At 47.9% G+C, this 64000-nt stretch overlaps 2 protein-coding genes across 3 annotated transcripts; both read left to right on the top strand.

Moving 5' to 3' along the window:
- Positions 1-35623: 35623 nt before the first annotated feature.
- On the top strand, positions 35624-43651 carry LOC115915960 (translocon-associated protein subunit beta-like). 2 transcript variants are annotated; one of them, XM_030969659.1, is made up of 6 exons: positions 35624-35678; positions 37422-37576; positions 38478-38576; positions 38958-39066; positions 39223-39300; positions 39987-43651. In XM_030969659.1, the coding sequence occupies exons 2-6, from the start codon at positions 37422-37424 to the stop codon at positions 40095-40097; spliced, it is 552 nt and encodes a 183-aa protein (XP_030825519.1). In that variant the 5' UTR covers positions 35624-35678; the 3' UTR covers positions 40098-43651. The 2 variants fall into 2 exon arrangements, with proteins under 2 accessions (XP_030825519.1, XP_030825518.1); XM_030969658.1 differs by having other exon boundaries at positions 35646-35734.
- Positions 41619-49362, top strand: LOC115915959 (cilia- and flagella-associated protein 45-like). The gene is made up of 11 exons (XM_030969657.1): positions 41619-41684; positions 45968-46095; positions 46413-46554; positions 46905-47075; positions 47221-47399; positions 47535-47664; positions 47899-48045; positions 48223-48336; positions 48541-48734; positions 48889-49113; positions 49284-49362. The coding sequence occupies exons 1-11, from the start codon at positions 41619-41621 to the stop codon at positions 49360-49362; spliced, it is 1575 nt and encodes a 524-aa protein (XP_030825517.1).
- Positions 49363-64000: the final 14638 nt, after the last annotated feature.

The following is a 64000-nucleotide window of genomic DNA, read 5'->3' as shown; positions in this document are numbered from 1 at the left end:
CGTAAAGGTGGTTGTCGTGGGTTTACAGGAAGCAGGTTTTCTGGGAATAGAGTGGCCAGAGGCCAATAGGTGTTCAGATTTTAAATTGACACCAGGCTTGGCCACTGAGGGTGGATCGCGCCTCTGAGAACACAGGGGTTAGAAGCAGAGCACTCCCTTGGGAGCTCTCTCTTTGATTTCCGGCCAGCAGAGGCAAGGCCTCCCCTGCCCGGCTTCGAGCTGGGCGGGGGGGAGAAAAACCTGCGGCCCGGCAGAGGTAGGCCTGACCCCTCAGGATGGAAGGGTGGTGGGGACACCAGGAGGCGTTGGGCAGCCCCCCAGGAGAGAGCAGAGGGAGAGAGGCCCTGAGAAGATTTGGGCAGCCCCCAGCCAGAAGATGAGAGAGAAAGCCGGTACGGGCCTGTGGCCTTGAAGTGATATCGGCCTGTGAAGAAGGAGGGGAAGGGGGGAGTGCAGCAGGGAAGGAGCCTGGCCGCGTGCAGGAGTTTGTTAACCCCCTTCCTGGACAATGAAGACCTCACAGAGCATTTGGACCTTTCCTGGGGGGAGATGGAGTGGATGATAAAGAAGAAATGAGCAAATGAATGACAGTTGGAGCAGTGAGTGAGGCTGGGAGAGTAAAGAAGAGGCCGGAAAGAGATGATGGAGTAGCTGGTTGCTGGACTCTTTTTGGTACAGCCATGGACAGAACCATGCTTCCTTGTGACACAGAGGCTGCATCCAGGGGGAGGCGATGGCTCAGAACTGAGAGGGTTCAGTTTTGGAGACCCCCGGCCCCAGGGGGGTAGACAAGTATGGGGGGACAAGAGGTCCCAAGAGTGAGAGGAAACTGTGCTTTTTGGAACTGGTCAAAGCACCCTTAAAAGGATAACCCTTGAAGCAGCTCTGTTCCTTGTCCAGTGGTGAGAGCACGGGGCATGCAAGGAAGAGGTCACCATGGCCCCAAGAAGGACTCCTCTCCTCTTGATGGACTGGAATTGAGTATTTACAGGGTGATGGATGGAGAGTTGAAATTTGGAAGATGTATTGGAAATGTGGGGGGGGAGGAGGAAATGCTTTTGTGGAGTTTTCATTTTCCAGGTGTGTGAGTGTGTGTGTGTGTGTGTGGTTTTTTTTTCCTTTTGTAGTTTAGTTAATAAACTTTTTTTTTCTAAGGTAGAGGCCTGCTTTGCTTATTTCCTGGTCACATCTCACAGCAAACACCAGGGAAGTATATTTTCATGGGGCACTGGCATTGTGCCAGTGTCAAACCATGACAGTGGTGATGAGGGCGGAGACGGAAGAGTGATGAATCGAAAATGGGAGGAGATGACATTGACACCTGGCTTATAAGGGGTGAATCGTCCCTTGGCAAGCTCGTACGTGAGGTGGCTGGGGTCCAAGAGCCCTGCACTCCGTACCCCGCGGTTATCTTTTGCTTATGCGCTATTATCTGAACCAAATTATCCCTTATTTTAATCAAATTATATTGTCAAAATATATTCTCTAAATTTTTCAATTAAAATTGTTGCTATCTTAAATATTGTTTGGTTTTTTTATGAAGGGATAATTGGGCAAACATAACAATTTTGGTGCCGAAACCCGGGACTCTCTTAACTCCGGGGAGGTGGATAGTTTCTGGGAAGGAGCTCCCCACCAGATTTTAAGTGGTCCCAAGGCTAGACCACTCTCCCTTGGGAAAAGAGAGTCTTCATTACAATAACGCATAAGCAAATTAGTTATTAAGAGCGCGCAAGAGAGGCTCCCATCAGAGTGCCGGCTTATAGGAGACAGAGTACCCATATAAAACTGCTTTGTGCACGAAGACCCTCGTGAGAAAAGGAGGCTGTGAGTATCACAAGGTTTTGGGTCGGGGGCGGCTGTATGCATGTGTGAGTGTGTGTGGAGCATCTGAGACGGGGGCTGGGCAGTCCCGGACCCCCGAAGCGAGTGGGACCTCCCGGTACCGCGTTTTCGCACCCTCCGAGAGGAGGCCGGTCGGGAAAGGAGGAAAATGAAAGAAAAATGAACGAGTGGGGACCCCGGGAGGGTTTGACCCAGAGGGAAGGAGGGGATCCCTGGTCCAAGCACCTGTGGAAAGTTCTTGGGCAAGACGGATTGACTTCAGTAGGGAGATTGAGAAGGAGAGTGATTGAATAGGTTCAATTTCCTTGGAGGGGTTGGTAGCAGGCATTTTGGTATGTGATTAGATGGTGAGAGGACGGGGCTAATAGATTGAGAAAAAGGGAGAGATAGGAGTGGAACAGACTGTAGAGGGAGAAATAGGAGTGGAACAAGTAGACTGAAAAGGCAGTGTGACAAAGTAGTAAGAAAGTTGAACCACAGGGTGAGTGTGGGAAACTGAGATTTTCCTGGTACCGGGGATCTCTTGGTTTGTTGCCGCCAGAGATGGGTCAGGGAAAGAGTAAATCCCTTGACCCAGGGGCTGCAGATTGTGTGAAATCTCAGCCGTTTGGAGTATCTGGGAACCATGAGGGGGGTTCTCAGGAGGGGAGCAGCATTCCTCAGGACAGCCCGCTGGGGATGATGATACGGTTTTGGGATGAATGGGAATCCCAAAGAGAAAAAAGTAAACAGAAAATGATTAAGTATTTCATGTTTGAATGGACAAAGGAAATGATCCGGAAAGATAATTTATATTGGCCCAAGTGTGGATCATTTGAGGATTGGATTTGCCAGGCTCTAAGCATATATGTGAGTTCAAAAGACCCTGTTAATCAGGAGGAGAGTGAGCATGCTGCCTTATGGAGTCCTGAGGGGAGAAGTAGGTCTGTTGTTCAGAGGCAGGACAGGGGACTTCAGGAGTTACTGAGAGAAGCACAAAGGGTGTTGTCATGGTTTGACACTGGCACAATGCCAGTGCCCCATGAAAATATACTTCCCTGGTGTTCGCTGTGAGATGTGACCAGGAAATAAGCAAAGCAGGCCTCTACCTTAGAAAAAAAGTTTATTAACTAAACTACAAAAGGAAAAAAAAAACCACACACACACACACGCACACACACACCTGGAAAATGAAAACTCCACAAAAAAGCATTTCCTCCTCCCCCCCCACATTTCCAATATATCTTCCAATTTTCAAATCTCCACCCATCACCCTGTAAATACTCAATTTCAGTCCATCAAGAGGAGAGGAGTCCTTCTTGGGGCCATGGTGACCTCTTCCTTGCATGCCCAGCGCTCCCACCACTGGACAAGGAACAGAGCTGCTTCAAGGGTTATCCTTTTAAGGGTGCTTTGACCAGTTCCGAAAAAAAAAGCACAGTTTCCTCATCACTCTCGGGACCTCTTGTCCCCCCCATACTTGTCTAACCCCTGGGGCCGGGGGTCTCCAAAACTGAACCCTCTCAGTTCTGAGCCATCACCTCCCCCTGCATGCAGCCTCTGTGTCGCGAGGAAGCATGGTTCTGTCCATGGCTGTGCCAAAAGAGTCCAGCAACCAGCTACTCCATCATCTCTGTCCGGCCTCTTCTTTACTCTCCCAGCCTCACTCACTGCTCCAACTGTCATTCTCTTGCCCATTTTCTCTTTATCATCCACTCCATCTCCCCTCCGGGAAACGTCCAAATGCTCTGTGAGGTCTTCATCATCCAGAAAGGGGTTAACAAACTCCTGCACGCGGCCAGGCTCCTTCCTGCTGCACTCCCCCCTTCCCCCTCCTTCTTCACAGGCCGATATCACTTCAAGGCCACAGGCCCGTACCAGCTTTCTCTCTCGGCTTCTGGCTGGGGGGCTGCCCAAATCTTCTCGGGGCCTCTCTCCCTCTGTCTCTCCTGGGGGGGGGCTGCCCAACGCCTCCTGGTGTCCCCACCACCCTTCCATCCTGAGGGGTCAGGCCTACCTCTGCCAGGCTGCAGGTTTTCTCCTCCCCCACCCAGCTCGAAGCCGGGCAGGGGAGGCCTTGTCTCTTTGCTGACAGGAAATCAAAAAAGAGAGAGCCCAAGGGAGTGCTCTGCTTCTAACCCCTGTGTTCTCAGAGGCGCATCCACCCTCAGTGGCCAAGCCTGGTGTCAATTTAAAATCTGGACACCTATTGGCCTCTGGCCACTCCATTCCCAGAAAACCTGCTTCCTGTAAACCCACGACAGGTGTGTGTTGGGAGAGATGAGGAAAAGCAGAAAGTAGATGCCAGAATTTTGCTGGCGGCAGTTAAAGAAGTGCAGGCAGCTTTGAACACAGAAAAACCTGCAGGGAAAAACAAACAGCAGAGGTCAGGATCTATTTTCAGGAACACAGGACCTGTGTGTTTTTCCTGCCACGAGAAAGGGCACTTAAAAAATTCTTGCCCTACCTTGAAGGGTGCAGGACCCACCTGTTTTTACTGTCATAAAAAGGGGCACCTACAAAAAGTTGCAGGAAGAAACAGCAAAATGAGAAAACTTTTCAGGGAGGTCAGGGGCTCTGTTTAATGAAGGGGACCAAAACACCACCAGAAGAGCCCTTGATAAAGTTAAAAATAGGCCCCCATAGAGAAGAAGTTATATTTTTAGTAAATACAGGAGTTTCTCGGTCGACAGTGACAAAATTACCCCAGGGATGTGAGATAAGTTGTGAACAAGTTCCAGTAATCGGAGTTAAGGGAGAAGCTTTCCCTGTTCCTGTAATTAAAGGGGTGCAAATTGAAACAGATGACAAATTTGAAGTAAATGATTTATTGTTAATACCAAAGGCCGAGAAAAATTTACTGGGTAGAGATCTAATAATAAATAGCCTTGGATTTACAGATAAAACCTTGTGAAGGGAAACTTAAAATTTATTTTTAACTGAAGGGGATAATCTGGAAATTAATGATACGGTTTGACATTTGGATAAAGTGGGGAAGAGCTTGGGGTAAAGGAGTCCGATCCCCTTAGTCCATTTTAGTCAGCACAAGTTTGTGAATTTTATGCATTACTCCGTGCGTTATTAATATTAAAAGGATGAAGAGGAACTATTTATACGGACTCTGAATATGCTTTTAAATGTAGTACATATTTTTGGAAAAATTTGGAAGGAAAGGGAACTTATAAACACTTAAAGAAAAGGGATACTGAAATCATGATCTTACAAGAAATAGAAATTCAGCAGGGGACACTTTTCCTTCTGCTAGCAGAACTGGCAGCTATAAGAAAATTAGAAGCAACATTTAAGGAGGAAAAGTGGGTTTTTCCTGACGGTAGGATTGTGATGCCAAAACCAGTGGCATGTCAGATTTTAGATAACTTGCATAGATGGACACACTGGGGAACAAGAGCCCTTTGTGATCACTTTCAAAAAATTTATGGGTGTATAGGGATATTTGGAATTGGGAAAACAAATCACCCAGGGGTGTCTCACCTGTCAAAAGATAAATAAAAAGATGTTGAGAAGCCCTCCCTCTGGAGGACGCAAAACAGCCTACAGGCCATTTGAAAAGATCCAGGTTGACTTTACAGAATTGCCTAAAGTGAGTCGGTGGAAATATTTGTTGGTTATAATAAAAAGTAAAATTAAGAAGGACTTGAAAATAGGTAGGCCTTTTTCTTACAGAAGATTGAAGTAAGAATGTAATTTATGACATAGCAACAGAAGTAATGTGAAAATAGGGTGAGATTTAAGTTGATTTTATTAACCCTGATTTATTAAGAATAAATTAGGCATCCTGGAGTGGCTGCCGACCACAATTCCCTTGTACTTGGAGGCAGAAGAACACTGGTGGAAAAGAATAAAAGAATTCTTTTTAATTGGTGGGAACAGCCTGAAAGGATCGAAGATCTTCTCCAGGATTGCCCACCAGCAACATTATGAGAATTGATTACAGAACTGCAATTCCAGAAACTGAGACTGATAACACCTGTTGTTGAAAGAGTCCAGAGACAAGTAAAAAAAAAAAACGGTGGGAGTGCGGTAAATATGGTTTAAAGTGTCATCCATGGATATGTATTGTTTGTACACTTTGCTTTAACTCATGGTGGAGAGTAACAAAGAGAGAAGAAAAGGAGAGACAATTGATTTGTTTGTTCTGCTATGGTTATGTATTTAGTCAGCTAACTATAGAATGCATTGCTAGTGATTTTTTTAAGATACCTTTGAAACTGAGAGACGGGACCCTTCCAGCAGCAATTGGATTAACAGAGAACTTAGATCAATTGGTTCTTGCTATATTGGCTACAGCACAAATAAGAGAACAAACAATTCACGATCTTATAGACCAGTGTCTCATAATTGATAGTTGTTGTGGAGAAGAAGTTTATATACCACATCATAGGCGCATTCCAGGGGCAGATTGGTGCTGTGAGTGTGCCTATCGGAGGCAGCGACATAATAAACTCCCCGCCCTTGAAGCAGAAAATAATTAGCAAAATCTTATCGTGGTTGGCACATCTCAGAAATTTTAAAAAATATAGGTTTACCGTGTTCTCGTCTAACCTTTTCCCTGCTCTTTTCATTTTAATTATTTTTTCTAACCAGCCAAAAACTAGCAATGGCATTTTAAAAGGAACAAGCAAACTCTGTGGGGCTATGGGTGCCAAGGAAACTAAAAGCACCAGTGACTAGATCCCGGGATATTACTTTTGCTACCGAGAAGACTGGTATCTCGGCCCTTGGTTGCAACCCAAGGGGCCTTGAGAAAGGTAGAAAGGTAGATTTCCTGAGGATTATTTTCACTGTAATCATTCTGGTACCCTGGACAGTTGGCCAAGGCCAGAAAGCCACACTGGACAGAATTAAAAAAAAAAAATAAATAAAAGGATCGGCAATGAAAAAGCAAACGGCAAAAACCAAGTCCCAGCAATTTCAACATTTGTGACTACTGCAATCACCCTGTGTGGATAAAAGACAAGATGGAATTTGTGTTTGTGACACACCCGTATGTTAGTTCTGCCTGCTACAATCACAGCAGTTTTATAGATGTTTGTGTTAAAGACAGAAAGATGTATTGGATAGGGAAAAATCTGGGATATAATGCACAAGCTCCTTATCCCCATGGTAATCAGATTTGCCCTCAATATGAAAGGTTCTTTTGTTTTAAAAGAGATGATAATGAAGATGATCCAAGTATAGGCATAGGAAACCAGGCACTAAGGGAAAAATTGAAAAATAAAATGAAAGAAGAAAACGAAACAAACTGGAATAAAGGAAAGAACAGGAGAAAAGAGTCAAAAGAATTGGCTGAATTATATAAAAGATTGGGACCTGCCAGCCTCGAATAAGAACCTGTTTGTGGGTTTGATGCAAGAGATTGCTACAGAACTGGGATTATCCAAATGTTGGATTTATGGAGGTCTAAAAATGGCTGAAGGATGGCCATGGAAAAGTAAGAGTTTAGCTCCAGAGCAATTTTTAAAGTGGAATCACATCCAAATTCCTGGAACATTGAAGAGACCTGAAGGATGGATTTTAAGCCATCAAGTAATTGGAACCATTTGTATAACTTGAGAAAGAAAGAAATTTAATAAAATAGTGGGGCATACTCCTTGTAAATCCACATTGGTAGTAAATATGGATAATCATTCAAAAGTTTGGCGACCTGAAACCCCTGCTGGGTACTGGGGACCAATAAAAGAAATAAGCTGTGAATGGGATGAACAGATTGATCTATGCTGGTACAGAAGTCCTGGAGCTAACCCCTACCAATCCACCAACAGCCTGAGGTCTTATTGGGAACAACCAGAGAAAACTGATAAGAAATGGAAAGCCCCAGATGGGATATACTGGATTTGTGGGCAACGAGCTTACAGTGAGTTACCTCAAAAATGGGAAAGAACCTGTACATTGGGAGTAATACAACCCTCCTTCTTTGTTCTACCGAAGTCTAGGAGCAATGTGTTAAGAACTCCACTGTATTCCCTGCAGCGGAGTAAGAGATTTGAATTTCAATTTTCCAACAGCAAGAGGGAACCAAAAATGGGGAGAAGACGAATAGCCTGCAGAAAGAATTATAGCATATTATGACCCAACAACATAAGCTCAAGATGGGTCATGGGGGTATAGGACCCCAATTTACCTGTTGAATCGATTGATAAGGCTCCAAGCAGTAGTGGAGGTGGTGACTAATCACACCTCCGGTGCCTTAAAAATGTTAGCCAAGCAATATACACAAATATGGGTATTTCTGTACCAAAACAGAATTGCCCTAGACTATCTGTTAGCAGAAGAAAGAAGAGTTTGTGGGAGATTTAATGAATCTGAGTGCTGTGTAGAAATTGATGATTATGGAGAAGCTACCACAGAACTTGCGAAGGAAATTAAAAGGGTGGCTCATGTGCCAGTACAAAAGTGGAATTCAATCTTGAAAGCAGATTGGTGGGATAACCTCTTTGGAGGTGTTTGGTGGAAAAAGTTAGGGTTCATGTTGTTATGTTCAATTTTGGGACTCTTGTTTCTGCCTTGTATGATTCCGTGTTTTATTAGGCTAATTCACTCAGTGATTCAGGGAATGCAGATTACAACAATGCCTCTAGATCCAGAATCAGCAAAAAAAAAAAACCAAGATCTATAATGGCACTAAAAGCAAAATCAACTAGTGTTAAAGAACAAGGGCCAGAGAAATGGAGATAGCCCAGGAGATGCTAACCAAATTTGAAAAAGAGTGTGAAAAATTAAAGGCAGCAAGAAAAATGTTGAAAAAAATTGAAGTTGAAATGAGACAACTAGAAAATCAAAATTCTGAAGAATATAAAGGATATCAGGGCACAGCATTTTAATAAAGCACGAACCAATGATCAAGGGGAGAGAAAGGGGTTTGGTGTTTATTTTTGGATTTTTAAATATAATTAAATTTTTATTATAAAAAAAAATTAGTAATAAAAATAAATAAATAAAATAATTAATATTAAAAAAAGATAGAAAAGTTAAAAAGTTAAAATGTAGGGGAGGGGGGGGGGGGTTAGGCTTTTGTGTATGTGTTTGGGATAGGGGGAAGAAGAAAAAAAAAAAAGTTAAAAAAAAAAAAAAAAAAAAAAAAAGAAAAAAGGTTGGTGGGGGGAAGGGAGTTAAGAATAAGAGAATATTTGGTTGTGTGGTAAAATAGGGTGGAAAGTTTGGTTTTGGGTGTATTTTAATTGGGAGGTGGAGTTTTGGGAAAAAGAAGAAGAAAGAAAGAGAAAAAAAAAAAAGAGGGGGAGGGGCAGGAGGAAGGAAAAAAGGAAAGAGGGAGAAAAAAAACGAAAAAGGGGGGGGGGGGGGAGGGGGGAGGGGGGGAGAAAGGGGGGGAAAGAGAAAGGGAAGGAAGGGGGAGGAGGGGAGGAGGGGGTGTAGAGGGGGGGGTGAGGTGGGGGGGGGGAGGGAGGGGTGGGGAGGAGGGGGGGGGGGGGAGGAGGGGAAGAAAAACACGTGCCATCTTTTGTTTTGTTAGAATTATTAAAAAAAAAAATTATTTTTTTTTTTAATAAAATTAAATTAAAAAAAATTTTTTTTTAAATTTTAAAAAAAAAAATGCGTATTATAAAAAATTTTTTTTTTTTTAAAGAAGAAAAAGGGGCAAACAAAACACTACTAATACTTCTAACACCAATCACCTATTATTTAACCCCATGTGGTTTTGCTACAATGCATCTCTCATAGTTCTAATTCTCCAAAATATCTGGTCTTTTTGCAAGGCCATCGTTTGAAACTTGTTTCTAGTTCAATCTCTCTCTCAACAATGTCATCTCTATTCCATGGCCTTCCTACGTCAGTACACCTTATATCAGTTCTTGCATTCAGATGTACAAGACTGTGAGGGCTTTCTGTCAGGTTTTGAGAATCCTTTACAAATCCAATTCTCACAGGAAAATAAGATGACATGTCCAATCCCCTTGAAGAAACCTCTAGAATGCATACGCAGGGAGGGAAGGATAACCAGGACTAGGGGGGCCCTGCCTCTACCTAGGTAGAGGTCTTGGAAAACCGCATCTTTTGGACACTGTGGATTCATTGGCCTGGCACATCAGAACCACAAAAATACAAGGCCTTGGTCAACACTGGTGCGCAGGGCTAATCTCATCAAGACATTTGGGGGGGCAGAACCTGTTTCTGTGGGGGGACAGAGGGATCACAGCAGTTGACCCTGTTGGAAGCTGGGGTGAGTCTGACTGGAAAAGAGTGGAAGAAACACCCTATTGTGACTGGCCCAGAGGCCCTGTGCATTCTAGGCATAGACTTCCTCCGAAACAGATATTTGAAAGACCCAGAGGAACTCAGGAAGGCATCTGGGATAGCTGCTGTCGAGACAGAGGGCATTAATCAATTAACACCTTGCCTGGACTATCAGAGAACCCATCTACAGCAGGACTTCTGAAGGGGAAGAGCAACAAGTGCCAATTGCCACCTCAACAGTGCACCACTGGCAGTACTGAACAAATGGAGATGCTATGACCCCCATCCATAAGATGATCTGGGAGCTGGACAGCCAAGGATTGGTCAGCAAGGCTCCATCTGGCCTGTGAGCAAATCTGAAGGAGAATGGAGATTGACTTTGGACTATCGTGCCTTGAATGAAGTGACTCCACAATTGAACACTGCTGTGCTGGACATGCTGGAGCTCCAGTAGGAGCTGGAGTCCAAGGCAGTGAAGTGGTATGCCACTATTGATATCAAAAAGGCATTTTTCTCCATTCCTCTGGCAGCAGAGTGCAGGCCTCAGTTTGCTGTAATCTGGACAGCACTGCCTGTCTTCCCTAGGAACGTATGCCTACAGCCCTCCCGAGTGGATCTGTCTTGGCTGCTGCCATGGCCATGCAGCGACCATCTGGTCCCTGGGCAGGCTGCTGTATGTCATGGTGTGCGGGAACCTCCCCTTTGAGAATGACTATGACATCATGCTGGGGCAGCTCTTCTTCTGGCAGCAGGTCTCTCCAGGTTGGTCTCCGGCCCCAAGAAGGCAGGCTGTGGCAGATGGCAGCGCGCAGCCTGGCGTGGCCCTCACGCAGCTCCGCAAAACGTTGATCCGCCCCCAAGGCCGGCGGCAGGAGGCGGCCCGTGCCGATGGGGTCAGCATGGCCCGCGCAGCCGAAGGAGGCGGCCGTGTCCCGCTGTGCCGGTCTCTTCCTGCGGGGCAGAGTAGGTCGGGAGGCCGGCGCAGCCCCGAGCACACACAGCGTGGTCTGGGCCCCACAGGCGCTGGGGGCAGCTGGGCAGGCGCCTTCTGCCAGTGACTGGCACTGTCTGCCTTCTCTCCCAGAGTGCCAGCATCTGATCCACTGGTATTTCGCCAAGCACCCCGTGGACAGGCCAGAGCTGGAGGAGATCTTGTGCCACCCTTGGGGGTAGGGCAGGTGTTTTTGACGCCTTGCTGGAGCCCCTGCAGCACCACTTAACAAATCCCACACAGGACTGAGGACCCGAGAAATAGAACAACAACAAACCCATTGCGGCAAGTCAAGTCTGGTCCTTGTCAGCAACTTCAGCTAAAGAAACCTCTTGGGAAAAGGGGAAATCAGAGTGCTCCCTTCAGCCTTTGTCAAGCTTTCCATGCCCTTCCTCCAGGACGGTACTTTTGTGTCTTCAAGCACAGGCTGTAGTGGGGGTAGGAGGGGCTTGACCGACCCAATAAATGCAACAATGAAACAACAGCTGCCCTTTCAAAGTGACAGGGGCTTCTTGGTGTGTCTGCTGAAGCGACACACAGGTCCATGTGTGCATTGCAAGGGTCGGCGGGTGTCCAGGACAGAGATGTCTCCTCTCCAAAGCTCTGAGAAGAACCAGAAGCAGCAGAATGTCATTTCAGGCTGAGCCCTGATGAAATCTTCCTCTTTCTTTCCCTCCCATCAGCAGCAGGCAAATGCACACCAGGCCTTATGGCTCATGCCAGAGCCTTCTTCCTCCCCAGGAAGCCTCCTCCCAGTAAGGGAGGAGCCCTTCCACAGCCCAGGACTCTCCAGCTCAGCCTCCCTAGAGCCAGGCCACCATCTGAGCCCCACGTGCCCTGGGGCAAGTGGGGACTGGGGGCCCTCTTGGCCACAGCCACCACAAATAAATGGAGGCTCAAACCTCTGACAAGAGGAAAAGGGTGTCAGCAAAGCCTCAGCTCGGAGCATTAAGAGAGCAGACTCCAGGCTGCTCAGGAAACTGCTAAGCAAGGTCCGCAGGGAAAATGTTTCTTGAAGGTATCGGGGTCCATCAGTGCTGGTCGCTTTGGAAACATCACCTCCTAAGGGCACAGGAGCAGGCGATGTCCAAATATCGGAAGCCAAGCAGGCGAGGCACAAGGCTGGCTTGCCTCGACAGGCATCTTCTCTGGGAAAGAGGATGGAAAAGGAAGCTGTGTGCCCTCAGAATCCAGGTCAGGAGAAGAATACACAGGTGCTTCTACAAACAAGCTGCCACCACCATTAAGTGCTTACAGAATTTTTTCATATTCTTAGTTTTAAAAAAATAAAAATATTATTGTGCTGTGGAATGTAACAGGTTGCCTGGATTGCAGTTTGATGTTTGTAATCAGGTTTCTTGGAGAATTGGAGAAGGTTTGTATTACTTAGCTTAGCTTTAACTCTTTATAGATATATATTATAACAAATAACAAGCCTCTGATCAAGTCAGGCTACTTTCCTTCCAAACAGTGCCACCGCAACAGCGCCTCCTGCAAACTGACATCAAGAACCTGGGCTGGTGAGTTTTGTTTTGCAGGGAAAAGGCCGGCATTGGTGTTCAGGGGCCTGTGGCCCTGAGTGGCCGGCTGCCTGCTGAGACTGGAGTCTCTGTTGCTTTTGTTCAATGCATTTGTGTGTGAAAGGTAAAGGGCACAGTAAGTGCCAGCTTTGTATAATTTACAGTTCTGATCTGGTACTGCCTGAAAGCAAACAGACTCTTTATATGTGTGAACAGTGACAGCCATATCCTAGTCTTATCATGAGCCATATCATGAGCAATTGGGTGTTCCATTTTACCTAGAACTGGAACAGCTGGTATGAACAGAAGCTTAAAATCCAGGAAAAGAAGCAAAGGAATAAAGAATGTATGTGTCTTACTAGGACTTAGTCTAATATGAGCCTAGAAGGAAAGGAACCAAACGATATCTGCAAGGAAAGGAACCAGAGGAGCCCGGCATAATTGTCTCTACAGGGCTGAGAGGGCAAAAAAAGTTTAGGATGGATATTAAGTAACTACAAAAAGTAGGCAAAACTACTCACACTGTAAGATCAACTTCAATTTCAGACTTATCAGCAAGACTGTGCTGGCCTCCAAAATGTTCCTCTGATTCATTGTTAACCAAAATGGTCCTGTGTGTGCCACAGCTACACGTGGCAGAGGAATTAGGGAGCAAATGGTGGGACTGAGAGAGATTCTTACTGGTGAAGGACACCTGGAAAGGAATGTGCACAAGTAAGGTGACTTGCTTGTTGAAAATAGAAAAGGGTCCAGAAGAATTCACATCATTTATAAATGATGTAAAAACTTGCCTCCTGCTCAAACACAATGGACATGATGAGAAAAAAAAAAAACCTCTGAGACACATAAATCACATAAATCCTCTAATTTCTGGCATAATGCTTGCATCATGTGAAGGAGAACGTTGAGTAAAAATATGCACAAACTATGCAGGGAATAGTGGGCTTTGCCCTTGCAATAAAACATCGAGCTTCACTTCTAAATCCCTTAGCCTTTGTTTTCCAGTTTGTAATGCTGGATGATCACCCATATGCAATGATGTTATTTAACCATAAAGGTATTATTTGACAAATGCTTTAGATTTTTTTTAGAATTTTTACTTTTTTTATGAAGTATTGTGTGGCTTTAATGCTGATTTTCCTAGAATTTAAATCCCTTCCTCAAGCCATCTGGGGGACATCAGTGATCTGAAACTACTATATGGCACACTTGTATGCATTCCAGCAAGTTTTTTTCCTTGCTCTTTTGAAAACATTGACAATTTTGACTTTGAGAGAAATGTTTAGCTATTATTCATTAATTTTGAGACTTGTGATAAAAAGCTGTTTCATCTCAATGTGAGAGCACCATCTAGAGGCAAATAACATAAATTGTAGCATAAATCCATACCAATCCCTAAGGTAATTATGTTTTCCTTCAGAATTCTAGGGGCTTTCAGAATAATGTTCAATATACTTTTAATAAATATTCCCAAATTGACACTCTCAAGCAATAACAATGCTGTTTGATGTTTGCAGTTAGCTAATTACCTACACCTATTCAGCCAGAGAAAGGGTCATTTCAACTTGGTAGGTTCATCCACACCAGCTAGAAATGATTGGCTCAAGCCATACTGGCACCAATAAGAACATCTGAAGGGATCTTATTTTTTAGCTGCCAGGGGATGGTGAAGCTCATGCCACAAGGCCTTCACCATGCTTCTTTTATTAAGTAGCTGGATTATTTAATTAAGCTTTATTGCTTTTTCAGCTTCACCTAGCTGTGCAGAGATGCCTTAGATATACATTTTATGGCATTACAGTCTGTTTTATAAATTCAGTGTTCCCACTGACACTGATGCAGCAATTCTCAGTGGTTTTGAAGATTCCTCTAAATCAGGGGGATGAATTATTGAGTCTTGTTTCCATCCTCTGGGATGTCAGTATCTCCTTTTCTGCCATCACAAAATAATGTAGTAATCTTAAGATAAGAAAGGTCTTAATATGATATTAAAATACTTCTTACACTTTGTACTTCTAGTGCTTCCTAAGTGTTTGCTAAAAAGGATAAGATCTAAGTGGTCATGGATTTCTTTTTCTTCTAGGTTTTGTGCCTGGAAATCCTGTGACCTGCACATAGCACCCACAGAGGACTGAAGATGTAGCTCAGTATGTGGCTAAATTGGATTTAACTTCCTGTGCTAGTGTTGTGGTGTGTGGTGGTGGCGTTCTAAGTTGTATTACAGTCTGTTTTATAAGTTGTAGTTTTGTTACTCAAAATGGTTCCAGTATTTCATAAGATGGTTCTGTCCCAGACCTCCTCCACCTGCTCCCTCGTGCAGTTATCTGTCCGTCACAGGTTTCCATAGTAACTCCCACCTTTTTGTATCAATTTTCATGTCCATCTATAATCCCCGCCTTGTTTTTCTCATTATCTCGATTTCCCCTCCCCTGTTACTTTGGCAACTCACCTGCCTGTCATTTTCCTGCCCACTCCCCAGCCCCAGAAACTTCTACCCAGGGCAGGAGGTGATTGGTGCAGGCGGGGTTGTCCCTCCTATGTTGTTCCCTCATTTGTTATTGTCTCATGTTCATCATTCTGTTCTGTAATATGATTTGTTTGCTGTGGCGCGCTCCTTCCTTCGGGGAAATCTATAACTGCTCGCCCCTGGGGGCGGATCTGTGGCAGTTTGCTGCAGTCTCCCTCCTGACCTGTACCTTCCTCTCCTAAATAAACCCTCCCTGCTGCGACGAACTGCTGCCTCTCTGCCTTGTCCTTGCTGCTTTCGCTAGCTAGCTGCCGCTTCCCTGCCTTCCAACGGGGACGCAGTCCTTCACCCCTGCCATGAAGGAGCTCCCCTAGCCAGCCGTTTGCCTCAGTCGCTCCCCACTCGGAGCGAAGGCTGAAGTGGCCACGCAGCTGGCCCAACCAGGCTGTGGCGCGCGTTTAGTGGACGTGCCGGGCTCAGCAACACACACAGCAGCATGCTAGGAATAAATGTCACCTGACAAAGTGTCACAACATGCACTTGTCCCCACTCCTTGTAATTCTAGCAGAGAACAAAATTACCTTTGAATGTTGCAGGAGATTTAAGCCTTTTCTGGGATGGCAGTTGAAATTTACTTGAAGGATAATGCCAGGTTTGAAGGATAATTTCAGGTCTAAGGATACCAGAAAATCACTGAAAGCAAGGATCTCCAGTACAAGACAGATTGGAAGGGACTATTTCAAGAGCGTGTAGTGACAGAACAAGGGGGGTTGGCTTCAAACTGAAAGAGAGTAGGTTTTGATTAGATATTACAAAGAAATCTCTTACTTGGAGGGTGGTGAGGCACTGGCACAGGCTACTCACAGAAGTTGGTGCTGCCTCATCCCTGGAAATGTTCAAGGCCAGGCTGGATGGGGCTCTGAGCAGCCTGGTCTAGTGAAAGGTGTCCCTGGCCATGGCAGACAGGATGGAACTGGATGATCTTTAAGGTCCATTCCAATCCAGGACACTCTCTGATTTTCTAAGGATCAGATTATATCCCTGAGGATATATGTGGCTCTCCACAGGGAAACCAACGAAAAAGTTTGTCATGGTTTGTTGTAGCGTGACCGCTCTTCTGTTCTTAGTTATGATCTGTGTAAGTTTATTATTCAAGTTGTATTTTGATGTTAATGTTAGATTTAGTTGGTAGGTTCGGTTTCCCCCTGTTCTGTTATTATAATGGTTCTGCCTAGGGCTCCCTTCCTGCCTTTCCCCCTCACAGTTATCTGTCAATCCTCGGTTGTCAGAGCAACTCCCGCCATCAATGTATCTATTTTTATGTCTATCATTTATCCCCACATTTGTTTCTATGGTTTCTCCTAAACCCCTCCTTTGTTCCCTTGGTAACAGCTCTGTCTGTCACTTTCTGCCCACACCCCTTCCCTTCAATCTTCCATTCTGAACAGAAAGTGATTGGACCAGAAGTTGTTTCCCCTCCTCAACTAGCCCCCTGTTCGTTGTTGCCTTATATCAATCATTTCTTTCTGTATGTTCATTTGCCTGGGGGCGGGTCGCTTCTCCCTTCTGGAAGCTTTTATCATCCTGTGCAAGTTCCCACCCTCGGGGCAGTTCCCTGCCGCCTTGCTCCTTCCGTGAAAAAACCCGGTTCCTGCTGCGGAGAACTGCCTGCCTCCTTGCCTTTCTTCATGCCCGTGCTTCGCTGCTGCGTTTGTCTTGCCTGTCTACCAAGGTGCTGCATTCCCCTCTACGCCGCGAGGGAGAGCGCCTTAGGCAGCCATATGCCCCGCCTGCCTCCTGCCGGGAGCCAGGGCTGAGCGGCCACGTGGCTGTCACACCTAGGCTGCTGAGGTGCCTTTCTGTGGGCTAGCCGGGCTCAGACTTTCACACACCGCTTCAATGGTTTAACCCACCTGGCAGCTCAGTCCCACACAGCTCCTTGCTCACTCCCACACAGGTAGGCCTGAGGTGGGGGGGAAGTGGGGGGGTTGAAAATCAGAAGGGCTAAAGTTACAAAAGTCATGGGCTGAGATAAGGACAGTTTAATGAGGAAAGTAACAGCCATGCATACAAGCAGAGCAAAACAGTGAATTAATTCCCTGCTTCCCATGAACAGGCAGGAGTTCAGCCTTCTCCAGGAGTTCAAGACTCTGTCATGAGTAAAGGTGAATTGGGAAGGACAAACACAATCACTGCAAATGTCCTCCTTTTCCTTACTCTTCCCCTCACTTTATACACTGACCATGATCCACATGGTCTGGAATGTCCCTTTGGTCTGTGGGGTCACCTGTCCTGACTGTGTCCCCTCCCACCCTTCCAGGCACCCCCAGCTCCCTCACCAGTGGGGTTAAAAAAAAGCAGAGAAGGCCTTGGCTCTGTGCAGCCCTGCTCAGCAACAACAAAAACATCCCTGTGTGATCAACCCTGTCTTCAGCACAAATCCAAACACAGCCCCACTCCAGGCACTGCAAAGAAAATTAACTCTACTCTAGCTGAAAACAGCACGAAGATATGCAATTAAAATTTTATTTTTATTGGGAAACAAAAAACTGTCAGGGTATTTGTTTTCTGCATGCCTTGAGTTTTAGGGGATGGTTTTTATACTGGACCTAAGGAGGAACTACGAAGAAAGTGGGAAAATAACATAGATCAGTGGCTCTCAAGTCTTCTACATTGGATCAAATTATACAGCTGAAGTCCTAAGAAAGTGGAGAAAAAACATTTTCAAAAGTTTGTTAATTGCATGCTTTAAAATTGTTAAAAGTTATATTTTCACAAAAATCATGTGACAGTTGTGAATTAGGAACAGTTTGGCAGAGTTTGTTTCCAGACTGAATAGATCTTTGGAGATTGCTGATTTCTGAGGTTAAGACTTCACTACTGCATCAGAATACTGATGCAAGTGCTATTGTGTAAGGTACTGTGTGAGTCACTACACTGCGTCTTGCTTCTTACATCTGATTTCTCTCAAATACACAATTTTTAATATAGGCCCAGTTTCTGCTGGTTTTTTTTCTGTCCAGGAATCCGTCAGTCTTTGCTCTGCTGCTGATTAGAAATATTCATATGCCTGATTAGTGCAGCTCGGTATTTGTGGTAGTGACTCAGCTGGGAGGAGGAATCAACAGGAAGGTGGTAACATCCTAAAGCATTCTTTCTAAATCCGTAGGAGTTCACCTGTCAACCCTTCAATTGAACAAGAAATTAGCCACATTACAGTCCAGATCGAGCCTTTGTGCAACCACAGCTCATTGAGTCCATCAGGATTCCTGCAGGGTGAACTTGATAATGGGGGCCCTGGTGCGGCCGCGCACAAGCTGAGCCCGGCTGGCTCCACAGAAAGCGCCGCCACAGCCTGGTTGGGCCGGCCGAGTGGCCACTTCAGCCTCCGTCCCTAGCAGGGAATGACTGAGGCAATCGGCCGGCTTCCCGAGACCTCTCCCACGTCGATGGTGGGAGAAGGCGTCTCGGCAGAGCAAAGCTGAGCGAGCGGCAGCTAGCGAAACGGTGGTGAGGAGAAGGAAAACGCAAAGCAAGTAGTTGTCCACAGTGGGGGTTGGGTTTATTGAGGGGAAGGGAGGTACAGAGATGGAGGGGAACTGCGAGCAGCTTCCCAAGATACGCCCCTCGGGTAGGGCAGTTATAGAACCCCCGAGGGGAGGAGCAAACCACAGAGAACCAATGACATTACTAAACAAAATGAAGAGCACAAGACATTGACAAATCATAGTACAACATAGGAGCGGCTTCCCTCCCTGCTCCAATCACCCTCTGCCCCTGGTGGAAGCTTCTAGGGTTGGGGAGTGGGCAGAGAGTGATGGACAGGGGAGTTGCCGGGGAAACGGGGGAGGGGAAAACCGAGATAATGAGGTAAACGGGGAGTGGTTACATAGATTGATAGGAAAACAGAAACAAAAGGGTGGGAGTTGTCATGGGGACTGTGACTGGCAGTTAACTGTGTGGGGAAGAAGGGGGAGGGAGCCCTGAAACAGCACCTTTTTTCTGCGCCTGAGAGGCCATTTTGAGCTCAAACAGAACAACTTATAAAACTTATAAAACAACCTTCACATAAACTAAAACTTGTCCAAAACAATCAAAACCCACACCACAACACCCTGGAAAATGTTAAAAATAGACTCTGAAAATGTTAGGCTTTGTGTTTTGCCAGATCATTGCACCTGTGTAAGCAGTATGTTAAATGATATAATTGTTAGATGTGATGATTGTTTAGTAATTAAATATAATTATTGTATAATCATAAGAAGAATCATGAGAAACTATGTTAGAAATTTAAGGGGGAACCACGAGGGGCCATGCTTAACTGAAATCTATGTATACAATAGAACAATAAAAGTTTAATAATTAACATGAAAGTTATATAACGATAGAATATAAAAACATGTTCCTCTCGAATGTATGGTCAGAGTCAGATTTGGGTTCTTCATACATACTCCTGACACCTAGAGCTCTTCAATAAAAGCACCGACATATAATCTATTTTGTGGTTATATGTTTCTGAACACTAACATATAGGCAACCCAGATGGGACCCTGTAATTGCTGCTGAAGCGGGTTCGTGACCCCATCACGCTCCAGCAGGCACCGAGGGATTCTCGGGGAGCCTGTCGGTTGTGACCGCCTCTGCCTCTCACAATGTCCCCGGGAGAAAGGTAAGGTGCTTTTACTTTGGTTTGCGTGCCTGCCAATAAGATGCAGCAAAAGCTACGCTTGGTTTGGCTAAGGAATTCCTGGCGGTATTGCCTAGGCGCCGCTCCGTAAGACAATCGTGAAAGCATTGCAGGTTCGGCAATTTGTGGTATATTTTTGGATGGAGAAGCTCAAAGGGATTTTGGGCAGCAATGCCTCTATTCCGCAAACTTCTCCTTTGGTGGTGCTTATTAGCACATTTGAAACAGGGTAATTTTGGGGAAGAATTATGTAAAGCTAAGTTGATTGATTATTGTAATACATGGTGGCCAGAATATGTCTTGGAGAATGGTGAAAAATGGCCAAAATATGGGACTCTGCAATATTACACTATTTCGCAGTTAATGTCATTTTGTAAACAAGAAGGAAAATCGAATGAGGTTCCGTATGTTGATTTGTTTTTCTATTTACGGGGAAAGCCAGAATGGCAGGACGAATGTGGATTAATGGTGGTTCGAGCATCTGCAAGTGATAAATGTGGGGTTAGTGAGAAACATTATCTAGAACACTTGGCATTGAAAGAAAGTCTGAGTAGGGAAAATTATACAGATATTGATTTACAGGTAGCTCCAATAAGACCAAGAGAACCTAGCCCTATCCCACCCCCTTCACCTGTCCCTATCCCACCGTCTGCCCCTACCTCACCTAATCTTGAACCTGTCTCGTCTAGTACACCCTTCCCTCTTTATCCTCCTCTCCCACTGTCCCCTGATCCCTCTTCCTTGGAAGATGAGTGAAACCTAACTGTGATAGGAAGGAGGGGGAGGGATGCAAGTGAAAAAGATAGCAATAGTAATGACTCAGTGACCCCGGTAGCCCACAGAACTCGAAGTCGGTCAAAGCTTGCCCCGGTCGTGGATAGAAAAGACATAGGCAGACAAAAACGGACTGTGATTGCCCCCTTGCGACAAGGTGTAGGAGTGGAAGGGCTAGTATTTGTAAAGGTGCCTTTTTCTCCTGCAGATCTGATTATTTGGAAACAATCAGCCGGAACTTATAGAGAAAATCCTGATAAGGTAGCACGACTAGTAAAAATCGTTATAAAAACTCAGAATCCTGACTGGGATGACATACAAGTAATATTAGATACTTTAATGGATTCTACTGAGAAGGAGATGGTACTTAAGGCAGCCAAAGAAAGGGCAAGGGAGGTGTTAGAAATGGGCTCGTAACAGGAACTTTGGATGAGAATTTCCCAACTAAGGATCAAAAATGGGACCCTAATTCACCTTGGGGTATGAGGAGACTACAGAAATATCAAGTGTGGATCCAAATAGGAGTTCAGAATGCTGTGCCCAAAACTATAAATTGGTGTAAACTATATGAGGTTCGGCAGGAAAAGAAAGAATCTCCCACTACGTTTTTGGAGAGGCTTAAGGAGGCAGCAAGGAAATATACAGATCTCCAAATAGACACAGAACAAGCAAAGGTTCAGCTCGCTCTCATATTTTTGGGTCAGTCACAAGATGATATTCGGAAAAAATTGCAAAAATTAGAAGGAGAGGAATTAAGGAATTTGGATAAGCTACTTGAGGTAGCCTAGAAGGTATATAATTATAGCGAAAGAGAAGCTAGTAAAAGGCAGCAGCAAAATCTTTTGGCAGTAATACAAGGAAAAGGGAACCCAAATTTTAGGGGGCGTGGCAGAAGTAGTCGGGGTAGGAGACCAGTTATGCAAGGGTTAAGCCTAAATCAATGTGCGTATTGCAAACAGCAGGGACCTTGGAAACAGGAATGCCCAAACTTGAAACGGTTTCACCAGGGCAATCAGTTCCAGCAGGAAAACATTGCCAAGGAGATGGTTTTAGGTGAGTATAGCAGCTGGCTAGACATGGAACCTGTAAAACAGGTTCAAGAGCCTGTCCTAAATATACAGTTAGGGCATAAGGAGATCAAATTTCTAATAGATATGGGAGCTACTTGCTTTGTACTAAATTATTTGCAAGGACAAATTGGGGACAAGGAAACAGCAATAGTCGGGGCTACAGGGAAGGAGGAAAAACAGCCATTATTGCAACCCCTAGATTTGTGTTTTGGGAACAAGGTTTTAACACATGAGTTCTTATATGTACCTGAGTGTCCAATTCCACTTTTAGGAAGAGATTTGCTAGCGAAACTTGATGCGGTAATAACCTTTGAAAATTGAGAGCTTATAATGAAAATACCTGAATCAAAGACGGGACAGATTTTAATGATCAAATAAAAACCTGTTCCCTCTATCCCTAAGGAGGTAGAAGATGCAGTGATTTCCTCTGTATGGGAGACGGATATACCAGGGAAATCTAAATTGGCACAATCAGTGCATGTAGAGTTAAAAGAAGGGGCGAGGGCTGTACAAGTCAAACAGTATCCCATAAAACCAGAAGCACGGCAAGGAATAGTAAAGATTATTGAGAAATTCTTGAAATACCGAATTTTAGAAGAATGTGAATCAGAATTTAATACACCAATATTTCCAGTAAAGAAATCAAATGGTGAATATAGATTAGTGCAGGATTTGAGAGCAATAAATAAAATAACAAAGGACATTTATCCAGTGGTGACAAATCCCTACACATTGCTGACATCCGTAAAGGAGATATATAAATGGTTTACTGTAATTGATTTAAAAGATGCCTTTTTCTGCATTCCCCTTGACAAAGAAAGTAGGAAACGGTTTGCCTTTGAGTGGGAAAACCCAGGGAACGGAAGAAAGACCCAGCTCACCTGGACACGACTTCCACAAGGCTACAAGAACTCGCCGACCCTATTCAGAAACCAGCTGGCAAAGGAGCTGGAGATTTGGACTGAGAATGGGCAAGTACCAAGGGACCAATACCTGTTGTTGCAGTATGTTGATGATATACTGATAGCTACAGAAGAAAAAGCAACCTGTATAAAGGTAACCATTGAATTTTTAAATTCACTGGGAATGGGAGGTTATAAAGTATCTAGAGGAAAGGTAGAAATTGCCCAACAGACTGTGATCCACCTGGGATGTGAAATTTCACAAGGGCAACGAAAACTAGGTACTAAGCATATCCAAGCTATTTGTGCTATTCCAGAGCCCCAGAATTTACATGAGCTGCAAGTCTTTCTCAGGATGGCAGGATGGTGTTGCCTGTGGATCATGGACTATGGACTGATTGCAAAACCCCTGTATGAAGCTCAGAAGACGCAGCCATTCACCTGGGGCAAGCCACAGAAAGAAGCCTTCCAAAATTAAAGGAAGCACTGACAACTGCTCCAGCATTAGTGTTACCTGATCTGTCTAAAGATTTTCAGCTGTTTGTACATGAAAGGCTGCGCCTAGCACTAGGAGTCCTGACCCAACGTCTGGGAAGCTGGAAGAGGCCGGTGGGCTACTTTTCCAAACAACTTGACAACATAAGTGCTGGGTGGCCTCCATGTCTGCGGGCAGTTGCAGTCACTGTGGTGCTGATACAAGAAGCTAGGAAGCTTACTATGGGAAGGCACATAGATGTCTATGTACCACACTTGGTAACCACTGTCTTAGAACAGAAGGAGGGCCATTGGCTATCTCCAAGCAGGATGATAAAATTCCAGGTAGTCCTGACTGAGAAGGATGATGTCACATTAAAAACAGCTAACCTTTTGAATCCAGCTTTGTTCCTAGGTACCACAACTGAAGAAGGCCCATTAGAGCACGACTGTGTAGAGGTAATAGAGTACACCTATTCAGCAAGAGAAGACCTGAAAGATGTTCCACTAGAGCAGCCAGAGTGGGAGCTATTTACAGATGGGAGCAGCTTCGTGGAAAACGGAACCAGATATGCTGGATATGCAGTAACAACAGTCAATATAGTAGTGGAGGCAAAGGCATTACCACCAAATATATCTGCCCAGAAGGCAGAACTGGTTGCTTTAACCAGACACTAGAATTAAGTGAAGGGAAAAAGGTAAATATATGGACTGACTCAAAATATGCTTTTGGAGTGGTGCATGTACACGGAGCACTCTGGAAAGAAAGAGGATTATTGTCTTCTCGAGGTACGCACATTAAACATCAGGATGCGGTCCTGCAATTGATAAAAGCAGTACAAAAACCTGAACAAGTGGCAATTATACACTGTAAAGCACACGAATCAGGAAACTCCAAAATCTGTGAGGGAAATCGAAAGGCAGACTGGGAAGCCCGACAGGTTGCTCGAGAGGTGCAAACAACAATGGCATTGATACCTTTAAAGCTTAATGTATCCCAATTCAATTTGCCTCCAAACCCAAAATATTCAGTAGAAGATGAGAGACTGGCATGTTTGCCTAATGCACAAAAGAATTCAGAGGGATGATACGTGACTGCACAAGGACAAATAGTGGTACCCCTCTTGATAATGAGAGAAGTTCTACAAATTAAACATAACCGAATGTCATTGGGGTGCAGAGGCATTGGTAAAATTGCTAAAGCAGAGTTTAATTTCGGTACAGATGTTAACAATGGCAAAATCAGTAATGTCAAAATGTGATATCTGCTTGAAAAACAACCCAGTGGCTAGGCGACAGGTCCAGCTAGGAAGAATTCGAATAGGAATAGAGCCAGGAGACTATTGGCAGGTAGAGTTTGTAGAATTGCCAAGAACTCGAGGATACAAATACCTGTTAGTGGGGGTTGACACATTTTCTGGATGGCCAGAAGCCCTTCCCTGTCGCACAAACCAAGCAAAGGAAACAGTTAAGTGGTTATTACAGGAGATTATTCCCAGGTTCGGGGTACCCCTAGGTGCATCATCAGATAGGGGGCCCCATTTCATAGCTACAGTAGTAAAAGAGGTAAGTAGATTGCTGGGGATAACTTGGGACCTCCACACACCGTGGAGACCCCAGTCAAGTGGCCAGGTAGAGGGGATGAATCAGACACTAAAAAGGCAAATCAGTAAAATATGCCAAGAAGCCAAATTGCAGTGGCCCCAGGCTTTGCCAATAGCACTGTTGAGGATTCGGATAAAGCCTAGGAGTGGGATGTCAGTCAGTCCTTATGAGATATTGTATGGGAAACCATATGAATCTCCTGAGCCTAACCCTAATGTACATGTCACAGGAAAGCAGGAAGTGTATAATTATGTTCTGTCTCTCGGAAAACTTTAGCTCGGCTCCGAGCATCCTCATGTGGAATAGACCACTGACTCTGGAGAATCCAGTTCATAACATACATCCAGGAGACAAGTTGTACATTAAAAAACTGGAACGAAGAACCACTGAAAGAAAAAGTGGAGTGGACCCCATCAGGTACTACTGACCACCTTTACAGCAGTCAAAGTAGCTGGCGTGGACCCCTGGATTCACTATACCCGAGTGAAGAAAATCCATCCTGGATTACAGACTGTGTAAACTGTGGAACTAAAAAGGTTGCAGATAAGATGTGTTTAATTGCTTTGAGAATGCTATCAGTAATTGTGCTAAGGTTATGGTCATTAATGTCTTTGGGATATGGAATGCAAAAGGATCAACTAACCACTCTTCATTCTAGAATGAAGAGAGAGGTACAAGCAGAAACACAGGTAATAAAATCTTTAAAGAGTTAGGGTGGAACGTGAGTTCATGGATTAAATCTGTCATTGAGAGTGTGATAATCTTACTAATTGTATTCTTAGCAATTCGGTTAGTTTACAGCATCTTAAAGGGAGAGATACAGAAGAAAACGTCCTGGAACCGGAAGATAATAAAGGCACTGGCACGAGATCCGCGCCCACCATCTTCTGGTTCTCCAGTTCGTGACAACATTCACGACAACCTTTACATCAACCCTGGATTTGAAGAACGTCAAGTATAAATTGAGAGATAAAGGACTATATCAAGTGAAAACATTTACACCTATAGTGAAGTGAAAATGCTTTCAAAGGGGGGAAACGATAATGGGGGCCCTGGAAAATGTTAAAAATAGGCTCTGAAAATGTTAGGCTTTGTGTTTTGCCAGATCATTGCACCTGCATAAGCAGTATGATAAATGATATAATTGTTAGATTTGATGATTGTTTAGTAATTAAATATAATATTGTATAACCATAAGAAGAATCATGAGAAACTATGTTAGAAATTTAAGGGGGGAACCATGAGGGGCCATGCTTAACTGAAATCTATGTATACAATAGAACAATAAAAGTTTAATAATTAACATGAAAGTTATATAACGATAGAATATAAAAACATGTTCCTCTTGAATGTATGGTCGGAGTCAGATTTGGGTTCATACATACTCCTGACACCCAGAGCTCTTCAATAAAAGCACCGACATATAATCTATTTTGTGGTTATATGTTTCTGAATGCTAACAAACTTGGCCCAGTTTCTCTTTGTTATCACAGTGACTGTGGAAAGGTTCTGTCACACCTGGGCTGCACCAAAGGCAGCGAGGGCAGCAGGCTGAGTGAGGTGACCCCACCTGCAGGGCTGCATCCAGCTCTGGGGTCCCAGTACTGCAGGGACAGGCACCTGCTGGAACCAGTCCAGAGAGAGGCCTCCAAGGCTGTCAGAGAGATGGAGCATCTCTCCTGTGAGGAAAGGCTGAGACAACTGGGCTTGTTCAGTCTTTCAGTCTGGAGAAGAGAAGGCTTTGGGGGGATCTCCTTGCAACATGCCAGTACCTGAAGGGAGCCTGCAAGAAAGATGGGAAAAGAATATTAACAGGACACAGGAAATGGCTTCAAACTGAAAAAGGGCAGGTTTTTATTGGGTATTAGGAAGAAATTCCTTCCTGTGAGGGTGGTGAGGCACTGGCACAGGTTGCCCAGAGAAGCTGGTATTGCCTCATCCTTGGAAGTGCTCAGGGACAGGTTGGATGTGACACAGAGCAACCTGTGATAGTAGAAAGTGTCACTGTCCTTGGCTGGGTTCTTGGATTAGGGACCTTTAAAAGTCCCTTCCAACCCAATCCATACTATGATTCTATAATTCTATATTCTGTATTATTTGAGCAAATTGTTCAGATTATTTTTTCTTAGGAATAGGGTTTTGGGCTATCTGTTTTCTTCTCACAAATGGGAGAGATTTGTTTCTCAATGACATGAATAAAGAACCCAATATTACTAGTTTCAGTAGCAGAAGCAAACCCATTAATTGTGCACCTACTGGTCTCCCATGCCCAGGAGAGGCCAGCAGTAATAGAAAAATATCTTGCTAATATAGTCAAGAATTGAAGAATATCCATGTAAAGCTGATAAGCAATTTCCCCTCAAGATTCTTACCATTCTTCCTCATTTCCCCAGCAAGTAAACCCCTGTCTTTGTTGGTAGTACATGGAATTCTTGTAACTTTTATTGTGGATGTCATCAAAAGAAACAACCATCAAAAAGAAGGTCCGTAGGCCAAACATCAGTTAAACCCTAAGTTCCAGAATTTGTAAGAGTTAGAGGAAGTTTCTTAGAAACCCATGATCTCCCTAGAATGTCACCAGCTCCTCAGGGACACAATTTACAGACCGTTTATTAAATTTAAACTAGTGTGGTTTTGAACAATGTGAGTCCATTGATGACATCAATACACTCACATCAGACATCAGGATTTAATAAAAAACTTCCTTTGCCCAGGTCGAACTTCCTGCTGTGCGCCTCTGCCTCTACATTACTTAAAGAACTGTCTTTACTAGGGAATGCCTGCTTGCCTCTCAAAAATAGAAAGCTGGGAGCTGGGGAATTTGATCTGTAGGCCAGATTCTTCTTCTGAGATCACTGGCACAGAGAACATTTCCCGGCAAGAACGTTTGGCTTGTGGGAGCAGTGGAACCTCACACAAGAGTCTGTTTAAAACTGTACCAATAAAAAACCCCAACACCTTGGCAGTCTGGTTTCAAGAACCATCCAGGAAAATTTGATCCATTGAATTTACACGCAAGGAAGCCACTGAACTCTTGGAAGTGTTGTCACAGTTGTTTTGGGTCAGCAAACTTAATTATTCAATATTTCAGGCATTGTGTGCATACACTGAGAAAAGAGAGAAGCATTACAATGGGCTTCTTCTCCTTGTTGCATGTGTGATTTGGTGTGATAAATTCAAACTACACCTCCTCCCACATAGTCTTTTGTACTTTTGCTTTGTTTTTTCTAGTTCTGATATCTGGATAAACAGATATCTGGAAAAATCAATTAGAGGTATAGATGTAATGATAAGATGAGGCAAGAAAAGTGCATGGTAGGCAAAAATAACCTTTGTGATACCTCCACCTCAGCAGATCCACCCTTGATTGCAAATATTCATGACTAATGGCATCATTTAAATTATGATGGAACACTTGTTGTTGAGATGCTGCAAATACATCAGACTTTCAAAAGCTTTTGTATTCAAATGTTTTACCAGTGCTTGCTGAAACTCCTTGAGCTGCAATAGTTTTCTATGAAACTTGCCGAAGCCAACTTACAGCCAAAGTAATATATGCTAAAAATCCTAAATGAGGTAAAACACATTGATGGGAAAAATGTTTAAATACACAGTGTTCTTTACATAAATACTTTCACATATTTTTTTCCATGTCTGATTCCTTTTCTGATGAAAACTGAAAGTGAGGGGAAAGGGCAAAAGAGAAGCGGACAAAAATTCTATAATTGTGCAGAATTAATGAAAAACTACAATCGGTACTCAGACTCCTCAATCTTGAAGTCATACAAAATTGTACAAATTACAAGAAAAGAAGGAAGAGTTTATAGAAGGATTGTATAGGCTTGGACTGCTTCTTATGGATTCTGTTTTTTAGATATAAATATTTGTGTATATATAGTAATTGTTATCTTTTCTTAAATGTTGAGAACCAGCCATTTGTTTAGGTAGTGGGCAGTGAGAAAAGGGCAGAGGAGACAATAGGAGGAAAGTTATCAGGGTAATGGTGAAAAGCCTTTCCTAAGAGAGGTTTACCCAGAAAAATTAATATAAGGACTGGATTTTATAGGGTTCATCATTTTAATAATGACTAGGAACCATGGAAAATGAAGTAATTGCTTGGACAGAATTGGTTAATTCTTACCCTCACTAGTCTATCCCATGAGACAGGGAGATCACAGTGAAAAAAAAAGAATAACAGAAAATGAGGGCAGAAATACAGGGTTAGGTCCTCAATTACTCATCATTCTAGTTTGTCATTCATGCCCAGTGCAAGCTATGCAAATTTTGATTTTTTACCTAGTGCAAACTGCAGAGATTAAAATGACAATATGCACTGCATGCAAGTGGTGATCTAGGCCTGTTATAAAAAGCAGAGAAAATTAAGATGAAGAGCCTGAATGTCATATGGAAGGAGACACAACCTATGAATAGATTTCAGTGGAGGTTAAGCAAAGAAAAAACAGTTAAACATGAAAACTTTAAAATTGAGATAGTCTGTATAGCATTCATATAAGGTGCTATACTTCTTGGTGAACTAGATTGTCAGAATTACTGTGAGATTTTCGTGTTAGTACTGATATTTCAGTAGATGCTAGGAAAAAAAAAGTTTTGAGAAAATTTCTGATCAACACAGGAACATTTTTTTAAAATATAATGAAAATAATATGCATGGATTTAAAATGAAGAAAATTATTAGTTCAAGAATTTTATTTTGACAAATATTAATAGTCAAGGCAATAATTTAGTGAAAAGGCTGTATTAAATAAAGCAGGGAAAATACAGAAAATGTGTTATCCCTCTAGCAAATAATGTAAATATGTGTAAACGTACATTAAGAGATTATCACGAAGAAACTTCAGGTCAACATATATATCTTTGGAGTTAATTTTTGATAAGTATTCACCTAGAAGTTTTCATTTAAAGGGGTTTATTTATGGAACAAGGTCCTTAATATATAAAAGAAAGCATTTTATTTGCTGCAATTGATTGCTCAAATAATGAAAAGCTTTGCATTAAATACAACATGCTTTTCATTCTTAGTATCACCTATTAGAGGGTCTGCATCTCCTTGCATCTCCTACATTGCACAGTATTTTCTTTCAAAACCCAAACAATGATTTATGCCAGTTCTGTATGTTTATGAGTTTTTCAGCAGCCTGTGGACTAAGATTTTTTCAGGATAGTCACTGGATTGCAGGAAAGGTCTGAAATGTCATCCTTCTTTTGTGAATTGCACTCGTCATTCCCATGAGAATTCATCAGGCTCCAGACTGCTTGCTTGGGTGCTATCTGCAGTGGCTGCAAAAATAGGGGAATATGAACTTGAGCTATCTTTTCAGGAGGAAGGATAGAAAAATACATGGCTACCTGCATAAAACCTGCAGTCCTTCTCTGTTTTATTCTGTATCATCCTGAGTCTGCATGGTTCTTTTATGCAGAGCTGGCACAATCATTCTTACACTAGTTTTGTTAGGTCAAACCTGACACTTGCAGGTGTCTGCTGTTCCTAATATTAACTATTCAAACCTATTTTAGTAGATGTCCTAAATGCTTTTTAAATGTTGATTTTATAGAATGTGCATGTATGTGATTGTGTGTGCAGATTTTTACTTAAGAATTTTTACAGACTTTTTCACTTCCTGAATCCCAAAGTCTTGAGTGAAGTGCTTGAGACTGGGCAAGGAATGGGAGTGGATTTTAGACTCATCCCTGTTTCAATATTAGATGCATTTCCTTCTGGGATTACTTGTGCTCCAAGATGTGCTGTCCTTGTGTGGCTTGTCAGGGATGCTATGTTGGTTTCAGGGATGACACAAAAGAACCTGAGCCCTCATTACAGCTCCGAGTGCCCTGCACAGGAAGGGAACTCAGGCCTGCCCAAAGCACTCAGTGCCAGCAAGGGCCTGGAAATAGTCTGGCCTATATATAGACGTGAGTATCCATGTGCATAATCCAGTTTGGTATTATGCCTAAAATCCAATGATCCAACAGCAGTTTTGAGTACTGTACCAGCTTCCTGTCTACTGGAAAAGGTAATAAAGTACTGTATTTTTCATTATAGCATTGCATTCAGCAGAGCATTTGATAGCATGGTGTTTCAGTGTCATGAGGGCTAATATTTATTGATTACTGACTGTAAAATAACTTACCAGAACCTTAAAATCCAAATCAAAACCTAGACTTACACTGACAATTCTATAAATACTTTGATATTTAGTGTACAATTCACTAATAGAAATTTTAAAATGTGCCAATATGTACTTGTTGAAACTAACTATAGCTTTTCTTATTGTTCAGGATGCACAACAGCATTTTTGTTACTGACCAGTGAAATATGTAGAGACTCAGAGGTAGCTCTCCTTCATGACTTCCCTTGACAGCCATTTTAGCATTCCTTCAGGCTGCTCTGGGCTGCTTCACCAAGCTTCAGATTCTTCTCATGAGAGAGAGAGATGAGGTAAGCAGGAGCCCCCATCTAGTCTTCAAAAGAGCCATGTAATGCTCTGTGACATTCTAGGCAGCCATCCTTCAGGGTGGCATGCAGAGAGCGAGCACTCCTGCATTCCTGATCTCACCAGAAAAGCCTGCCATGTCCATGAGAGGTCAATAGGGAAATTCTGGGATAAACTGGACATGACTGAGTTACACTGAGGGCAAAAGGAAGTGTCCATTTATTGCATGTGTTCCATTGAATTATTTAACTCTAGAAATAATTTGGGTCACAGCTATCATGACAGTGCTCAGTCCATCTCCCCAGGTAAGTAAACTTGAAGTCAGGTGACTGGGACTAGAATCTACCAGCTTCTGTTCCCTCTATGATCTTTCTCTCAGTTTGCAATTAATCCATCTTTGTCTAAATGTCCAAAGCCTAGGAAAAAAGTATTATATATCAAAGTATATACTTTAATCAGAAAGAAAACATGGCGATTTGGGAATACTGTGATTCTCAAGTGAAAGATTTTATGTAGCTGGAGAAAAGACATACTGGTAAGCAATTATGTCCAAATGCACAGTTGCCAGTAGCTGCTAAAACCAAAATGTATGAAGACGGGACACAAACTAGAACTGTGATAGGTGATCTTTTGAGAAATCATTGTGCTGTTTTTTATCCAGTTGGAAAGTATCATGGGCTTGAAGCTTCATCTGGCTGCATGAACCCAAAACCCACCTGAAGACACCCAACATTGCTTACATAAATTACTGAACATGCTGCTGTGGTATTTCAAAAGCCACAAATCTTGTCAATCAAATGAAGTTCTAATGAGTTTACTGACTGTCATTTCTAGTCATTTTCCAAAACACAAACTGTTTATTTCGGCTCTCAATTTAGTCCCCAAACCTCTAAAAAGCCAAAAGCATTAAAGGCCCTAACTGTTCTCACAGATGGCTCTGGGAGCTCACACAAATGTGTCTTTACATGGAAAGACCCCACAACCCAACGATGGGACTCAGATATTGAATTTGTTCACGGGTCTCCCCAAATTGCTGAATTAGTTGCAGTCATTACGGCCTTCTCCAAATTCAAAGAACCTATTAATTTGATCACTGATTTGGCATATGTCTATGGCGTAGTGCAGAGGCCCGAAAATTGAATTTTAAAAGACATTTCTAATCCCCAACTATATGATTTGCTTTCCTGTTTAATTTATCTTTTGTCCCACAGACAACACCCATACTATATCATGCACACAAGATCTCATACCACCCTTCCTGGATTTATAGCAGAGGGGAATGCTAGAGCAGATGCCCTAGAGATGGTTGTCCAAAACACCCTACCTAATGTTTTTGAACAGGCTAGGATCAGCCACCAATTCTACCATCAAAACGTTCCTGCACTGGTCAGGATGTTTAAAATTACTTGAGACCAGGCAAGACCCACTGTAGCCACCTGCCCAAATTGTCAGGAGCATGCCCTTTCTTCTATCAGAGCTGGAGTCAATCCAAGAGGACTACAGAGTCTCCAGGTCTGGCAGTCAGACATCACACACTATGCCCCTTTTGGGGGACTAAAATACATCCATGTCTCAATCAACACCTTTTCCAGTATAGTTTCGCCTCTGCCCATGCTGGTGAAAAAATCAAAAGATGCTATAAAACATTACTTTTTAACCTTTTTCACCTTAGAAGTTTCACAGGAAATTAAAACTGATAGTGGGCCTGCTTATACCTTGCACCGATTCCAACAATTTTCTGACCAGTGGGGTATAAAACATGTCACAGGCACACCACACTCTGCCACAGGACAGTCCATAGTCGAGAGGGCCCACCGTTCCATCAAAAGGATCCTTGATCAACAGAGAGGGGGAGTCCAGATATTATCTCCCATTGAGAGACTGGCCAAGGCCCTTTATGTGTTCAACTTATTGAAGAACTCATTTATGGAGCCAACTCCCCAATCATGAGGCATTTTACTAATTCAACTGCAGCCCAACTAAAAGAAAAGCCACCTGTGTTAATCAAAGACCCTGAATCTAAACAAATTATGCGCCCTTTCTCATTAATTACTTAGGGAAGAGGATATGCTTGTGTCTCTACAGTAGCAGGTCCAAGATGGATTCCAGCAAAAAACATAAAACCGTTTCTGGGAACAGCAAGGCAAGCACCAGAGCGACAATCAGAAGAACAGAATGAAAGCCTAAGAGAGACAGCAGCAGCCCGGAAAAGACGAAGGAGAGGACAGAAGAAGATCTTCTAAGCAGCGTTGACCACACAGACCAAGACCAAGATAGCTCAGACACCACAAACCAAGATATATGACTTAACATTTGTAAAAACTCTTTTAGCATTGATATATGTTTCTTCTAATAAGCTGTGTTCAAACCCTTGGCTTACAAAAGAGAAAGTTTAGTGGGACCAGAATTTCAGTTTCACCTTTTAATCTCTTTATCTGTTTACTTTTAGGCCACCCAAGCCTCCTGATACTAAATAAGGTAAAGTCAAAGCATGCCATTGTTTGTTGCCACTGCAGCAGGAATCTGTACACTCCTCACTATGCTGCATGCCTTCAGCTGGGTGGTTCCACAGCCAAGCCACAATTTCTTGCCCACAGCCATGGCTATGGCTGTCAGACATTTGAAGGCATGTGTTTTTCCAGCCTGTTGTTGAGTCAATACAACAGTGCAACCAGCTGCTAAAAGACCGAGTAAACAAGATCGAGATGGAAGGCAGCAATGACTGGTCCACTGGACTTTTCAAAGACTGGGAGATGAAAGGCTGGCTTTCATCTTTGGTTAAAACTGTTTTGTGGACTTTGTTTAATGCATTCATTGTGTTGGTTATTTTATCCATTTTTGTTAAATACCTGCAGAAGTCTATGGCAGAAGCCTTCTTTTTAGAAAACAAAAAGGGGGGAGTTGTGGGGGCTCAGGGGCCTGCTGTTGGAACTTTAACCTCAGGGAAAAAAGAGACAACCCTCTGAATGCAAAGGTCTCGCCCGTGGGCATTTGCAGGCTCATGTTGATGCAGCAGGTTTTGTTGGTATCACCCAGTTCAACTGCCATTATTACCTTATATGTACTCCCCCTAGAATGTTCTCCCCTCTCTTGTCCCCTATTGGTCCTGGCTTACTGTATCGCTCTGCCCCTTTTCCCCCCCATATAAAACCCTGTGTCCTCAGCCCCATTTTGTCTCTGCCCCTGGACACCCTCTTCAGTGCAATAAACAACATTTGGAGTTCCACACAAAGACCTGTCTCTCATCTCATTTGTCAGAAGTTTAAGCCAGCATGCTCTGGGCTATGGGTGTGCAGGTAGCTCACAGAGGCTAGTTGCAGACACGCTGCAGCACTGGGGAAATGACTTTTTTTCCCATGGAAAATGGCTTCCGTTTGTAGCCAGTCGCCCTGGCCGACAGCGTGTTACCAGAGGGGTTTTTTTTTTATTTTTTTTTTTTTTTCAAAACTAAAGCTGCCGCAACTAGGACCCTGCAAGTCCTTAGAGCCCCAAAGCACACCTTTAATCTGATAACCTAGACTCTGGGGAAATGACTTCTTTTTCCCATGGAAAATGGCCTCCATTTGTGAATGCTCGCACTGGCTGATAGTGGAGTGCCAACCTTAAAATTTGCTAACTTTTCTGGATTTCTCCAAAATTAAAGCTTACAGGAACTAGGAGCAAGCATTTCCTTAGAGCCCCACATGCCACCTTTGAGGTGATACCTAGACCCTGGGGAAATGACTTCTTTTTCCCAGAAGTAAAATGGCCTCTGTTTGCGACCACTCACACTGGCCAATACCAGGCTGCAAGGTGAACAATTTCACAAACTTTGCTGGATTTCTGCAAAACTAAAATTAGAGGGCAGATAGAATTAAGGGAATAGAAATTTATATATTTATCGAAGGGTCTTCACATACATTAAGGGCAGATGAAGCCTCCCCAAGGGGCTACACCTAAAACTGAGGACAGCCAAAAACTTTTCAGACAGATATGTTTGGTCTATTTATATATCAGTGGTTAATCCTCCAAATACAGCTTCAGGTAATGAAGTCATATACCCCCAGTTCCACATGTGAGGAGCAAAATATGTAGAGAGGAGGGTCCTGAAGCCTTTCTCCCACTTGAGGTAATCTGCCTGATAGATACAGGCACAGGGGAACTCTCGGGGCTTCCTGCAGGGCTGGAAACACCAAAAGGTTTCTTACGCTGCTGGCTTTGCTCTAGGGAGGTCGGGACACGTCTTGTTCCGCGGCAGCAGAAGGCTGCAGCCTGTCTTCGGGCAGTGAGTCAAGCAGGGAGTCCTGAGCGCAGCAAGGGAGACCCTGCGGTTCTGTGCGCCTGATTCTTGAGGAACTGAGCCCTGCTCCTTCTCCTTCACTCCTTCCTCACTGCTTTACACATCCCCCGCGGACCTGGGCAGGCTGCTCGCGTGGCCAGAGCTACCTGTCGTGCCGAGATACACCTGCTGCTCTTCTACAGAGCCTTCCCTACTAGAGGCCGGCACAGCACGGCGCGCCACACGCCGCTACTTCCGCCACCTTGGGCAATGGGCAGCGCAGGAAGCGTTCCCTGCGCAGGCACGGAGTCCCTTCGTGTTCACGGGCCTAGACTCCATTTCCCAGGGGGCATAGGGCTTGCCTGAGTCGCGGTTCGTGTGAGTCATTTCCGCCGCGGTTGCGCTGATTCGTGTTTGCAGCGTCGGCGGCGGGAGAGACGGTGAGGGGCAGGAGACTCGGGGCGGTTGGAAGCCGTGTCCTCGGCCCCCGGGACGGGTGTGTAGGAGAGGATCGCTCGTGGGCTCTGAGGGGCCAGGAAGGACCGTCTGGTTTCTGGAGCTGGAATGTCAGAGCCGGGGTCTTCCGCGTGCAGCGTGGGTGAAACCGGACGATTCCCTTTTGGGAGGGTCCTTGAGCCCCTCTGGCCTTCGTGAGTGGGCAGGAGCAACCTGGGCTGCATGCGCGGCTGTGCGGCTGCAGCAGGGCACAACTGGGGGGAAGGAAGTGGCTTCTGGCGCCCGTGCTGGGACGGGCTGGGCAGGCGGGTCCGTGCCAGGCCCGGGAGGTTCAGCGAGGCCAATGGCAGGTGCTGCACCTGCCTTAGGGCAACCCGAAACACAAACAGGCTGGGGGAGAATGGACGGAGAGCAGCTCTGGGAAGGATGTGGGGGCATGGGACGTTGACAAGAAGCTCAGCACGCTGTGGCAACGTGCATTGGGAGCTCAGAAAGCCAACACTGCCCTGGGCTCATCGCCAACAGCGTGGGCAGCATGTGAGGGGGGGATTCTGCCCCTCTCCTCTGCTGAGACCCTCCCCTGTAGAGCTGCCTCCAGCTCTGGGCTCCCCAGCACAGGGAGGACAAGGAGCTGCTGCAGTGAGTCCAGGGGAGACCACAGAAATGATCCAGGGGCTGCAGTCCCTCTGCTCTGGATACAGGCTGGAAGAGCTGGGGGTGTTGAGTCTGGAGAGGAGAGGATTCCAGGGGGGCCCTAGAGCCCGTTCCAGGGCCTACAGGGCTTCCAAGAGAGTTGGAGAGGGATTTTGGACAAGGGCCTGGAGTGACAAAACCAGGCTTTCCGCTGCCAGATGGGATATTGGGAAGAAATTGGTGCCTGTGAGGGAGGTGAGTCACTGGCACAGGTTGTCCAGAGAAGCTGTGGCTGCCCCATATCCCTGGAAGTATCGAAAGCCAGGTTGGATGGGGCTTGGAACGACCTGGGCTAGTGGAAGATGTCCTTGCCCATGACAGGGGGGTGCAATTGCATAGTCTTTACAGTCCTGTCCAACCCCAGCCACCCTGTGACTGTGGAAGGCAGAGGCCCTGATATTGAAGCAGTCTTTGAATTTAAAAGCCCCATCAAGTTTGCTCACTGGTCGCATCTGTAATGTTCCTGTTGTCTCCTTGTCCTCTCAGCTGGGTGGCTGCAGAGGAGCTGGGTTTGGATAAGTCAGAACACGTGGCCTGAAGCAGGGACTTGTGCAGAGGACCATAAAAGCCACTGGAGGGAGTTGGTGGTTCTCAGTGGCTGGAAATAGGGAAGAATAATGTTGGAAGTGAGGAGCTGTGCTTTCTAAAAACTAATTCTGTTGTGTAAGACAGCTCTGGAAAGTTGCCAGGCTTTGCAAGGGCAATTAACCATTAGTTGCTAAAACTGATGAAATTGTTAATTACCAAAGCTTTTGCTCTGGAAGTTACTAGAAGAGGCTTAGTGATCTGAAAGCTTTGCCCATTATTAAGATGTGCAGGGCCAGGGCTTGGACGTGATGATCCTTTTGGGTCCCTTTCAACTCAGGATGTTTCATGATTCTGTAAAAGGGAGTGGTACTGGCCAGGGCTTTGAAAGGGGACGAGACCATGAACTTTTCTTCCATGGCTGCAGATTGGTGACACTGCTGTGTCTCACAGGCAAATGTTCAGAGATTTCAAATGATCAGTGACATTCCATTTCTTTGTTTTTCTAGATGAAGCTCCCTCTTCTTGCCGTGTTTGCTCTGGTGTCTGTGGCTCACTGCGAGGATGGTGCCAGGCTCCTGGCCTCCAAATCCCTGTTAAACAGATATGCAGTGGAGGGCAAGGACTTGACTTTGCAGTACAACATCTACAACGTTGGCTCCAGGTAAGCCCTGTCCAGGTTTCAGTACTGACCACGAGCAAATGTTCTCCGTGTGGCTGCAGGGTTGGCAAGGCAATTTCTGAGCTCCGTGATGTGCTGTTGCTTTTTGCTCCCTCTAACTCTGAGCTTTCCAGCAATGCCTGAAGGATTGACCCTGAAATTTGCCTATTCCTTCCTCTTCCCTGCTTTCACCTCATGGCTGCTCAATCTAGCATGGTATAGTTCCTGTGGTGTCCTGTGACACTGTTCCCCATGCATGCAGCTCCCTTTCTTGGCTTTGTAAGCTGTTTTTCACATTTATTCTTTTTAATGAAAATTCCTTTTTGCTATCAGGACCTAACTAAGGACCTGTCAAAGATAAAACAGAACTTCCACCATGCTGGTAAAAAGCTTCATTTGCAGAATGAAAAGCTGACTGAACAAATGCAGGACACTATTAAAGGGCTTTGAGATTTTGGTTTTTAGGTTTTTTTTTTAAGGCAGAATAATGCATACTGAGTGCAGTACTGCTAACAGAAGAATATATGGTGCTGTCATGTTGAATTGATACAACATTAATGAGATCCTGTAATTTTATATGTGGGATTTGGTTATTATTTAGGCCAGCATGTGTATCCATGGGATGGTATCTGAAGTTCAGCAAACTGCCAAATTGTGTTGTGGAAAAAATGGTGGTTTTCCTGTCCTTGTGTTTGTTTCTCTCAGCTTTGCCTTCCTCCCTCTGCAGTCTCCCTGTAAGATACCTCAACTCTCCTCCCTATCTTCTACTGGTGACATTTCATCTCTGAAAAATCAATTCTTCCATTTGGTCAAGATGGAACTGTCAGTGCACTTTGCTGCAGAGCCTGTGAGCAGATGGCAAAGCTTAAGATTCCTGTCTCATCCCTCTCTTTGTTGTATTCAGTGCTGCCCTAGACGTGGAGCTGTCGGATGATTCCTTCCCCCCAGAAGATTTTGGCATCATCTCTGGCATGCTCAGCGTCAAGTGGGACAGAATTGCTCCATATCTTTTCATGTTTTGAAGTTTCTTCCAACTCTCTTTCTTGTCCCTGAGCATCCTGCAGCTTAGTCCTATCTTCATCTGCTGTCCCTGAAATTCCTTCCAGAGCCTGGACAGGGTGCCAGATCCAAATCCCTCCTCTTCTAGATAATGCAGTGTAAAAACAAAGTTCCTTGCAGACAGGACCAGGTCCCGGGGTAGTTCCTCTGCCTGTGGAGGAGCAGCTGGGTCAGCCTTGGCTGGGTCTGGCTGTCTGTGACGACGAGCACTCAGATCTGTTAGCAGCACTGACTTTTTCACCTGGCTCCTGGTTGCTCTTTCACATCTCCTTACTTTTCTTCTTGGGCTGAAATACAACAGTGTTCCTTAATGTCCAGCTCCCAGAGCAAGCAATGTGTCCCACACTGTGGTTCTACGGCCTCTCAAGGCTGGGTACTTCAACTTCACCTCTGCCACCATCACATACCTGGCACAGGAGGGTGCCCAGATGGTGGTAAGTGGCTGATTTATGGGATCCCTGCAGACACACCTGACCCTGCTCCCGGAGCTGCACGGTCGAGGTGATGCATGTCTGTGTTGCTCTCACCCTGCTCAGTTCTGGAGCGAGCAAGAAAGGTGGCAAAGCCTGTCTTTTCCCTGCCTTTTCCAGGTTGGCTTCACCAGTGCTCCTGGGCAGGGAGGAATCCTGGCTCAGCGTGATTTCGACAGGAGGTTCTCCCCTCACTTCGTGAGTACCTTTCAACTGACAATGGAAAAGTGCACTGGGCAGCTGCAGCCCAGTGTGGTGGCTTCCTGCTTGCACATGGTGTGTGTGACTTGCTCTGCAGTCACCTGGAGAGCTCCAGAATGGGTTTGGAGTTAGTTCCTGTCAGTTCTCCAGAGAACTCTCACAGAAGCAGCTGAGTTTCCATCCCAGCTCCCTCTGTGAAGGAGCTGCACTGTGGCATTTCAGGCAGAAAATCTGCGAGTAGAATCTTAGAAGCTCCTAGGCTGGAAGGGACCCACAAGGATTGTGGAGTCCAACTCCTGGCCCTGCAGAGGACAACCCCGGGAATCCCAAGCATGTGCCTGTCAGCCCTATCCAAACTCCTTGAGCTCGTGTCAAGCTCGGTGCTGTGACCACTTCCCTGGGGAGCCTCTTGCAGTGCCTGGGAGAGCATCCTCTGGGAGAAAGAACCTTTTCTTAATATCCAGCCTTTAATGCTGGCTGTCCTGACACAGCTGCAGGCGCTCCCTTGGGTTCTGTTACTGGTCACTGAGGGCAGAGGTCGGTGCCTGCCCCTCTGCTTCCCCATGTGAGGAAGCTGCAGACAGTGTGAGGTCTCTCCTCCCTCTCCTCCTCTGACCTCATTGCTCTAAGAGTCCCCTGGCCTGGATTGTTTTGACTTTTCTCTTAACAATTTCTCCCTCTAGCTGGACTGGGCAGCATTTGGCATGATGACCCTGCCTTCCATTGGGATTCCCCTGCTGCTCTGGTACTCGAGCAAGAGGAAGTATGACACCCCCAAGAGCAAAAAGAACTGAGCAGAGTCCAGTGCTAGCAGCAGCAGCCCAGAGCTCGGGAAAGGACACCCCCGAACCCCCAAGAACAGCGGCTGGGTCGGGATCCATCCCCCGCCAGGTGCTGCCTGCGTGGTGCTTCAGCCCTCTTGGCAAAGGATTCGGTGGCTGCAGCAGCAGCTGTGAGGTGTCCTCTGTGTTCGAATGGAGAAACAAGCAAACAGAAAAAAGAACAACCAGAAGTCCCAAACTGCCTTGTCCAACCCCTTTGGAGGCAGAACCCCTCTCTCCTCTGCAGCTGCAGCAATCCAAGCAGCGAAGCATGTTAGTGCCCAGAGGGGCCTGTCTGTGGGGCTCTGCCCCCTGTGCTGCCTCCAGCTCCCATTTGCCTGCTGCAGTTTTCTGCAGGGTGTCATATCTCAGGGTCCCCTCCAGGTGCTGCCTGCCCTGTGGGACGGAGATTGCTCTGGTGATGCCACAAACCTGATTTGATAGAAGATGTCGTAGCTGCTGCCTTGTCCTGTTGATGCTGTTCTCTGACCCACCAGCCTGCCCAGGTCCATGGTGGGCTTGTAAAGCCATGAGGGTGGAGTGCAGGGAGGAGGATGAGGGTTAAATTCCTCAAGAATCAGGTGCACAGGCTGGGAAACTCTCTGTGCACTGGGGATGCTCTGCTTAACTACACCCACTCACAGCCACCTCCCCATGACAGGCTGCAGCTTTCTGCTGACAGTGGATCAGGACATGTTCTCTGCCATCAGCTCGTTTCCTGTGCCTTTCTCTGACCCTCTGTCCCTTGGGATGACACTGAACCACCCGGGACACAAAATGGCCGTTGGTGGCTGAGGAGGGCTAAGGGCCCTGCTAAGAGGGGACACTGGAGTCCAGGGCACGGGCTCAGTCGGTTCCAGCAGCAGCTGGATCCAGCATTCCCAGTCTGCAGTAGGGGACTTTGCTGAGGCACAGAGCCAAGGGTGGGGAGCTGAATCACAGCAACCTCACCAAGCCTTGCTGTGTCTTCAGCCATTACAAGGCCTTGGGGGGCTGGGGGGCTCCCCCTTCTTATTTTCCATAATTCCCAGGCCTGGTGGACATGCAGTATTGTCCCTCAAATTCTTGTGGCTGTGTCAGGGGTCTTCCCACTGCAAGACTGAAGTCCTCATGTTTGCAGAGAACCCTTTTGGAATTTTTCTGCCAGTCCTGGCAGCACAGTGTCACCATGTCCCCCTCCAGCAGTGCCTGTAGCAGCCTCTGCAGCACCAGCCAGTCTGAGGGACATGGGACCTGTCATACCTGATGTGACCAGTGACCACCCATTGGATAACATCCAGCACATGGATGCTCTGGGATGTCCCCAGAGCAGGGGTCAGGCTCTGGTCACACCAGGGGGATGACCCATGAAGCTGAGCCTACCCAGAACCCTCAGGGTCCCCACGGGTGCCAGGCTGGGGACACAAATGCCCATCTGAGACTCTCACAGGGGGGCTGACCACTGCCAGGTCTGTCACACATGTAGGTGCCACTCTCAGTGACAGTGAAGTTGCCATGTCCCTCCTGCCCCCAGCACCACCCGTCCTTGTACTAGGCGGTGGCACCAGTGAGCCCTGGCAGGTCAGTGTCACCCGGTCCCACAGCACCACTAGCCTCCAGGGGGTCTCCACGAGAAGCTGGGTGGTCTGGGCGCCTGTGGGTGACAAGGGACACCAGTCTGCCAGGGCTGGTGTGGGGCTGGGGACAGTGGGATGGGGACATGGCATCCCCTGAGCACTCACCAGCGAGGCCGAGGGTCTGGGCTGGAAGGGAGAAGGGACAGGGCTGGGTGCGGGTGAAACTGCAGGTACAGAGGCAGAAGGGCATGGGGTGTGGGGGCTGTCCACAGTCTGTCCTTGTGTGGCATGGACCCCTTGGAGACAGGGACACTGTGGCCACCCCATAGTGAGGCAGGGCACAGGGACGCTGTAGACACCCCCGAAATGGCAATACCATGACCACGCTGTACTGTCACAGGTCACCCCCACCAGCCCCCTGATGCCTCCCTGAATCCTTGTCCCACCATTAAGGTCCCCACCTTCCTGCCCCTATGACCCCGGTCACCTCACCTCCTTGTCCCCACAACACTTTCTTTTTCCTGGACAAGAAGGAAGAGGCTGTTTGTGCTGAGAGTCAGATGGGAAAGGGGAGCAGACTCTGTCCTGGAGGGCACATCCAGGGGGGTCCTGTCCTGGGTTCACCTGGGGGAAACCAGTCCAGGGGGTGACACATCATGGCATGGGGGGTCCTGTCCCTAGAAGTGGCGGTGCCACCTGTTGAAGAGGTGGCACATCTTCGGGACCCCTGTCTATCCAAGTGTGGGGCCCAGCCATGGCCCAGCCCCACTGCACAGGGATGGCCATTGCCCAGCCCTGCTCTGCCCAGCCCCAGGTGGTAGCCACCACCTGAGGGTCTCCCCTGCCCGCTTGGCTTTGATTCTGGCAGCTTTAGAGCTGCTGCAGAGGTGAGAATTCTGTGGGTGGAAAAAGGCCTGGCTGTGGTTTGCTCAGCCCTGCAAGAAGCACAAAGCCCAAAGGGAGCCCAAGCAGTGGCTCTGTGAGGGCCTTTGATGGTTTTCAGAGCAGGGCTGGCTGGAAACCCGCCATGCAAGGGCAGCTGTGAGGGAACCAGTCTGGAAATGCAGCAATTGATTCCTCTTGGTAAGGGACTGCGAGAACAACAAAACTACTGAAATCCCACAACAATCTGCTCAACAACCTGACCTGGACCCTCCTTCTCCTTCCTGCTGGATGCCCCACACCCACCACAGCCCCTGTCTCACTGCCCTCTGCATCTGGATGGGGAGAGAAAATTGAACAAAAGGTTCCTGGTTTGAGACAAGGACCAGGAGAGATCACTCATCAAATCCTGTCACGGGAGATGCAGGCTCAGAATTAGCAACATGAATTGAATATTTACTGACCAAATCAGAGCAGGATAAGGAGAAGTCAAATAAACCCTTCAAAATACCTTCCCCCCACCCCAAACTCCTTCCTGGGCTCGCTCTCCTCCCTCCAGCGGTGCAGGGAGATGGGAAGGGGGGCCCCGGGCAGTTCAGCACAGGTTGTTTTCTGCTGCTGCTCAGGCAGAGTAGTTGCAGTCCTTGCCTCCTCCACCAGACTGGGGTCCCTGCCTTCCACGGGAGTCTCTTCTCCAGCGATTTCTCCAGCGGGAGTCCTTCCTGCGGGCTGCGGCTCTGCCCCAGCTGCTCCAGGCTGAGGCCCTTCCTTGCCCAGGCTCAGTGCCCCAGGAACTGCTCAAGCAGGGGCTGCCCACGGGCTCACAGCTCCCTTCAGGCATCCTCTGCTCGGACAGGGGCTCCTGCAGGGCTGCAGGGGGGTGTCTGCTCCCTGGGGACCCCCACAGGCTTTGGGCGAATCTCTGGAGACCTTCATGCCGCTCCTTCCTTCCTACAGGGCTGTTCCTCTCGCAGCCTCGGAGTGAAAACCCCGTGTCGTGGGTTTACAGGAAGCAGGTTTTCTGGGAATGGAGTGGCCAGAGGCCAATAGGTGTTCAGATTTTAAATTGACACCAGGCTTGGCCACTGAGGGTGGATGCGCCTCTGAGAACACAGGGGTTAGAAGCAGAGCACTCCCTTGGGCTCTCTTTGATTTCCGCCAGCAAAGAGGCAAGCCTCCCCTGCCCGGCTTCGAGCTGGGGGGGGGGAAACCCGCGGTCCGGCAGAGGTAGGCCTGACCCCTCAGGATGGAAGGGTGGTGGGGGCACCAGGAGGCGCTGGGCAGCCCCCCAGGAGAGACAGAGGGAGAGAGGCCCCGAGAAGATTTGGGCAGCACCCCCAGCTAGAAGACGAGAGGGAAAGCTGGTACGGGCCTGTGGCCTTGAAGTGATATCAGCCTGTGAAGAAGGAGGGGGAAGGGGGGGAGTGCAGCAAGGAAGGAGCCTGGCTGAGTGCAGAAGTTTGTTAACCCCTTTCTGGACGATGAAGACCTCACAGAGCATTTGGACCTTTCCCGGAGGGGGAGATGGAGTGGATGATAAAGAAGAAATGAGCAAATGAATGACAGTTGGAGCAGTGAGTGAGGCTGGGAGAGTAAAGAAGAGGCTGGAAAGAGATGATGGAGTAGCTGGTTGCTGGACTCTTTTGGTACAGCCATGGACAGAACCGTGCTTCCTTGTGACACAGAGGCTGCATGCAGGGGGGAGGCGATGGCTCAGAACTGAGAGGGTTCAGTTTTGGAGACCCCCCCCGCCCCAGGGGTAGACAAGTCGGGGGACAAGAGGTCCCGAGAGTGATGAGGAAACTGTGCTTTTTTTCGGAACTGGTCAAAGCACCCTTAAAAGGATAACCCTTGAAGCAGCTCTGTTCCTTGTCCAGTGGTGGGAGCGGTGGGCATGCAAGGAAGAGGTCACCATGGCCCCAAGAAGGACTCCTCTCCTCTTGATGGACTGAAATTGAGTATTTACAGGGTGATGGATGGAGATTTGAAATTTGGAAGATGTATTGGAAATGTGGGGGGAGGAGGAAATGCTTTTCGTGGAGTTTTCATTTTCCAGGTGTGTGTGTGCGTGTGTGTGTGTGTGTGTGGTTTTTTTCCTTTTGTAGTTTAGTTAATAAACTTTTTTTCTAAGGTAGAGGCCTGCTTTGCTTATTTCCTGGTCACATCTCACAGCAAACACCAGGGAAGTATATTTTCATGGGGCACTGGCATTGTGCCAGTGTCAAACCATGACACCCCGTTCACTCTCCTGTGAAAATTTAAAAAATTTAATAAAGGACAACAGGAGACAAGGACCATAAAGCAAATGTTGGCACTCAGCCAAGAGCGCACTGTTCTCTTTGGGGATACTCCTTAAATACCTTTTCCCTTATATCAGCCTGTTCCGTATTCATAGATCCTTATGCATAGTAAACTTTTCCCCCAAATTAGTTTACATGTTCCAAGAACTGTTCAGCATATCTCCTCCTTGGATCCGCCTTTTTAGAGGATGCATATTCCTGGGTTGTGCTTTTAGTCCTTTTTTATCATCATCTTCAGTTTTGGGCCTTGGTCCACACTGTCTTAAGATGGTGAGTGCTGATAGTTGGCAGATCTGTAGCAGGTGTCCTCATCCTATGTTCATTGGATGTTATCCAATCCAAGCAGGCATTTTAACACAAGCATACTTATATCAGCTATTTGACTACTATGTGTAAGATTAATTAATATCAGAAATAAAAATTATATGTTTATAACAAAGCTACTTTCACATCCCACATATAAAATCCATTTTAATATTTGCAAAAAGCCAATATTATAATATGTATCTATAACACTTGATCTCCTCTTGGCTGCCGCAATTCCATCTCTGCCTTCCCTTGGATTTGCCCTTCCCAGCTCTCAGAGCTTCCACACCAACATCCCCGTCCCCCATCCCCCACCTGCTCCAGGACATCCTGTGAGTCCCGGGAGCTGTTGGGGGCGCTGCCGTGGCAACAGTCGGTCCCGACGTGTCTCGACAGTGGCTTTGGGCACTTTGTCACAATCGGTTCAGACACATCCCAACCGTTGGTCCCATCACATTGGGATGTCGGCTCCAGGACATTGTGACACCTCCCACACTCTATGAAAGTGCCATGGCAGCCGCGACTACCGGCTCAGGGTCTCGGTCCCTCTGTCCGGGAGACTCCTCCCGGGGATCCCTCCTCCCGCGCCGTCGGCAGCTTCGCCCACCAGGATTTCAGTCCCTCCTTCCCAAGGTCTGCCCCCCGTCTTCCCCTGACCCCCAGCCCCTCCGGCCCCTTTCGGTCGTGCCCCTGAGGGTACATCCTGACTGAGGGTCCAGAGCTCCTCCCAGGATCAGCTGGTGTCCAGGGAGCACTGAGTGTGGGGATTTCGGATCTCTCACATCGTCCTTTCCCACAGGTCACAGGCTCCAGCAGCCCCATTGTGATCCTTCAGGATGTGCCCAAACCGCCTAAATCACAGCCCTCTGTCAGATACAAACCAAAGACCACCAGAATCATCACCAGGGACCTGATCCGGGACCTCGTGTAAGGCTGCGCCAGAGCTCTGAGGGGTTTTGGGGGAATGGGTGTCAGTGCAGCATTCCAAAATCTCTAGGGAACAGGGATTGGCAGTGTGCCCTGGCCACCCCCGGGGATTCTGCCCCCTTTGTCCCAGTCTGGTGCCACTTTCACCACACTTTCCCTTCCTGCCTCACCCCAAAACAAGAGAGCCAGGTCCCCACGGCTTCCCCAGCACTTCCCATATTGATCTGGGCTGACATGGTGGCTGAGTGGGCAGCTCAGGGAGCACAGGGACCTGTTGGGGTCACCATGCCACTAAGCTCTCTCACTGTGCTCCCCAGCATTCCCCAGGAGAAGCCCCAACCATGTCTCATCATTGGAGAAAAGGAATATGAGAAACTTAAGGAATCAGCTCGAGCCCCGACTGAGGTGGAGCATTGGGACAGGCTGAAGACGCTGAGAGCCAGACAGGACGCTGCTTTCGTAGGCGTTTCCCTTTCTGCTTCCCCCTTTTCCTGCTCCACAGCTGGGTTTGAGGGGTGGTGGCTCCTGCAGGGGGTCCTCCCTCTGTCCACCACATTTTGGGGCACAGGGGAGGCTGCAGGGCTCAGGGCTTCACTGAGAGCTGGGCAGCATCCCTGAAATTATGCCCAGCACTGCCAGCCTTTGAAGGGCCTGGGGTGTCTGCCCAGAGATGTGGGGAGGGGTGCCCATGGGCATGCCAGGAGCCCGACATGCTCCCACTCAGTGTCAGGAATGCAGCACCTGAAGTGTGACCCCTGTGTGTCCTTGGGAAGGTGCCCAGGATTGAGCAGCGCTCTGTGTCCCCACAGGAAGCCCTGAAAAAGGCCCAGATCGAGGAGCAGAGAAAGGCAGAACTGGAGGGCAAGAGGGACCACTGGAGAGACATGGAGGAGGAGCTGCAGCAGGAGGAGCAGAAGCTGCTGCAGCGGGCGACGAGGATGAGGCTAGAGCAGGAGGAAGACGTGCGGGAACTGAACGCGGTAGGGCCGGCGCTCCCCTCTGTCACCTGGCACTGCTGAGCCTCCCCTGCTCCTCATGCTTCCAGGCTCTTCCTCTCCTTCTCTGGCCCTCCCTGCTCCGTGTCCTAGTGAGGCTCCGAGCCACAGACACCTCTTGTCCCCACAGCTGTTCCTCAATGCCAAGTGCAACATGATCTGGGACAAGCAAGTCCTAGAGAAGCAGATGATCCTCAAGGAACTGGTGGAGGAGGAGAAACGCCTGGATAAGATGATGGAAATGGAGCGGGAGAAGGGCATGGAGGTCCAGGAGGAGCTGGAGCGCCAGAGGAAGCAGGAGCTGATGAGGTGAGCAGGAGGTTCCCTCTTCCCCTTGGAGGCATTCGGCCCATTCCAACCACACCAAGCCCTGTCCATGCCAGCGTTCCCATGATGGGGAGCAGGATGGAGCCACAGGAAACCCTTCTGCTCTTGTATTCCCAGAGCCCGGCAGGGCATTGTGAAACAGATGGAGCAGAATGCAGAGGAGAGGGCATTGAGGGCTGAGGAGCTGTACCAGGAGGGCCAGAGGCAGCTGGAGCGACTGGAGCAGATGAAGAGGGAGGATCGGAAGGTGGGAGCAGGGAACAGGGGGGTGCAGGGATGTTTCCACCTGGCTGGAAAGGGATTGGCAGAGCTGGATCAGCCACACTCAGGGAGTGGGGACAGCAGCCAGCAGGATCAGAGCTGTGGTCCCTTGGGGACATTGTGACATCCCAGGGAGGTGGCCCAAAGCCTGCCTGCCCTGAGTGATGAGGATGGAAGAGCGCTCGACTTGGTGGTCTCCAACACTGCATGGCATTTCCAGGCCTGGGAGCAGAAACAGGAGCGACTAAAGCAAATCCATGCTGATATTAAACATTTCAATGTGGAAAGCCAGAGGCTGAAAGATCAACAGCGGGAGCAAGAGAGGTTGGAGGATGAGCGGGTGCTGGAGCAGCAGTGGCAGAAGGCTGTAAGAGCAGTGGGCTCCTGGTGGGGTGGGCAGGGGCTGCAAGAGCTGTCCTCAGGCTCTGTCCCACCCTGGGGCTCTGTCCCATCCCGGGGCTCTGTCCCACCCTGGGGCTCTGTCCCATCCAGGGGCTCTGTCTCATCCTGGGCTCTGTCCCACCCTGGGCTCTGTCCCCCGTAGGAGCGCGAGGCTGCCTTGGAGGCAGAGCAGCAGCAACTGCGCCTGGAGAAGGAGAAGGAGCTGGCCCGGCTCAGGGCCACACAGGAGCGGGCCCAGGACTGGCAGGCAGAGCAGGTGAATGGCCCAGGAACAGATGACGTGCTCCTCTGCCACTGTCCCTGTCCCCAGACTGATGAAGGGGCAGCACCCCTGGATTTGGGGGGTCTGTAGAACCAGCCCCTGGAACCAGGGGATGTCCTGGAGCAGAGCCAAAGCCATGGCCAAGGGCTTCCATAGGTGCCCCTGAGGGAAGCCCAGCACTGTCCCCTATTTGGGCAGGATGCTCTGAGGGCCAAGAGGAACCAAGAGGTCGCAGACCGAGAATGGCGGCGGCAGGAGCTGGAGAAGGCACGGAAGAAGGCCGAGCTGGAGCAGCAGCTGAAGCAGGACCGGCTGGAGCAGGTGGCCCAGAAGGAGCAGTACCTGGCCATGCAGGTGCAGCAAGACCGCCAGGAATTCCAGAGGGTGCTCAGGTGAGGCACACGGGACTGAGGGATGGCTGAGGTTGGTGGCCAGGGGGCTCCCAGTTCCAGCTGGTGGCTCTGGGGGCTCCAGTGCCAGCCCAGGCTCTGTGCCAGGTGTGGGGGGCTGTGGTGGGGTCCCTGAGCCAGCCTGGCTCTCCCGCAGGGCCCATCAGGAGCAGCTGGAGAGGGAGAAGCTGGAGCAGGAGCAGAGGGAGCTCCGGCAGCGTGCCCATGCCGAAGATCTCCGGCGGCAGATCCAGGAGCTGCAGCAGCAGCGGCAGCGGGAGCGGGCGGCTGTCATTGAGGAAGGCCGGCGGCTGCAACAAGAAGTCTGGCAGCGCAGCCAGCGCCTCACCCAGTTCAGACAGCAGAAGCTGCAGGAGTTCAGGTTAGGGGCTGCCAGTGCTGCTTCCCTGGGCTCCTTGGGCTCCCTGAATCCTTCCTGATGTCCCAGCCTGGGCCACCTCCCAGCTCCCTCTGCATCCTCAGCAAACAGGACCTGCTGTGCGGCCACAGTTCCAGATCCATTGGGAACCTGATGGATTCTTTCTTCTGCAGAGCCACTGGAATGCCTGAAAAGTACTGTGCCCAGGTGGAGCACAAAGCCCAGAGCCAAGCCAGCAGAGCCCCCTCCTAGGCCCAACTCCACCAGGAACCAGCTCCAATTCCCCATGGATTTGGGGGTCCATTTGCATTGACTAAATTTTCCAATAAATGATGTTTCTGAGAAGATGGTGTTTTCCATCCTTTACTGGCCTCAGGGCTGTTTGGGAGGAGCTACCCTCAGGGCTGGAGGAGCCTTGAGGTTCCTTGTCCCACGTGTCCCACTCTGGGGTTGTGTTACAGGTTTAGGCTTATTAGTGAATTTTTGCCATTTGTCATCTGAAAGATGATGGAAGAAAGAGGGGGTGATGCCCCAGGGATGGATGGCAGGTGAGTAAGTTAACAAAAGAAGTGGGTGATCGCTCTGGCTGACCATCTGTTATAAACAATCCAGACCCCAAGTGGGAATGAACTGAGAACAAAAAAAATCAGCAAAGCAAAAGAGACTGTGCTTGGGAGCATGGCAAAATGCCAGAGGCTCATGTACAAAAATGGTGGGTCCATCTTTTATACCCCTGATATTGCATCAGCTTTATGCACATTTATGCATATTCCCTGACTGGGAAGGACTGGCAGAAACTCCCCATTCTAAGTGGCCCAGATGCCCCATGGATCCTGGGCATTGACTACCCCAGGAACAGGTACTTCGAAGACCCAAAGGGAAGTCGATGGGCTTTTGGAATCGCTGCTGTGGAAACAGAAGAAATTGAGCAACTGAACACCTTGCCTAGACATCTGGACATCACCAAACGAGAGAAGTGGCCAAAGCTCTCCCTCTGCACTGACTCATGGATGACAGCCAATGCTCTGTGGGGATGGCTGGACAGACAGAAAGAGGCCAACTGACAATGTAAAGAGAAACCCATCTGGGCTTCTGAAATGTGGCAAGACATCACCATCCAGGTGGAGAAGCCAGTTGTGAGAGTCCACCATGGAGATGCACACGTGCCTAAGAGTCAAGCCAACAAGGAACATTGGAATAACGAACTGGCAGACCAGGTTCCCCCAGTCAAAGCATCACAGGTAGATCTGCACTGGCAGCACAAGGGAGAGTTGTTTCTGGCTCCATGGGCCCATGATGCCTCAGGTCATCAGGGCAGAGATTTCACTTCTAAGTGGGCACAAGGCCAAGGGGTGGATTTAACCTTGGATGCCATCTCCCAGGTTACCCACAAGTGTGAGACGTGTGCTGCCATTAAGTAGACCTGAGAGAGTAAAGCCTCTGAGGAATGGTGGGCATTGCAATAAGTAGAGGCAGGGAAAGGCCTGGGAGTTTGATTACATTGCACTGCCACAAACCCGCCAAGGTAAGTGCTATGTGCTCACCATGGTGGCCACAACCACCAGATGGCTGGAGGTGCACCCAGTGCCTCGCACTACTGCCCAGCACACCATCCTGGGCTTGGAAATCAAGTCCTGTGGTGACATGGCACCCCAGAGCTAATTGAGTCAGATCGTGGAACTCATTTCAGTAGCAGCATAGTTACCACCTGGGCACATGAGCACAGTGTTGAGTGGGTGTATCACATCCCCTACCATGCACCAGCTGCTGGAAAGGTTGAACAGTGTCATGGACGGTTGAAAACCATTCAAAGAGCTTGCATTGGGGGACCTTCAAGCACTGGGATCAGCATTCAGCAAAGGCTACATGGCCAGTCAACACCAGAGTCCCTTCACACTGTAGATGGAGATAAGGTCCCTGTGAAAAATGCCAATAATTTGTTTTTAAAATTTAAAAAGTTTAATAGTAATAAAATGGTTATAAAAATAGTAATACAATTAGAATAATAATAATTTGGACAATTTGAATTAGGACAATATGAGACAATAGAAACAAAGAGTTACGGACGTCTGGGTACCTTTTTCTGGGCAGCATAAGTCCGAAAAAGGACACCCGTTAACAAAGGATTAACCCTTAAAAACAATAGCCTGTTGCATATTCATACATCTCATACATGATGCACAAATTCCATTAAAATACAGGATTCTGTCTGGTCATCTTCAGCTTCTTCCTCATAATCCTAACAGCGTCATCTTGCCGGAGCGAGGTGGGAAGAAGTTAGTTTCTCCTGATAATGGAGCAATAAATTCTCTTTCTTTGAAAGATTTAGGTGTCCTGTGGCTGCTATCTTGGTGTGAGTTCTTTCTTTAAGAAAAAAGTATCCTACATAGCATAGTTTCTATTTTAACATTTTGTTATAACTTAAAACTATATTTAACACACTACTTAAGAGAATTAATACAGCATACTTTCTAACAGAACACATATAATATTCATTGTAATATTTGCGAAAAGCCAATCATAAAATATGCATTTTTCACAGTCCCTGTGATACAGCTGAGAGGCCTGTTAGGGAAAACAGTTTGGATTAACCATGTCTCAGGAAATGGCAAACCCACTCATGGGATTGTTTTTGCTCAAGGGCCAGATTGCGCCTGGTTAGTGACACAAAAGACAGAGAGACATGATGTATCCCTCAAGGAGATCTTACCTTTGAGTGAGCTGTCCATGATGCCACTGCACCTGTAGGTGTATCTTGATGTGCATATATATATATATAATTTGAATAATGCAAGAATGTATATAGTTGAAAAGTCTTAAGTTCAATGTTGATATGGGAAAAAAAATTCAGGATGGGTAATGTTATGGGTTTAGGGTTCTCAGTGAATTTTTTCCTGTTGTCATCCTGAAGGTGCTGGGAGTGGGAGGGGGTGACTCCTAGAGGAACAGCCAGCAGTCAAATCACATGGAAAGAGTGGCTGATAGCCCTGGCATTCCAACAGAATCACTTGGAGGGGAATAAACCTTTTAAATTTTAAAAGTGTGCAGTTGTTTCTCACAATGGGGCACTCGTCTGGGATATAAAATCTCTTTTATGGCCCAAGAGATTTCAGATGAATGGCACACCCCTCCTGATTTTATCAGGTCAAGTGAGTACTAGTGCATGTAAGAGCTACGAGTAATCCTCAAAGTGTGAGTGAAGTAGTGTGCTTGGCGTGGGTATGAGACTTAGAAGATCCTCATACCTATTTTTAGCCAGATTGAAATTTCCGTAATCCAGATGTATAAAAGTCAGCTTCAAAAGTCAGACAATAAATTGGACCCATCCTGGTCTGTTGAAGCTTTAAGATATTGGACGGTTGGAAGAAAAAGAACGGAAGGATGTGTGGTGGGGGAAGAAAGTGGGGACCCAGTGGCTGGCGGGACGTGTGTGAAAGAGGGAGTGAGAAGCTGCACGCAGGATGCATAGAAGAGGAAAGCAGGGAACCTGTAGCTGGCAGGATGCATGAAATTGAAGGATTTGTAGGGGCTAGAGAGCACCTGAGGATTGCCAGGTTGAGAGTCACGGTGTTAGTGAGGGCAAAAGTCGCCATTTAGTAGAGACAGTGCTCATGTGGAGGCGAGTAGTCGAGGCAACTTTCCCAACCTGCCAGCACAACAGGGGGCGGGGAGAGCTAAAGATATAAAAGGTAGAGCACCCATTTTGTAGAGGAGCACATGGTTGGTGGTCACAGGGACTCCCAGTGCTGAAAACTTTTTCCTTATTCAGTCCTTTTTTTTTTTTTTTTTGTTAAGGTTTAATAAACATTTGAAATTTTAAAAGTAAGCAGTCGTTTCTCACACCCTGGAAACCTAAGCACCTTCCCCTCCCAGGGAGCCTTTCCCCTGGCCTGTTTGGAGCTGGGTGTAATGATCGGCTCGTACAAGTGGGGGTTGTGATGGTTCGGTAACTGATCTCAGAGTGCAAAAAACAACACAAAGGGGATTTTAGTACTAATCAAAACAAATTGCACCTTTTATGTAGTGCCCACAGCAAATGTGATAGAAGGATTAGAAAGGATAGAGAGAGAAAGAAGGGGAAGGGGAATATAGCCACCAAAGGAGAGACGAAATCCTCGTGGTCCAGCCAATAGATCTGTCTTGTCACATCGAGGAGAATCCCAAAGTCTTGGTTAACTCAGGAGTCTATTATAGTCCTCTGCGGAAGGGGGAACAGATACAGGACCATGGAGAATAAGTCTGTAGAGAACAAGTACAGACAGTCCAGTTTGGGACCCATTGTTCCAGGACTGGTTTATATGGGAAAGCAGTCTTGGTCCAGTGAACACACCTGCAGGCAACACCTGGCAAACATCCTGCTTCAATCAGGCCAGCACCCCCTGTGTTAGAATTATAGGGAGGGAGTCTCAGTCCTAGGGAGGGAGCTTCAATCTCCGTCTGTCACAGTGGTCATGAGGAGATGAGAGATTTTCCATGGGGGATCACCAAAATTACCCCAGAAAGTTCATTTGGCCAAAAGGTGGGAAAATTCACAGGCTATTGTGATAAGCGGGGATCATGAAGCAGGGATAAGCGTACAGAGCAAGTCAGTCCTGGCCAGGCCCTGCTTGAAGCAGTGTACCATGGTGGCACAGCAAACACACCTGTAAACAATCACTTGGCAAGCATCCACCTCAACCAGGCCCAGAACTCTAGTCAGGGTCTTCATGGTCTTAGTCTCTGTCTTTGCAATGATCATGAGGCAAATGAGGGAAACTTCAGACCTTCTCTTACACTGGGCTGCAGCTACCCAGTGGTGCTTTTTCTCCACCACTGCCTCAAGGTTTCTTTGCTACACTGTAGTCCCCACACCCCCTGCCCTAGTGGGACACCCTGTGGCTCCTGCTACAGCTACAGAGTTTATGATATATCTCATCTACCACTCTGGGACTTTGTTCATCCCTGCATTCCCTGTACTCACCCTCTGCCTGCTCAGTGCCCACAATGTCAGTGTCCAGCACCAGCACCTCTCCCTCCGTTGGGGGATGGGGGGAAAGGGCTTCAGGGGGGCCCTGCAGGGATAAAAAGGTTTGGGGGTGTGGTCTGGGGAGGAGGGAAAGGCCAGAACTGCCTACTCACCTGTCCTAGGGTTTCCTGGTGGCTGCAAGGAAAAGGAGATTGGGCTGTGACTGTGGGACCCCCAGGGAATCTGACCCCCCAGGTGACCCCTGAGCTCTCACTGTACCCCTGATTCCCTCTAGGACCTCTGAGCACCACTGAACCCACCATAACCCCAAACATGGCAGGGAGGGAAACTCCCCCAGTATCCCTGAGGACCCACCCCAACATCCCTGCATGATCCTACAGCAGGGATCTCAAAGATCCCAGGATCTCCCATTGCCAGCCCAATATTCCTTAAGGGTGTCTCTTCCTGGGACACCCCAGGACACTCCAAAATGCCCCCAGGTGCCCCAGGACCCTGAGAAAAGACTACTGAGGGCTCAGCCCCACCATGTCAGGGCTTTGATCACCACCCCATTGCCCCCCAAACCTGGGGACTTGCCATTGCCCTTTGGGAGCCCATCCCCCCCTTGTTACCACCCCGGCAGTGCCACAAGTGACAGCCTGTGCTGATAGCCAGGAGCAGGAGCAGGAACAGGAGGGTCCTGCTGATCCCCACAGCTACTGCTGGAAACAGAGAGGTACACATGACACATTGGGGTCACCTGTCACTTCAGGGGTTCTGCATCCCTGGTGACCCCATTTGACCCCCACCTGTGACCCAGGGTGAGCCAGATGACACCTCCAGCACCAGCTCAGGGCTGAGTGCCCGGAACACGCAGTGCTCGTCCTGTCACAGCTGGTTGGTGGTCATGCACTGGTAGGTGCCTCAACATCCCACACTGACGGCCTCCAGCTCCAGGAGGGTTCCTCAGACCATGTCCCAGCCGTGTCACAGCCAGGTGAAGGTGACAGGGGCTGAGCCCACCTGCACTGAGCAGCGCAGGGTCACGGGGTCACATCCAAGCACCTGGTGTGACAGGGGACCGGGAGTGATGGTGGCATTGGCACGGGCACTGTGGGGAAGAGATGGGGCTGAGGCTGGAGGGAGGGGCAAGCACCTAGTGTTGAGTAGGGGTACAGGGATGGGATGGGGAAGGTATGGGAGACTGTGGGTGAAAGACACCCAGAGCCAGAAGGTCCTGATCACACAAAACTGTGTCTTGTGATGGTGGTGGCCATTACTTAAAGTGGGATGAGGGTGGGATGGCTGCTGTGGGGGTGGGGGTGCTGTGGGTCCCAGACATCTGGGACGGTGACATTCAGGTGGACACTCTTGGCCACACTGTCCCCTTCACTGGCCTGGCAATGATAGCGGCTACTGTCATTGTCCCCAAAGTGGCACAGCTCCAGGCAGGGGCTGGTGCCCAGTGGTGCCTCCAAGCCCCCCCACAGTGCCAGGAGGACAGGGGACGTGTCCCTGCAGCCACCACGCAGCTCAGCACCAGGCAGTCCCCCAGTGCCACCTGTCCCCTGGGGGGCTTCACCCACAGGGACACCCCTGAGAGTGGGACCCCTGCAGGGGGAGATGACACGACTGGGGGATACAGGGAGATGCAGGGGGGGGTTGGGGTAGGAGGGGAGTAAATGGGAGCCCAGTGTGGGAGAAGGGATCCCAGGGAGGGCTTTGGTGACCCAGGCAGTGACAGGGAACAAGAGAACAGACAAGAGGGCATTCAGGGAGAGACATGGTGGGCTCAGAGAGGTGTGGGGAGATCCTCAGGGTTGAACGAGGGCACCAAGGAAAGAATGGAGAGAATATGAGGAGGTTCTCAGGTAGGGCTGGTAGAGATTTTGGTGTGGGGCCTCATGCCCATCCTTGCACTCACTGCACACTGTGACGTGGAGCCAGGCGCTGCTCTTCCACACGGCCCCCCTGACTCAGAGTGCACCTGGCAGCTGTAATTCCCTGAGTGGGAGACCCCCACGGCGGGCACCAGCAGCTGCAGGGACTCCTGCGGGCCCCCCACCACCTGCCCATCCCAGTAGAACATGTGCAGGAAGGGGGAATCAGGGCCACAGGGGTCTGGGGGTGCTGTGGCAGCTGAGAGTCAGGGAGGACTTCTTGGTGGGCTCAGAGGGACCCTCCAGCACCGGTACAGGGAAGAGGTCAGGGCAGGAGGTTAGGAGCAGTGGGGACGGTGACCCCAAGTCCCTGGGGAGGGGCTGTGGGGGTGTCGGGGTGGCGACTGTGGGGTGCTCACTGTGCACTGTCACTGTCACCAGCAGTGACTCCTGCAGCCCCCAGGATTTCACCCGGCCCCTGCAACTGTAGTGGTCACTGTGGTGCAGCTGCAGAGGGGACAGGGACAGCTCGGTCCCATTGGGGAAGACCCCCAGTTCCTTCTCCTCATGGTAGAATGAACACCGAGGTGATCATGCTGTTCCGTCAGCCCCAGCAGCGCAGTGTCACTGTGTGCCCCTCCAGCAGCACCTACACTGGCACCTTCAGCACCAGTGGGTCTGGGGGACAAGTGGGTCCTGTCACATCACAAGGGCCTGGGGGGTACCAATGGCACCGGGACCCCCTATTGGGTCACATCCAGCTCACCAGCAGTCCTGTTATAAATTGTGTTCAATTTGTGTTGAATTGGGGCTGGGTTGGGAATTGTTTTGGGCTGAGTTGAGGGGTGTTTGTTGTGGGTCCTGGGGAGGGGAGGTCCAGGGTTTGGTGGGGGCGATAGTCGAAGGGGGCGGGAGGTGATTGGACAGGGGACTTGACCAATCATTCGATGCCCTGAGAAAATCATTGGTCCAGAATGAATATTGATAAGACCCAATGAGAACACCGGAAAACGACCAATCAACGTGCAGATCCAAAACCCACCAATCCTGGACCTGAGAGGGATTATAAAATGAGGGTTTTGGTTGGGTTCAGGGGTCTTCTCCTTCGGAGGGACCTAGTTTTTGGGGGAGAACCCAGCATGTTTGGGACATGTTGTTATCTTTGGGTTGTTGCGTGGGAGTTTGGGCTTATCTCAAACTCCTTGTCCTCTGTAGTTTGTTTTAATAAAGGAGAGCCTTTTTCCTTCTCAAAATCTGGCCATGTTCGAATTCATAACAGTCCAGTCCACTGAGATGCTCTGGGATGTTCTCAGACCAGGGCACAGGCTCTGGTCACAGCAGGTGGTGACCCATGGAGAGGAGCCCACCCAGAACCCTTGGGGTCCCCACGGGTGCCAGGTTGGGGACACCAAAACCCCCCTCACCATCTGAAATGCTCATGGGAGGGCTGAGCCCGGTGCTGGGTCTCTCCTACATGTAGCTGCCACTCACGGTGACAATGAGGTGGTTGCATCCCTGCTGCCAACACTGCTGCCCATCCTTGTACCAGGTGGTGGCACCGGCGGTCCCCGAGCCCTGGCAGGTCAGTGGCACCCGGTCCCACAGCACCGCCGGCCTCCAGGGGGGCTCCACCAGGAGCTGGGTGGTCTGGGCACCTGTGGGTGACAGGGGACACCAGCCTGCCAGGGCCAGTGTGGGGCTGGGGACAGTGGTGGGGGGACACAGCATCTGCCAAGGACTCACCAGCGAGTCTGGGGGTCTGGGCTGGAAGGGAGAAGGGACAGGGCTGGATGGGGGTGGCACTGCTGGCACAGCAGCACCTGGGATACAAAGTGTTGTGACTGTCTTCAAACTGTCCCCGTGGGGACAGCAGTTCTTGTGGGAAAGTGTGTCTGGGTGGTCCTCAAAAGATTTGCAGAAGCAGGGGGGCGTGTCTGTGTCACAGCCACCCGTGCACCACATCAGTGTGGCACGACCGCCTTGGGAACAGGGGCACTGAGGTCACCCTGAGCTGAGACAGAACATGGGGACACTGTGGACACCCCGGGCACGAGGACACTACGGACATAGCCCATGCTGGCCCAGGTCACCCCCACCAGCTCATGATCTCATTCCTATGATCCCATCCCCATCATCCCATCCCCATGGCCACATCCTCACGGTTCTTGTCCCCGCATCCCAGTTCCCTTGTCCCTATGCCCAGAGTTACCTGAGCCCAAAGGTGCCAGTCCCCACATTCCTGTCCCCACATCCCCATCCCCAAATTCCTGCCCCCTGTTCCTGCCCCCAAAGCCACCCTACATCGCCAGTCCCACCCAGGTCCACTGTGGGTAACATGGACTGGCTCTGTTGGCATTGGGGACCTCAGGGGACCCCACAGCTCCGCTGTGCCCCTTTCCCACTGCTCTCTGCCTCATCAGGGCCTATCCCCAGGGCATCAGGCCCATGCCCCGGGCACTCACCCCACAGGAGCAGTGCCACCTTCTTGGCCATTTCGGTGTCCCCAGCTGTGTGGACTGGCTGTCACTTGCTGCTGTGCCCACTGCTCCCCTGGCTGGCAGTTCTTTGGATGAAGAGTTGGTTACTATCCGGACTAGACATGGAATTGCATGTGGTAGGAATATTACACTTGCTAATGCACACATCATAAAGAAGGCTAATTTCTTCCACCATTTACCATTCCATTACCATTACCATGACTTCCATTACCATTTTCCAGGGGAACAAGTTGTCCCACCAATTGGATTCTCCAAACAAGGGTGTCCATTTTTGTGTTCCAACATAGGTTAGTTTTCTAATATTTTGAGTAGTGTTTTTAGTTGCATGACTTTGGTCATCAATCCCTAGGCAGCATTCTGAAGTATTAAATTTGCCACATATCCCCCCTTCCTCTGCAAGGAGGTAGTCTACTGCCAATTTGATCTGATAAATTACTGATCGTGTTTGTTGTTGCTGCTGGTTTAAGAGATCAATCAATCAGAGTTGTTTGATTGGACATTATTTCAAGTACTGTTTGTAAATGGATGATTCAACTGAGCATATATACTGGGCTTCTGTACCCCCAGGATCCATCTTGGGCCCAGGTAGCCGGGCCATAAGTATCGATAATCTTTTGTGGGGTCCAAATTTCATTGTTCCAATTTTGGGTTTCGCCAAATTAATTCCTTTTCTTTCTGGCCAGATCATCATGTACTGGGATTCCCAAGTTTGATTTCGCATCCTTAGGCAGTAAGAAAAAGGATGGTTTTATTGCTCCAATTGTGTAACTCTCAGTCCACCCTCCCACTAACTTCACATATGCCCTGTTACCACAGATCCAAAACAAATTTTTAGGTGCATCCTAGAAATTTGAATCTTGATTTGTTGTATGTTTCCAATATTTGGATAGGGTTTCTATTGCCCAGAATGGGCTAAAATAAGCTAAGTATCCACACATTTTTTCTTTTTCACTGTATACACATCTACTTTCAGTTTTTTTCTACCGATCAAATATGATTGGGGGGTTTCTGGGATCCACCTGGTGTGTTTGTCATTTGCTGCTAGATATCTTTTACGTGGTGTTTCTCCTACTTCTATACTATACATTTTCCCTTTTCTTGATAAACTCTCTTCCCCTATTATTGTTGATTTAACTTCCATTCTCCTTCCCTTCTTTTGGGAGCTACCATGCTTTGTCTTGATGTAATCCATTTTAAAATGTCTAGGGAACCTAAACTGATACCATCCCATGGCCAAATCTCACTTAAGTGTGTCCCCCCCCAAGAATCAGTCAAATTAAATTCTTTTGTAATCTTTTCCACCATATCGATGAAAAGATTCTTACCATATATTTGTCCCTCTCTATCCCTTTGTCTTTTCAATTGCATTTCATTCTCTTTGAATGTATCCTCTAAGTTTGTTTCACTTTCTTGTTCAAAACATACCCATGTTTCTTTCATAGGGCACTCTCCTGACATCCTCTGGCTTGGATTTGCAATATTTTTAGCTAGACAATATATTTTGGTTATCTTCTTTACAGGTTGTTGACTGGGAGTGAATAATACATTTAGGATTCATGTTTGTGTGTACTCTGATCAATACACTTACTGTATCTCCTCTATACAAGGGATAGTAACACTTCTCAAAAATGTTTCCTCCACTTCCTCCCAAGTGGATGAGTAGTAGCATTGCTACGAGCAGGAGTCTGGTACAGGCTGGCCTCCTCACCTCTCAAACCACAGGGGTTTTCTCGGTGCCCAGAGAGTACTTCCTGCAGGTAGTTCCCAATCCAGTCTTACCTCCCACCTCTGGTTTTCCTATCTTCTGGAGACATTCTGTCATGACCCTTATCGTACTGACTCCCTTCCCTCAATTTGGTCCTGATTCGGGGTGCAAGGAGAGTGCTCTATGGAGCAGTACTGGAAAGTGAGATGTTGATTGTCAGTTCTTAGCTAAACAAAAACTTATACTATAACTATAACTATAACAAACATTAACAAACTTTAAGGATATAAGGTTAACAATGTAGATGTTTCCCGTGGCAAGGTTTTGTTCAGGGTTGCACTTCTTTCGGTGTTTTCCTCAGGATCAGTTTCAAGTCTTTATCGTCTCTGCTGCCTATAGCCCATTTGCTTGTCTCAGCGGGGGTTGTACTGGACCCTTCACTCAACTTGCATGAGTCCGTCCCCACTCCTTTGTTCTTACTGCAGTGTTTGTTGTAAGCAGGACCTGGAAGGGGCCTTCAAAGTGAACAGTTAGTGGAGGGTTCTTCCATGATTTAATAAATACCCAGTCTTCTGGATTAATACCATGTATTTTACAGTTCAGTGGGGAAGTTTGGGGAAGGTAGCCCTTTTTCCTTAATTCTTCTAGGGTTGCTGTTACTGTTTCTATATATTTTTGCATTGTCGTCCCCCCCTCTAGATGTTCCCCAATACTGTATGGGGTAAGCAAGAAAGGCTGCCCAAACAACATTTCGTAAGGAGAGACCCCTAGATCTGTTCTGGGTCTCGTTCTTATTTGTAATAGGGCTAGTGGTAAACATTTGACCCAATTCTGTTGGGTTTCTAAGACCAATTTTGTTAAAATATTCTTTAAGGTTTGATTCACCCTCTCAACCCTCCCAGAACTCTGAGGGTGCCAAGGGGTGTGCAACTCCCACTTTATTCCCAGGGCTCTTATGACTTGTTGCAGCACACTGGTTGTAAAGTGGGGGCCATGGTCCGAATCATTAATATTTACTAGCCCATATCTTGGAGTAATTTCTTCCAAGAGAACTTTCGTCACAGTTTGGGCTGTCTCCCTTCTCATGGGGAATGCTTCAACCCAATGCATTAGATGGTCAACTATTATATATCCTTGGGCTGGAGTTAATTCAGTAAAATCAACCTGAGTACTCTGGAAAGGTCTTATGGCTAATTTCCTCTGTCCCGGAGTGTTTTTTTGCATCACATTTGTGTTGACTTTTTGACAGGTTAAAGATTCTCCTGTGATGGATCTGGCTATTTCATATATTCCTAGTCCCATGTAATATTTCAGCAAATGATCATATATTCCTTGTGTTCCCTAGTGAGTTAATTGTTGTATCTCTTCCATCTTTCCTGGTTATTATTTGGTTGAATATTTTTTACCCATGTGGGGTCTACCACTTTCCATCCTCTGTTTTTACCCCTCCCATTTTCTCTATTTCTTTTAGCTCATTGTCATAGAAAATTGGTACCCCCTCTTCCCTTATTATCCCCTGGTCTTCTTTTACCATTAGGACTATGACTGGATCCCCCATTTCTAAGGCTGCTTCTTTGGTCACCAGGTCTGCTAATTTCTTTCATTGGATTTCAGGGGTATCCTCTTTTTGGTGGCCTTTAATATGGACTATGGCAATTTCTTTTGGTCCTCTGAGGAATTCGAGTACTTCCCTGATCAGACTTTCAAGCACCAGATTTTCACTTTTGAGTTAAGGTATCCCCTCTCTTGCCAGATTTTTCCAAAGGTATGAGCTATCCCAAAGGCGTATTGAGAATCTGTGTAGATTGTCCCAATATTGTCTGCTAATAAACCTAAACCTCTCTTTAGGGCATACATCTCGCAATTTTGTGCAGACCAATTTGAGGGTAATTTGCCTTTTTCTTTGATTTCCCCTGCTTCAATAATGGTGTATCCTGATGCCCCTTTCCCCATTACAATTTGAAAGGATCCATCTATATACAGGACTCTTCCATATGGAATTTCGGAGATTCTTCCTGCCCTGGGCTCCATTCCCCAGCTGCTCTTGCTGGCTCAGATCCTGCAGGGAACGAGCAAGAATGAAGAAGTCTGGACCCCCACCTGGAGCTGCCATCTTCCATGACAGGACCCCCTTGGCCAGCATGTGTCCCCCCTGGGACAGGATCCCCCCAGGATCTCCCCAGGACTCCCCTGGATGTACCAACCCAGGACAGAACCCACCCCCCAGTGTGACACTCAGCACAAACAGCCTCTTCCTTCTGTTGCAGGAGAGAAAGTGTTGGGGGGGCACAGCCAGACACCCCCATCCCCCACAGCCTCCATAGCTCTCCCTGAAGACCCCTCACCCCTGCTTCCCCCACCCTAGGCATCCCCCAAACCGTTCACTGCTCAGGAAGTTCCCAGGATCATCAAGGCTGAACTGGGGGCTTGTGAATTTGAGGGATAAAAGGAAGGAAATGGAAATGAAGTGAGGAAAAGTCACTGGGGGTGTGGGGACACAGACTCAGAGCATCTTGGAATCCCCTTTTGGTGACCCCCCCCCCAAACCACAGGCAACCCAGAAGGCAGAGATTGGCCCTGGGCAACCCCAAAATCTGAGGCAGCCAGGGAAGGGGCTGTGACCCATGTGCACATCCAGTCCATCCGTGGCACCCTCATTCCCCTGGGAAGCAGACCAAGCGACCTCCATTCCTTATGTCCCCCCTCTCTGGGACCCCCATCCCAGTACTGACATTCCCCAAGATCTCCATGGCCCAGGACCCCCATTCCCAAGGAACCCTCTCCCCTTCATTCCATCCCCTGAAATCCTCCTTCCACCAGGACCTTGATTCTCCCAGGATCCACCCTCATCCCTTCAACCACCATCCCATGACCCCAGTTCCCTGGAGAACATGTTCTTTTGGGACTCCCATTCATAAGTCCCACCAGCCCTGGGGACCCCCATTCCCATGGCACCCCCATGCCCAGTGACTCCCCCTCCTCTTGATCCTCATTCCCCAGGGCTCCCATCCTTGGATCCCCCCATTCCCCAGGGACCCCCATCCCTGGCTCCCCAAGCCCCCTGAGCCCCACACTCCTGGGAACCCCATGTCCCACCATGTGCCACTCAGACTGTCCCCAGGCTGTCCCCACTCTGCCCACAGCCTGTCCCGCACTTGTGGCCACCCTGCCTCCACCAGGTTCAACCTATGCATGAGGATGAGACCTGACCTCACTTCCTTCCCCTTCATCCAAAGAGCCGCCAGCCAGGGGAGTGGTGGCCACAGCAGCGAGTGACAGCCAGTGCACATGGCTGGGGACAGCGGGATGGCCGGGAAGGTGGCGCTGCTCCTGTGGGGTGAGTGCCCCGGGCACGGGCCTGACATGCCAGGGATGGGCCTTGATGAGGCAGAGACCAGTGGGGAGGGGGCACAGGGGGGCTGTGGGGTCCTCTGAGGTCCCCAAGGCCAGCAGAGTCAATGCAGGAGGTGACTGGGGCCGTGGGGTGGTGGTGGGCACAGGAGATGGGGGTCAGGACAGGAGGGACAGGAATGTGGGGAGAGGAATTTTGGGGTGTGGCAGCTGTGGGGACAGGGACAGAGACACAGGGATGCAGGGACAGGGAAGAATCATGTGGATCTGGCCATGGGGACAGAGGCCATGGAGCTGGTGGGGGTCATCTGTGCCAGAACGGGGTCCCCATGCCTGGGGTGTCTGCAATGTTGCCTTGTCCTGCCTGTGCACGGGGTAGCCCCGGTGTCTCCAAGACATTTGTGCCACACCAGTGTCTGCACAGGGACAGTTTGTGAACAGACTCTACACCCCATGCCCCTGTGCCTCTGTCCCCAGGATGCCACCCCCACCCAGACCTGTCCCTTTTCCC

This window comes from Camarhynchus parvulus, unplaced genomic scaffold (assembly GCF_901933205.1).
Source record: "Camarhynchus parvulus unplaced genomic scaffold, STF_HiC, whole genome shotgun sequence".
Taxonomy (NCBI): Eukaryota; Metazoa; Chordata; class Aves; order Passeriformes; family Thraupidae; genus Camarhynchus; species Camarhynchus parvulus.
The sequence above is the reverse complement of the archived record's forward strand: the minus strand, read 5'-3'. Positions and strand labels throughout refer to the sequence as shown.

Coding starts and splice junctions, on each gene's coding strand:
- LOC115915960 (XM_030969659.1), top strand. CDS start 37,422: ATGAAGCTCCCTCTTCTTGCCGTGTTTGCTCTGGTGTCTGTGGCTCAC. Junction 38,577..38,957: donor AAGTGGGACAGAATTGCTCC/ATATCTTTTCAT, acceptor TCCAGCTCCCAG/AGCAAGCAATGTGTCCCACA. Junction 39,067..39,222: donor AGGAGGGTGCCCAGATGGTG/GTAAGTGGCTGA, acceptor TGCCTTTTCCAG/GTTGGCTTCACCAGTGCTCC.
- LOC115915959 (XM_030969657.1), top strand. CDS start 41,619: ATGTCCCTCCTGCCCCCAGCACCACCCGTCCTTGTACTAGGCGGTGGC. Junction 41,685..45,967: donor GCACCAGTGAGCCCTGGCAG/GTCAGTGTCACC, acceptor CCTTTCCCACAG/GTCACAGGCTCCAGCAGCCC. Junction 48,735..48,888: donor GAATTCCAGAGGGTGCTCAG/GTGAGGCACACG, acceptor GCTCTCCCGCAG/GGCCCATCAGGAGCAGCTGG.